This window comes from Porites lutea, chromosome 1 (assembly GCF_958299795.1).
Source record: "Porites lutea chromosome 1, jaPorLute2.1, whole genome shotgun sequence".
NCBI classification, from domain to species: domain Eukaryota; kingdom Metazoa; phylum Cnidaria; class Anthozoa; order Scleractinia; family Poritidae; genus Porites; species Porites lutea.
This window is the reverse complement of record NC_133201.1, coordinates 57647606-57719694: the sequence shown is the minus strand read 5'-3', so window position 1 is coordinate 57719694 and position 72089 is coordinate 57647606. Positions and strand designations below refer to the sequence as shown.

The window sequence follows — 72089 nt, the reverse complement described above, 5'->3', positions numbered from 1 at the left end:
ATGGTATACCCGAAACACTAACTGTCAATAACCAAAATCACTTCTGCTGCATGCTTTTGTAATTATTTCCATACGTGGAAATTACGAAGAAATAAGGAGCGCTTACCGATTGTACAGAAAATCCGGTAATGCCAGGGAGAATTTAAATGGAACGATTCATCCCGGTGGAATGTTTTCACAAAAAAAATAATGCCTTCCGAGGTACTACCTTTTTCCAGCTTTTGCCGAAACGGCCGGTATTTTCTGTATCCTTTGTCGTTACTAGTACCAGGCTCTCATGTCGAGGAGTAGCGAAAAATTTACCGGCATTTTCTAAATGGCACAACTTAATCTTGTTCCTTTTTTCGGTGCCAAAAAAGAAAAATACCAGTGACATTTGAGGCAAATTTTCACCGACATTTCAGTGTACAAATGGTAAGCGCTCCTTATTTCTTCATAATTTTCACGTAAGGAAATAATTAAAAAAGCATGCAGCAGAAGTGATTTAGGTTAGTGCCGGTTAGTCACCGACGACAATTAACTGCCTACAGAAAAATAGTCTGATCATGAAATCTCGACCGTGCATGTGTTTGGAGAGAATGGCGTTTCTGTGTTTCCAAATAAATTGCAAAATAAAACGGGCATACCAAAAGGCCATTCTACAGTTGAGTGAACATGAATGAGGCTGAGGTTGACCTTGTTTTCATACAAACCCCTTTCCTTCTCTTATGGAAATTATGCTTACAGGCTGGTTTTCGCTAGCAACAGAGTCGGAGTCGGAGTGACTTACGGACAATCAAAAATCGGTGTCGTAGGCGGAGTCATAAACACGACGGAATGGGAGTCAGACGAATCAGAACGGTTTCATTTTCTTCCGACTCCGCTTACGACTCCGTCGTTTACTATCTAGTAAAAACCAGATTGTCGGAGTCGGAAGCAGAAGAACCATTCACAAGGCACGTTCCCACGCTTTGTAATTGGTTTAGTTCTTCCTCTTCTGCTTGTGACTCCTACGACCCAGTTTTCACTTGATCGTAAACGACGGAGTCGTCGTAAGAGGAATCAGAACGCTGTTTTCACTAGATCGTTACGTTAAGTTCTACGTTTCTGATTACGACTCCGACTCCGTCGCTAGTGAAAACCAGCCTTAAAAAATATTAGTTTGTTAAATTTCAGGAGTTATTGAAGACGAACGCAGTCGACAATCAGCTAAAGCGAAAAGTCATACTTAACACTCGACCGCTATCAAAGAGTTTTGAATTGACTCCTTTGACGTGAGTCTCAGCTTGCACACCCCGTTGAAAAATGTTCATTGTCGGCTTAACTTTTGTGGAAAACCAATTTTAACATGAAATGAAACAAAATGAAACCGTGTTGATGCGTCGATGGGCCAGCGGAGTGGACGGAAAAAAAGTGTCTTTATTAAGTCAGCTACCATAATGAAGAAAAACATCTAAAAAAAATAAAACATCTTTTGCTTCTAATTTATCGTAAAGTAAATCCTCTATCGAGCAACCAGATTGGGAGTTTTTTCTTTTCAAGGATCTAACTAAGTTTTGGTACATTCTCTCTTACGTCCTCCTAAATGCTCCTATACATTCCTATCAGGCAATCCACATGATCAGAAAAAATTCCAGCCAGGGCAACGACAAAAGAGGACAAACTTTACCTTGCTTCAGCGACATGAGCTGGAAAAAGCTTTCAGTCAGTGCCAGTATCTCACGCCGCATTCCTGCCGTCGGTTACAGGAGCTTGGAATCCATAAACAAAATATCAAGGTAACAGTGTTTAATCTTTTAGGGAATTTTATTCCGTTAAACAACTCACATAGTTGTTTGATAAGAGCAGTGAACGTCAAAGTAGCGTGTAGTCCTCACGTTTGTTTGGACACACAATAAAGATTTAGCCAAGGCTAAAAGTAAAGCTCCAGTTAATAAATTTATAATTTACTTCCAAAAATAAACTTGAAACCATCGCAAAGAAATCCACTTGGAGTTGAGCGTGAGATTAGTTGAAAAGTAGTAATTTATGGGCAGATAACCTCCAAAAAATAACATAACCTCTATGGGTCGATACCTGAGACCGCAATACGGTCATGTGATACTGGTCTGCAGATACACTGTTTTGACAGCTATCAATTGACCACAACATAGATGTGCAATATCAGGTTGCAGGCTCCCATGCACACTAGCTAGAAAGTGTGAGATTTCACATTGGTTTTCCTGTGGTGCGAACAGATGGGTTGACATGGACGGATGTACGGTCACGTGATCGCCCAAATTTCTCGCATGGGTAGATAACCAATTTTTTTTAGCCATATGGCTCCGCTCGCGCTCGCTTCGCGCACTTGTAGCAAAGTTATGGGAGAATACGTTTATTGTATATTAATTTTAATGATAACATTTTGTAAAAAATTGGTTATTACTGGGCAGGCATAATATTGATCCTTAGACGTAGAGCTGCTACAAATTCCAGATAATTAAATTTCTGATATTAAAGCCATTTCGAATACAACAGTTTTCGAAGACCATACTGATATTTTTTAATCGCCTTAAAAGTGTTTTTATCAAAAAAATTGGCGGAGCCGTTCTAGAGATATACAGTCAAAGCGCTAAAAGTCAAAACTGAGAACAAAGTTAGACTTTGAAAGGTGGTGAGAAAACAGGTTTGAGTTTTAAGATCGCACTAAATCAAAGAAAATACGCCAAAATTTCCTAGCAGCGAAATATGATATTTAGCAGCATTCTGATGCTAACTTAAGACTAATTTGAGTAATTCAAAACTTTTTATGAAACAATTTGTCATGACTTTTGAAAATATAAGGTTTGAAAGATATTTAAGTTTTATTTGAATTCAAACACACTGAATTTTTTACTTGTCACGGAGGTTATTTGCTAAGGTCCTGGTGTCGGTTTTTTAGTAGCAGGTCTTGATCGTGCTAAATTCGGCTTTTATCGATTTCAAAGTTTTTGTTTATTGTTGTCATATTGATATCGATTTTACTTAAAATTTTATTTTGACAAACTTCAATTCATAATTAATAACTGGCGAAAATTTTACAGCGATCGGACAAGGATAAAATCACTTTTAAGGCGATTGAAAAATATCGGTATGGCCTCCGAAAAACTGCATCGAAACACCTTATGTGTTCAAGAAAGGTTGAGTTGAACACACAAGTTCAATATTAACTGCTTTGCATTTGACACGGATATTAGCTATTTACCTCACAGTTCACAGAAGGTTTGATTTTTTTTTAGTGAAAGCTTATTTTTTAGGACAGTTTTGAGATCAATAGTATAAGATCGTCCATCTCATGTAGGGTTCAGGCCTGGACAAATCGACTAAAGCCACTCGCTAGGTAGCATCCTCAAAGTAAGAAGCGGTAGGGCACAATCTGGTCTGTCATTTTCAACACTGTAAATTGTACCAAGAGGTTAAGTACAAAATCTGGTGCCTTAGGAAAATAGTTGAACAAAGAACTAACCAGTCAATTGTCTTTGCGTTTGTTTGTTTCCTTTATTTGTAAACAATAAGCGCTTTATTGTATTTGCAGGTTTGGTTTAAGAATAGGCGTGTAAAGTGGAGAAAAGAGATGCGTAATTGGGGACTTCCAGAGAAGGGAAAGACCGTATGTATGCCAAGCAACTCGTCTCAAGAGAATGATTCACCAACAAAACGGAGCCCTGTACTGCCAGAGGTCGATAGAAACATCAATGAGGGTATATTCATGCAAGGCTTAGCTCTATTGCCGTCAGAGAGAAGCACCCTGTCATATTATTCAGATGTCTGTGATGGTCTGTGGAATTCCAGCGGGAAAAATAGTTTGCGACCGACTAATATGTTTTACAGAGAGAGCAAGGGATTTCCATTTGAAACTGAAGCTCCCCCTCACATTCAAAGTTCCATTAATAGCACCGACATGACGGACAACTTTAGCTTTATGGGTAACAGTAGTCAAGGTGAAATTACACTTGACAGCGGCGATACGCGCGCTTCTTGGATTCGTGGTGTTGGCCGTTTGTCTGAGGGTAGCGTGACACGTGAGCCTTACGTCATGCGTGAACTCATGAGGAAGCCGCAATATCAACCTTCATACCAGTTGAGTCCTCTATGTACTGAGAAAACTCCTGGTCATGATCAAAGGAGCGTCGTTCCACAAATTTATGAGACTGACCAGACTGTTCCAAACCAAAAGAGAGATCCAGAAGATGGATACAACCGACTACCGCAAAGAATGGAACCCTTGAATGAAGCAACTGTCCAAGATAGTGAAAATGGGTTGCTTCTGGATGACCTGATGAACATTATTGCCAAAGAGCAACTAGAACACCAGCGTAACCTCCAACAGAATAGTAGCTAAGGACTTTTATCGCTGCACTGAGTTCTTCATTGGTCACCTGTTACCAGGGGCATTTGCCTGCTTTCGTAGAAATTATAATGACACAATGGTATTCTCTTTTGTTCTTGAAAATGAGCAAAGGCAATGCCCAAATTCTCCTCTGGGCCTTTTTTGTTTTAATGCTACTGTTGCTGCTGGAGTTGGGGTAAGCTGCTTGATTCGACGTGAATTGTTTTATTCTCCAAATTTGTTTTGTGCAAGTCAACGAATTGAACTATTAAATCTTTTACCGTATGTTTTCAGTGAGTTGAATCTAGTGATGTTATATTGTTTATAGGGAATGAGACTAACAGCATTAGAAGATTCAGATTATGAATCACTATCACGGTGACCATCATTGCTATAATATAAACACGAAGAAATTACTGTAAAAATTGCAGACATTGATGAATCGTTCACTGGGTACGAACAAATGGCGTTCTCTTTGTAGTAATAAAGGTCTTTATCAATAATTCATTGCGCAAACAGACGTGCAACAATTTACATGGCAAGAAAATTACTAAAGGAAAGCGAAAAATACGTAAGGAAAACCACTAAATAAATATTAGGTACTATTAAAAAGACATTTATTTATAAAAACTGATTAATAACGACTTGTCCGAACATTAGATAAAATATAATTAGGGGACCCAGTTCTCATCTGCCGTGTTCTCTGGGGAGGTAAAAGGTCGCTCAACGCAGTGTGCGGTGGAAGTAATCCTTCGCCACAACTTCATATCTATAACGACGAATTTCCAGGATTACTGCTTTAAGCAGTAACCAAACTTAAAACACCTAGAAAAGAGCTTATCAATTCTACTTAAATATTAAGTAAGTCCAAATTCGCAATAGAGTACCCATAATATTTACATATTCTTACTAGTTATAGCTATTGATAAGTGCCAACTCAAGCCAGCATGCACAGTAAGGGACGAAGACTCGAGGTACGAGATTGGTGCCAACGAAAGAAGATTTTACCTATACGCATGCGCTGTTTAATTTGTTTAGAAATGTCATGAAATACAGTAACTGATGAAAAATAGATTGATTCGATTGCATTGAAAATAGTGCAAACTTAAAGCAAGGGACATACACTCTCTGCTTTCTCTGATCTAAAAAGCTAATAAGCCAATTAATAATATATGGATTAATGTTAACCTGCTTCAATTTACTACAGAGGATATTAGGTGATACAGAGTCGAAGGCCTTACTTATTTGTGGTTTTATTTATAGCGTGATAATATTTATCTTTGAAAGGTTAGAACCTAGGAGTTATTCCATAAGTAAGTTGAGCATGATCGTCCGGGTGAACGTAGTCCTGAATAGGACTGTTGACTAAAATACAGCAACTAAAGTTTGACCAGTCAGGTCAATAACCAGAGTTTAAAATTCATGGCTTTGACTCTGAAGATTACTACCGCACAGGTTGTTGAAACGTCAATCACTGTCAGGGACTGTCAACATCAGTCATATTCAGCACTACGTTCACCCGGTCGATGATGCTCAACTTACTTCTTTTTATCTATCGCTCATGTTTACCTCAAAGAAAACCTCATTCTCACAACATCGGTATGGAGTTTACGCTTACATACCAAAAACTTCTCACACATTGGTCTGTTCTTACAAGATGCATCAAGATAATTTGTGAACTATATCGTAAATTATATAGCTTTTAAGTTATTTTGTAATTATTATCATCATTACATATCCAAAATGTCTTGGAAGACTATAGGTACCTGGGTAGGGCAGGGTTTTTTTTGTGTGGCACCTTTGGCAAATGCCAGCAGCCTCTTAGCCACCATCGCTGAGGCTTCAACACCACTGCCTGGTGTGTGCAATAGGACCCTCTGTCAATGGCACTCCAGCGATCGACAGAACAGTAGAAGGTTTTGTTGGATAGACCGAACTACTGGCTGAACGTTAGCCTGCGAGCAAGCTCTCCTATTTGGGCAAGCGAAGCGAGCCTCGCGAGAACCCAAATACGATAGCTTGCTCGCAGGCTAGCTGAACGTGCTTGTGTTGCCTAGCGTATGGACACCGGCTAAGGCCAGTTAGTAACGAGATACTGCATAGCAGGAAGATACATTTATGGCAAGATTTCACAATTTTATTTCTAGAAAGATTAGATCAGGGTAAGATTAGCACTTTTTTATGAAGGGGCCCCTTAGTTATTGCAGTTACGTAAATGTTACCATGAAACCTTCGTTTAGTTGATACATTGACGTGAGTGTTGCTGTGAAACTTCGTACATTGACAAAGCTAAGATTCGCACTTTTATCAGTGGCCCCACTGATTACAAGAGTTAAACTGTATACTTGGTGAGCACTTTTTTTGGTCACCATGGCAACTTTCTTGCAGTTACGTAAATAATGCCAATGACCTTGGATTTCTACTCGCTTTAGTCGAGACCTTGACAAGCGTTACCGTGGAAACTTCTTGAATTGACGTAATATCAATCAAAAAAACTTTGACTAGCGTTATTTATAGGAAGATATCGGCATTTTATTGTAGACTGTATTTGAATTTCTCTTTTTTTTTATAAGGCGAGAGAATTCAGTGCACATGATGATGCTAAGAGTTGACAGGAAAAGTTTGCTTTGTATAAACTTCTTGTTTAGTAAGGAAATCACTTGGTTTATATCATCTAGAAACACATGCATTCTAACACTGGCTAATTGGAATGCATTGGAATCCGTGATGACGATATGAGTTTTCAAATGCGTTGCTTTGTGACGCAAATGGTTGACGCATCTTAGGGTTAAGGATGGGCTTAAAATGATAGTCCTTGAAAAAGTTTCATGAACGTTGTGAACGTTGTTGCACAATCTCGGATTTTTAATCAAGCATCTCGGCGTCTAGGCGAGTTTCGGATCATTTCCAGATTTGCCATATTCCCGTGAACAGCGTTGATTCAGTCAGACCACACAACTCTTGAACACTCTATTTCTGGATTTATTTTTATCTCACAAAGTATGGTTGATTATGGTAAAAGCGAAAACGAGCCAAGGATGGAGGCAAACCTGAGGTCAGAGCTAACAGAAGCAAGTGTTTGCTCATTTGAAAGGCAAAACGGAGATGTAGGCAACAATCTAAAGTGTGAAGAGGGAGGTATGTAATGGCTACCGAGCAGCTTCCCTATCAAATATTGCGTGGTTATTATTATTGTTAACGAAATGCTTTAGCTGTGGTGAATGTAATGTACCGATATTGCACCAAGGGAGCGAGCCATAACCAATGGCCAAAGGTCCCTTGGGTTAGTTCTCCTCCTTCAACTTTCCGATACCTTCCTTAAGATCCTGGCTGTTCCCAACTTAGCTGTTTTCTGCAGCAAACCCGTATTAATGGTAATCCCCAGCTTGTCAAGCCATGTATCGAATCTTTTGCTTACTGCACCGGGTGTATCAACCACTACCGGGACCACCTCCACCCGTCAAATACCCCATAATTTTCTAATCTCCCTCTTCAGACCTTGGTATGTCTCAACCTTTTAATTTTTTTATTATTATTATAATTATTATTATCCATATTACGAAAGGAATTGTAAATAGTGTTTTGACGAAATAATTTTTTTAAAGTTAATTAATTGTAAATAGGATTTTAATAGTTAGCATTGTTATCAATAAAATATGTTCGATTAAAAATTTTAAAAAATATATTATTATTATTATTATTATTGTTATTTGACCTCAGGTTTATTTAACCGTTACTCCTTGTGCTGCCCGTCTATTTCAAACAAAAGCACAAAAAGTCTCTTATTTCAATGTCAGTGACGAAAAGCATGAAACTAAGATTTTGATCAATTATCAACAAGCCACGAAATAAGTTGTATTTACTCCGGTTAAGGTGGCTCGCACCAGTTTTCACCTCATTTTGACGGTTTTAATTTTACAAAAACAGAGCAAAAAAGCACTCCAAAGCCATTATATAGCAGCACTCTTGTAATTTTTGTTCAAGATTCTATAATTGAGTGTAGATACATCCCTACAGGTAATACACATGATCAGAAAAAATGCCAGCCAGGGCAACCGAAAAAGAGGACAAACTTTACCTTGCTTCAACGACATGAGCTGGAAAAAGCTTTCAGTCAATGCCAGTATCTCACGCCGCATTCCTGCCGTCAGTTACAGGAGCTCGGAATCAATAAACAAAACCTCAAGGTAATACTGTTTCATGTTGAAATTATGAATATATGAAAATCATATATGTGAACTGTGGAGTGAAGAATTATATGAAAGAATATCATCGCAGTTATACACGCACCTTTTGCAGTTGCGAAAAGAAAGTCTAAAAAAATTCAGGCTTGTACGGGATTCGAACCCTTGACCTCTGGGATACCGGTCCAGCGCTCTAGTGATTAAGCTAACAAGCCAACTGGGAGCAGGTAGTTGAAATATTGGTTCCCGTGAAAGGATGATGATGAAGTTATGAATATATGAAAATCACTCCGCAGTTCACATATGTGATATTCATATTAAAAACTACAAGCTGAAGATAAAACAATTGAAGATATAAAACACCACAGTCACGTCATTAAGTCTCCCCCCCCCCCCCCCCCCCGTTTATAAGCCCACCCAAAACCCCTTACAAACTTGTATAAGCCTAGGGCTTATAAGCGGCAGTTTACGGTATGCTGAGGAAGACTTTTTCAAAGAAGCTGCGCAGCAACAGAAAAAAAAGCACCACGGCCATAACTACATTTACAAACTGAGTGCGATAACTCAAATACGATCGAAACCATTCGGAATCCAATGCCGTACCACCAATTCTCGAACACTTTAGCAGAAAACTCATGTTCGAAATTGGCCGAAAAAAATTATTGAATTCAGCCGAGCTCAAAAATTGCTTCTTGAGTAGTGGTTTGACACTAGCCACTTTGAGATCAGTAGGAAGTATTCTAGATTCCATTAGAAGGTTGAAACTCTTCATCATTATTTTTATTACTGTTGATTCATTATTATTATTATTATTATTATTATTATTATTATTATTGATCCTTATGCCTTCTGGGCTTAAACGCAAAAAATGCCTGGTTACGCCCCTTAAACCCATTTCAATGAGTACTTTGTATTTCACTCAGTGTTAGTTATGTATACTTCATAGTTGGTCATTTGCTTCATAGTCAAAAACCGACAATTCCAAATTGCAATTCAACTAGATGGACGAAGAGCCACTATGTGGATGTGCTACCTCCAAAATCGTTATTATTATAAATTAAATTTTAGTGAAATGACATTTCACTAAAATTTAATCATTTAGGGTTCAAACCTGGACATATTGTTTAAAGCCAGCAGCTCGGTAGAATCGGTAAATGGGTGCATGGTGCGCAACATGGGCTGTCACTGTCAGTGCAAAACACCAGTGTCTCAGCAAATATGGTTGAACAAAAAATAAAAAATAATAATTAACGAAGCAAGCATTTTGTTTGTTTGTTATTTTAATTGTAAACATCAAGCGGTTTTACTTTAATTGTAGGTTTGGTTTAAGAATAGGCGTGTAAAGTGGAGAAAAGAGATGCGTAACTGTGGACTTTCAGAGAGGGGCAAAACTGCTTGTTTGATGAACAACTTGTCTCAAACTGCTGCTTTACCCCCGCAACGGAGCGCTTCGCAACCAGAAGTCGATAGACACAACAATGAGGTTACAACCATGCAAGGCTTACCTCTAGAGCCGTCACAGAGCAGCGCACTGTCATATCATTCAGATGTTCATTATTGGTTGCGGAATTACAGTGGGGAAACTTTAAGCTTGCGACCCACCATTTTTTTCTACAGGGAGAGAATAGCACCAACATGATGGACAACTTTGGTTTTATGGGTAACAGTAGTCAAAGTGGAATGGTACTTGACGACGACGATACGCGCGCCTCTTTGATTCGTAATGGTGGCCGTTTGTTTGAGAGTAACGTGAAATGTGGGCCTTACGTCATGCATGAGCCCATAGTGTGTCGACAATATCAGCCTTCATATCTTCTAAGGCCGTCATGTCAAGGAACAAATTTGAGTCAAAGGAGTGTTATACAACAAGTCTGTGTTACTGAGCAGACTACGCCAAACCAAAAAGGAGATCCAGATGGACACCACAGCCGACCAAAGCAAACAGTGGAACCCGTGAACGACGTAACTGTCCAAGTTGGAGAAAATGAGTGGCTTTTGGATGATCTAATGAACATTATTGCCAAAGATGAGCTAAAAGAGCAGAATGACCTCTAGCAGAATGGTAGCTATATGTAACGACTTTTATCGCTACATTGAATTTGTTGTAGGTCACCTGGGACTATGGGCGCTGTCCATTCAACAAAAAATTCCGGGCTGAGGTTCGAAAATTTCGTGCGGGCGAATGGATCGCGACGGCGACCGGTCTCGTTTCATTCCTCTCTCAAAAAAAATGGCGGATGTTGTGTTGCTTGTGTCAGAGTTAGAAGACAATTTCGATTTTATAAATGTTATTGTGGAAGATGATGACCGGTTGAATGCTTACTGAGGACGAACTAAGTAAGGATTTGTTGAAGAAAACGAATTATTCCAAGAATAAAACGGTAGAGCTCTAGTCGGAGGCTGAAATGTCAACATCTTCGGACGAATTGGTTTTGGCGAGAATAGTCGATGGATCGCGCCATATAATATTGCGCCACAGAACTCTGGTCCAGTCCTTCAGCAAAACAGCACCGAAATCCTTGTTTTGGGCCCCCATATGTGAACAGGATTTGAGTACGCACCACGATTGGCCTGTTATAAAAGCCATTGTCGATTTGCTAATGAGATAAGAGGGACATGTAGTTTGAGTCCGTTGGGGATTCAGAACAAGGATCTTGGCCTGCTTCGTAGACGTTACTAAGCAGGACATGTGACGCAGGGTAGTGACCAGGGTCGTTTCTACTGGATGCCCTACGCCTGCTTTCAAGGGGATTAATGTGACAATGCTTTTCCCTTCAGTTCTTGAAAATTTGCAAAGGCAATACCCGCCAGTTTCTGGTGAGGGGAAGCGGGAATTGGGGGGGGGGGGGGGGGAGGGGGTGAGGTAATAAACTGCTTGATTCGACCTAAACTGTACTAGGCAGCGTCAATTTGTGGTAGTTATTAGCGTTGATTTATCGAATGGATGTTTTGCAATATATTTTAATTCCTATCATAAATTCAGTAACATCTATAAACCCGAGGAGGATAGTATGACCAGCCCAGCGAAATATTGTTATGAAAAAGCAATACACGTTGTTATGACCAGCTTTCTTTGGGCTTTCTTTGGAAATCTCGGTTTTTTCGTTCTTAATATTTTCGCTGATTAGATCTCTGTTTTTTTTTTTTCATTGTCAAGCAGCAGGATCTTCGCCCACAGTTTTTGCAGTTAATTTCTTTACCATCCTTGTCACCCTGTTTCAGTAAGAGAGCAAGGGTTTTCTCCCACTGTCTTAAAAATATCATTCTACAGCTAGGAGCTAGTGCTTGCACGAAAACATTTGTTAATTTAGCTCCTAGAAATCCTTTTACCGTAATATATCTTTTTGTGTACCAATTTTTTCTTTCTGTTAGCCACCGTAAAATGTAAAATTTCGCTCTTGTTGGATGTAATAATAAGGCCGGTTGTTGTTGTTGTTTAGTATTGATGTAGAAGGCGGCTTGTAGGGAGACTTAACTAACTAAGGCAACAAATGATCCAATTTGGCAGAATGGAGTGCATGTCTGTGTAATCCACATCCAGCGAGGTTTGTTACTGAGCTGCTTTATTTTTTTTTTTCCTCAGTTGAAAAATTGTTTCGTGCAATTCAACTAATTGAACTATTAATCTTTTACTGTATGTTTTCAGCGAGTTGAATCTACTCATGTTATAAATTGCATACAAAGAAAGAGACTAACAGCCTTAATTGTCATCGCTATAATGTAAATAAGAAGAAATTAGTATGTGTAATCAAATGGTGACGAGTGAAATTAGGGAATAATTTCACGCGCGTTTTGTCCAAATCCTAGCAATAAAAGGGGGTGGTAGGCCTACACGACTTTTACCTCATGCCAAAATGCTGCTTATTCCAATAAAGTTGTTTTTTATCTGCTGGGTAGATTATGCTCTGTAAGGTTCTGCATTTATACTGAGCAAATGTGATTTTAGCCGCATGTTTCACACTGAGAGGTCATGACACATATCGATTGACTGTAGTTATTGTTTTCTGGTCGGCAGGATTTGGCCTCTGATGCAAGCGCATTTTCTTTGACCTCTTTTGAAGCGTAGAGCTTTGTTATTACGGCTGAATATGGATTCCAATTTTCTCCAAAGTGCCTTCTGGATCTGAATAACTAAGCGATTTTCTTTAGTCCGTGAGTCTAATGTTTTCTGCAATGCTGTATCACGCTGGGCCCAGCTCGTCAGTTTTCTTTGCAGAATGTTAAATTATCACGGATAGTGACTTACAGATCCAAAATTATAAGAGTGAACTGCAGCTTAAACTGAAGCTACATAAACTTACTATGGAGAATTGAATTGTGAGTCAGTAAACTCCAGCTTAGTGTTTTTCTAAAGATAGTGTGAGTCTTTTGACTGGAGCTCGTAGTTCCTCCCTTGGTAATAGCTTTGAATAAGCTTAACAGTCCTTAAACTGTTTTGTTATTGCCACAGTTTGTGATCAGGCAAGACCATGGTTTCGGTTCTCCACACGAACCTCATCAGTTGCCGGGTTGGCTTTGTGCTTAGTTGCTTTTGCAAGAGCAACTTTAGAACTATTGTACTTTGTTGTGGCGAGAACGGTACAGCCGTTCTGTCTATTGAGCTTTGAACTTGAACATAAATACCCACGTGGCGGGTATACCATTTGATTACCTATTAATATCATGGGCGACGAATTACGTTAGCAATCTTGGATTTTTGACATGTTTATTCTGGATCGCATCGATCGAGAACTCTACTTTCTCAAATGTATAGACCTTAAATTTGGCTTATAAAGTTCAAAATTTTTCAGACTTTTTCGGAAAAATACCTGTTAGAATCCTTCTTGATGTTCTCTTGTGTGTTCAGGTTTTCTAAAGCGTCTTTTTGTGCCCTGAGATCTTCATTCACGGCATTTTAAAACTTCGTCGCCATCTTGACACTGAGACGTACGGAAGGGTTGCCATGGCAATTTTGTAATTTTACAAATTAACGCTGAAATTTCGCGCCAAAATTAAGGAGTAATTCGTCACCTATGATATTACTGTAAAAATTGCTACAAATTAAGACATGTTGATAAATCTCTCACTGGGCCAATAGAGAGCTTTTCTAATTTATGATTTTATTTAATGAGATGTTTACTTTATCTTTATGATCGCCCACGTTTACCTGAAACAAAACATCATTCTAAAAAGCTCTAAGAAACTGAAGAACATCAGTAGACCGTTTGCAAGTGTTCTGTTCTTACATGATGTGTTTATTGTCCGTGAACTTTATTGCGGACTATTCACTTGTTGTGAACTTCCGTGCGCGCGGAGCATCCATTACCATAGAAATTGGGAACCGATCTATGCGAGAAAATTAGGTTATTAAGACTTCATGGTACATAAGAACGTCCAGACGTTCGTACGTTCTCTTCAGGGTGGGTTTAAGTCAGTAGACATGAATTCCTCCCCCCCGCCACCCTAGAGAGTTTTGTCCCTAATTGTTTCAAAAGGCTTTAGAAATGATTGACCAATCAGAATTTGTCTAGTTAGCATATTTTTGGTGGTTTTTAGGGGGTAGGGGAAGAGACGGATTTGACACCTTAGTAAAGGGCATTAACATTTTCAACAAAATGGCTGGCGTGCGTTTACCAAGCGGTAGTTTTCAAGACCAAAGTGTTGCATTTCAAGGTTGAAAATACACCCGTCCGATAAAAGACGCAAATGGAAAGGGACAGTTCAAGGAAATGCTCGTTTTCCTTTTTGTGGACAAACGAAAGATTTTCGTTACTAAATTGTCTTTAGAGGAATTCAACACTCTTTTCTTCACGTCGGAGCTCTTGGCCTGTTTCGGGTCAACCAAGGCAGCGAAGTTTTGGAAGAAATCTCAGGTACATTCTGTACTCTATGGTCAAGGAAAGTACGTTTTCAAAAGGGAATTTTTGTATTTATAAAGGTTTCATACACGTTTTGTACATTTTGACATCGGCGTGAAAGAAAGCTGAAAGAAAAACTACAAAATGTGCCCCGATTTGAAACTGATTTTATGTTGAATTTTGCCATGTTCTCAGCCAATTTTACTTGCGTGAACGGATCGACCATCAAGTTAGTGTTACGCGAATTGCAATCAAGGATTAACTTATGGGTTTTTGAATAAAAATTTTCAAGAAATTAAATAATTTATCTGTGTATCTTGTTCATTCATAACATAAGCTCAAAACACGATCGTGAGATTTTTCGAAACAGTTCGGGCATGCTACTCGCCTTTCTTGAATAAAATTGAAGTTTTGTTGTTCAGTACACGTTTCATTGAATTGTTATTTATTTTCTTTTTCATTACTTGCCTTTTAAGAAGTTTGCATCGTGTTACTTTTTAAAGATTACTCGTGTCCTGAATACCGCTTGAATTAGAATTTTGATACGTTTGTTCACTCTTTCTATCCTCGCTGATAAAATTATGTAAAAAATGAAAGAGGTCTCCTTCTTCTAACGACGGAATGGTCGGTTTTTCGAGCCTGAGTTGGCTTTTGAAAAAAGTTTGAAGTAGTGTATTAAGTCTATCGCACGTTTCTATCAGATAATATAAGGTATAAATGTAAAGGCTACACATAACTGTTCGTCAGGGCCCGATAAGAAAACGCATGATAAGCTCACCGGAACACAAAAGTCGTCCTGATTCTTCCTTATAAAGATAAAAATACTAACCCCAGAAATTGCTGCTACTGAAGAGACCTATAACTTCGCAAAGGGTTGTTCTATGATGTTTACCTAGTTTGGAAAGATTCTACTACAGTAACTGTGATTGAACGTGATGCCTAATGAACTAAATAAATATGCAACTAAATAAATATGCGACTTTCAGCTTGCTGGGAGAGTTTTCTCCTCATTTTAGGTGTGTTTGCGGGATATTTTTTCTTTATGCTTTAGCCCCTCCCTCTAAGGGTAACGTGATGCCAAAGTCTCCTAAAGTTAAATAGGGATTTGAAGATTTCTTTTAATGGCTTACAGTAAATAAGTTTAAAGTTAATTGCTTTTATTATGAAAATATAAACGGAGGCTTCGCTTTTAGCCCTGGCTAAATCTACATATTATACGAAAATGATCATTGGAGTTTCTTCCTCCTCCTCCCAAGTGAAAACGAGCACTTTCGCCCACTAAAACCTTGTGTGCCACCTTTGACAGTGCTAGAAACCACTTAGCCACCATCGCTGTCCCTGATGAGCTGCTGTCAATAGCAGCATGTCCAGAGAAGAGCAGGAGGTGGTGCTCAACAGACCAAACTACCGGCTAATCGAGATGATGACGCGTGGCAAATGATCGGATTGTTCGGACACCGACTAGGGCCTGTTAACGGAGTACTGCGCCATAAGAAATAATGTTAACTTATTACTGTATTCTTACCAAGATACATTTTTGACATTAACTTAAACAAAATCTCGATACGGGTGTGACTGAAAGGTGACGTCCCGGCAGGCCGGAAGTAACTGAAGATGTACCGTTTACCGTACATGCTGCCATCCTGTCGAGGGATATACGACCATTCTATTCCTGCATTTATTATTCATAAAAGATATCTATGTTTAACTCCCAGATTAACAGCTGAATAAAATTTTGGTATCTGTCCCTTCGATTCAAGGACTCGACAATTTTTATGTGTTTCGCTTCAATGCTCACTTGGCCGAATAGTCTTTTCATTCTTCCTCACATTTCCTTATCTCTTCCCAATGGAATTGGCACTGATTAATAGTTCGCATTGGAGAGCAGAGCACTAATCTTGTGAAGTCAGTACCTTAATTCCAATATATGCACATTGACACAGAAGTTTTAGTAGATCTTTTTAAACGACAGGCAAGGAACTAACTCTGCGTGCAAGCGGTCTTTATAGCGCAATATAGTGCAAACCAGTCTCGCGTTTAGTTTTTCATTATTTTCAAAGATGGTATCATGTCTCCTTCACTCTCCTGTGTGATCCGATATTTAGGCAACGTACTATTGGAGTCCCTTTTTGTGGCAATGATTTTGGGCTAAACACTGTCTTTCTTATAGTACGGCTGATGCATAGTTATGGTGACACATGTGCGAGATACATCTTTAGCAAGGATGGGACTATCCTTTGGGCCTTTTGTACTTATAACAAAGTCACCTCCTCCCCCCCCCCCCCCCCCAGGATATTTTGCACACTTGCACTTTTCCGAAGGACTGAAATGACTATTAAAATCTATTCAAGCATAACCGGTTTTTGATGAACTAAAACAGTACTAACTGTAAAGAAAACAATTTGAAAATAAGGAGCTGTTTTCATGTCGCGGAAAGCGTTGCCACCTGCTAAGTGCGGCATGTTTCCAAATAAGAATAATTATTCAAAGGCTTTTAATTGGCCGAATTTTACTTATTTATTTACAACTTTTTACTGTGGATAACCAAAATTAAATAGCTTCACCCAATCCCCAGGCCCTCGAGTGGGAAATTAGTGCGCTGGAAAGCAAAATGCTTTACAAACGGCCATGAAAATTCGACGTCTACTGATACTCCAGGCTCTCAAAGCTTTCGTAACTTTATCTTGTACTTGTGAAGTTTCAGATCGCTCTCGGATTTCATATCGCTCCCAAGATGACAAGGACATAGCATTTGGCGCTCTTTTACCTCTTCGGTCCAAAGATAAACTGGGAAGATGCGAAACTCCTGCATACACAGAAGGTATTCTTTGGCTGAGAGCTTTGAATTATGCAGTTAAGGAAGTAAATAGAAGATGGACGAAAGAGTTTAATGCGTCTTTTCGTTTAACAATCCGTGATACATGCAACGATGAACAAATAGCACTGGAAAAAGCTCTCGAGTTTGCGAAAGGCTACAGAAATAGAGTCGACTTGGGTGAAACTCTAGTTAGAGAAGAAAATACCACCGAAGATCTAATAAAGCCTGTATTGGGTGTAATATCAGCTTCGCGAAATCAAGATGCTTCAGTCCTTCTAAGTCTCTTCAAGGTCCCACAAGTAATTTTTGGCAGGGGTAAAACGGCAGTTGACAATTCTAAAAATATCTTGCGTTCTATTTCAGTCGGTTTTTACAGAGCTCGTGCGCTCACAGATCTTGTGAAATATTTTTCCTGGGAAGCTGTATCGGTAGTTTATTCGCCCACCCATCAAGATGATTTTGAAACCTTTCTGCGCATTTCGAGGATAGAAAACCTCTGTGTTGCACTTACAGTAAAGCTTAGCGATGAGTATGAGCCCGTTGTAGACAAACTACTGTCGGAACCTCAATCTACAGTGGTTTTTCTTTTTACCACGGAGGAGGAAACGAGTACTTTACAACAAAGTAAGTGTATCTGATTCTTCATTTTGCCCAAAGAGTCAAAAGCCGTTATGTAAAACCACCGCGATGATCTCGTAAGTTTCTAATTTACACTGAGCTAAAAAAGTCGTTTTGAACAAAAGGTTGTTGGCTCCTGGTTTTATGGACCTACAGACGTTTGATGGAAGTCATCCGGTTTGCCGCCTGAGCATTTAAGTGAAAAGTGGCAAATGGTATTATCTCAAGACAAATGGAAATTTAAACAAATACAAATTTGAAATAATAATAATAATAATAATAATAATAATAATAAAATGATTATGGCTGAAACGGCAAGTGCAACCGCCATTGGCTATTTGAAACTGGTCCTTGGCAAATGTTCAAATATTAGAAGTGCATTGTATAATTAACACAAGCAATTTTAATAATAGCCCTCAATTTTCCTGACGATTATTTATCTGGTACTTCTGATACTTTATCTGGTAAATTTTGTAATGAGCCGTTTAACCTTTTTAAAATAAATTATAACTTTGAATATGTAATATTTACTTATTTCTCTTTTACAGCCGTAAAGGCAAAGGCACATCAAAGGAATCATTTTACATGGATCTTATCCAGCCAACAAAATATTAACTGTTTTAGTGAAAATTCTGAAAGCGACGAACTATTTCTTCAACCTCAATTTCCTTTTATTGAAGGATTCAGGGACTATTTCCAAAACAAAGAAAGTCTTGTTAAGTTCAAAGAGGTTCTTGAGTCACCAATAGCTCCAAGCAGCTGTTTAAACTCTGCAAAGTTTGAATCGACGGCCAAACATACAAAGGAAGAAATCCAGTCGTCTATGAACAGTGTTTATCTCCTTGCACACGCATACGAAACAGCCTTTCAAACGCATCGAGAGCATTTTGACCGTGTCTTTTTCTCTAGAAGTCTGGGTTATGTACACGGCACCTTATACAGTCAAAACTGGAAGCTGTTTTCTGGTCAGCGGCGTATGAAACAGAACATGTTTTCTTTGATCCAAATACGGCACAGTAGTTCTTCAAAGCGGGTTATTAATATTGGTACTTGGGATAGCTCTTGGTATATTAACAATCTTGGAATTAACTGGAGTAGCCATTCAACACCAAGGTCTTCGTGTGGCGTCCAGTGCTCTCCTGGCTTCGTCCGGGTTCTAAAGAGTGGTAGTAAATGTTGCTGGTCCTGTCTACGTTGCCATTACAATCAGATTGTAACAGACGAATACACATGCGCAGACTGTTTGCGTGAGTACTGGCCCAATGAAGATTTTACCAAGTGCGAATTTCAGTGGAAAAGAACTTTTTTTGGATGCACGCTGGCAGTCGCTGCTGTAGTGTTGGTCTTTTCATTTATGGTTCTTTGATGTTTCGCTTTGAAAAGGATTCTAATTTTCTGGAACTTTTTTCTTGTGGCGTCATAGGTTTAAATTCACAAGTCAAAAGAAAAGAGTCACTTTATTAAATGAACAGCATGACGGAAAAAAAACAAACAAACAAACGAAACAAAGCAAATACTAAAAAACAATAAACAAAATCAAACAGAACCAACAAAAAAGACGCTCTTCTGGCAATTAACTTGTTTTCTTTCCTAGTTTATAACGTTTTGGAAAAGTACATTTTCTTCTTATTTTATGGAGGTTTGATCTTAATAGTCTTACGTACTCAAAAGATGGAAGGGTATAGATATTTCTGTGTTTAAGCCACGTTCAACTGTTGTGATACAACATTATTGACATATTTGTTTTACCTGAAGGTATTTCAGAGCGTCTTTGTTATCAGTCGATTAAGCATTTCAGTAAATAAATTCGGTTTGTATTTAACTGTAATCTTATCATGATACCGAGTCATATAACATTACTGAGTTTTACCTTGAGCTTACATCTTAAGTTGACACAGTTTTATGACGACAAGCCCAGACCGTTTGACATGGCATAGTTAATGAAAAATTTACCTCAACAATTATGCTAGAATCTTCGTAGGGCTCGTTGCAACGGTTTTCTGTTGAAAATCAATTCACCTTTTCGTACCAAAATCACATTTTTAGGTAGATGCTTTGTTCTTTTTCAGTGATGTCAACAAATACAAAGCAGACTCAAAGGCATATGCCCGAGAACTCCTGCATCTTGTAAATACAACAGCATTTCGGTTAGGTAATTGTTTTTCAGCACAATATTCAATCTTAACAAATTTTCATACTTTATTTAGTCACTGAAACAGTACGATGTATAATTAGTTCTACGACATGTGCCTCAGCTCCCTGCGGGTACCAGCTAGCGTGGATCATTTCTCCACATGCAACGTATTTGGAACATAAACAGTTTAGGATAATAGTAGAGGAAACACGTTTCATAAATTTAAGTGTGTTGTTCGTGCGATCAGATACATTGTGCACTATTGACAATGTTTTATGCAGCAGAAGACTTAAAAAACACGCAAAAGGGGTGTGCCGCACAACGCTATATGCTCGCCTTCTGCTTTCATTAAAGTTCACAACATGTCGAAAAGTTATATTCATCGATCAGTTTGTATTAAGCAATCCTTACTCTTGATGCAGTATGACGAAGATCCTTCACGGATTTCTTAGTTCCTCAAGGGAAAAAGCCAATTTTACTTTCCAGTGGCTCTGTAGTTCATTGCTTTTCTCTTCTTCTCCGTATTTTGAAGTTTGCTCAGCATTTTCCTTTCGTGGCCTGCTGGGCATGGTCTGTTAGTGTTCAAACTTGCTTCCCTTTTTGATCTTCCTTTGCGAGAATGGCTCACTGTTATGGCTGCAGGGTCGAAATTATAATAATCATATTCGTCCAGGTAGTACTCGATGTTGTTGATGAGTCGACGGCGTTGACTGACTCCTTTCATTTCTTCTCTTACTTGAGGTTTAGCGATTCTTTTGAAGTGTTAAAAATTGCAGTTTGGGAAATACAACCTTGTCTTGTGATATATACTTTGAGTAGGTGAATAAACAACAACTAAAGTGCAGGCTGCTTTTAAATACACCTTGCAGCACGTGAAACGCCCTGCGTTATTCGACAAACATCGCACCTGTTGTAAGCGAGCTAAGATTTGATTGGCCGCGCAACAATTAGGTGTTTTATCACACCACCTGTCAAAAAGCTCAACAAAGGAGTTGCATTGCATCAGGGAATTTAAAAACAACTCCCTGGGGTGTGGTTCCAATAAAAGCGGTAATTTAAAAGGAGGTGGTTGACAATAGCGAATCGCAAATTACGGCTATGTTATTTGTGATTGTTGAATGATTGGTTTTGTGAAGAAAACATTCATATATGAAAGTTGTGAAAAATAAAAAACTTAATTTGCGTAGTACAGTTTCAAGAAAAAAGAAAGACAGACAACAGTAGCAACAACAGAAACAATAAAACAACAAAAAAACGTGTTGCGATTTCGCATCGCCACTATTACAATCTATCGCTAGTTACACCCTACGGATCGTTTACGTCTTAGGCTCTGTCCACACTAATGCGTTTTCAAAAGTTTGCGTTTCCGTTGTCATCGAAAACGCATCGATCGATTCACGTCCACGACACTGTTTTGATACGTTTTCGACCTCCCACACTAATACGATATGTATGCGTTTTCGTTTTGATCAATTTTCGAGGGCATTTTTAAATCGATGCGCTTTCGATGAAAACGCTCAGCGTATCAGTGTGGACGGGAGGCCTTAATGGATCGAAATGTTTACGTCATTCAAACGAAAACGCATTAGGGACGGACCATTAGAAAAGTTATGGGGCGGGGGGGCGGGCGAAGTACAAAAAAAATATTCGCACAAGGGAAAATTAATTGAAAAAAAATTCATGCACGCCAGTTAATCCTAAAAAATATTCATGCTATGGCCTAAAAAAAATTCATACAAGGAATTTGATAACGAAAAAAAATTCCTGCAGCTCGAAAATTCCCCCCCTCCCCCCCATAACTTTTCTAATGGTCCGTCCCTTAGTGTGGACGGGGTTTTAAAGATTGTGCGGCCATATATCTGTCTTCCCACATCAATGCCAAGCCACGTAACACTAGATGGCAGATCGATTCTATGAAACCATTTCGCAAACTGCCTACTTGCTCAAACTGAAATGAGTACATCTCGTCCCTCCATGAAGGTATTAGTCAAAAGTTTTGTCCAAATGAATCTAAATATTGTCATAACCAAAGGGTGGATTTCCTCTGTCGCTTAATGTTTGCGTAAAATTTACGTGCGTAAATGGAATAGAAACAATGTGTGAAAAGCCGCGCGTAACAATAAAATTGAGCGAGGTTCAACCTTTGCTGTTGCGTGCGACCTTCCATACATAGCCACTTTTTTAGGCTCACGTAAAATATATGTTGCACGTGACAATTACGCGACAGAGCACAGAAACCAAACTCTTCGCGCTCATTTTAAACATAAAGCCTCATTATACAAACAATTCTAGCTCACCTTGCCGAGCCGTGACTTTTATCCTGGTATTCTGTACATGAAGAGGGCTAGCCAGGACTTCAAATTTTAACACAGAGAGTACAGGTATTGCGTATGAGTAGTTTTTCTCGCTGCTGTGGTCTGTTTCTCGAAAGTCTCGGAATCTTTTCGGGCCCCGAAACCTTTTTTGTCGTGCATTCAAGATCAAAAATCCAATAATTTTGAAAATAATACAATGAAACTATCAGTTAACGAAACAAAATTGACTGGTTTGTGGGCTAGGAACTGTGCTACTGTTCAACAGGTTGTGATTTTAAAATTTGCTTTCGCGCCAGAAAATTTTCCAGGTCTTTCGAGAAACCGGTCCCTTGGTTTGGTTCACGGGGCTGGCCTAGTTGGTAAAAGTGGTATTACATGTACATGGAAAATTTCCAATCTGGTTAGACGAGACTCTTGCATCATAATGGATCCCAGCTAACAAAGCTGGCTCGGTTGTCATGTAATCAAAAAGTTGATTTTTGTTGCCTTATAACTAAGGTGCTGAGATCTCGAAAAGGCGGCCTCCTAACTTCCGTTTCGGGAGCTCTAATGCATTCGAATTTTGAAATAACTCACACCGTCAAATCGTGTCGATATGAATATCTTTCCTTTATTTTCAATATAAGGCCATGTGTCATAAACTGTTTCTAATCAATTAGATCTTAATTCTCTTTTTTGGGCAAATTTGTCAATTTATGCTGGAAACATTGTCGGCAGGCAAGCGCTATATATTTCTTGCTCTCTCAAATCATTGTTAATAGAGGTGACCCCTCTCGGCCACTAACTATGCTCAAATGTCTTTGCAGACAAAAAAAGGAGTCAAACTGAGCAGATCAATGCGATATCTATTGCTAAGCGTCCTTAATATGCTCCACAATATGTATACAATGTAGATCTACTGGCAGGAAACATTACATCATGCAGATATCAAATTACTTTTTTATGATCCCTCGCCCCCAGAAGGGCTGCATAGTTTGTTTGAGGACGGAGAAAAGATTACCCAGACCTTATTTTTTTTCTCATGTAATAACATTTTTTGAAAAACAAAAACCTTTTGTTCACGTACTCGTTCTGGGGTTTTTCTGCAAGTTTTCATTTTGTTTTTTGGATGAAATACTGATTTTAGCTTCACACTCCACCGGGTGTGTGCGAACCCCAGGCCTTCATATCAAGACAAAGAGTAGCAGATTTATCCATTTAGAAAACACAATTCATTCTCAAGGAATAAACACTAACGGTAGACTAAGAATTCCCTCACTTGCCAGTGAATCTTTCTGCTCCCATCCCGCCTGGAATCCGTTGCATTTCCTCATCTAGGGGCGGATGTAATTGGGGCGCGTTGAAGAGGCCTAAGTACTCTGGTTTGGTTCTGAGTTTTTTTGTGTTTAAATTCTTAGATTTTGGAAGGATTTTGAGGATATGGATCGATGTTATCCTATCACTGCAGTATAGCTAGCTCTGTTTCTTAGCTCCGTTTCCTACAGCTATCGAATCTTGAATTGTTTCCCCTGTTACTTAAGAATAGGTTTTAAATAAACAATTTGCGCTTTAGCTAATCTACGAAAAATGGAATCTTTTTTGAGGGGCGCAGTTCCTATTTCCGCATCTAAATAAGTTTAATTTACTACTAGGGCTTTCTTGAGACATTTGACCAAGAAGCAATCTTTGGGTTTGACAAACGGGTAATCATCATTGCGATATCTGTTAAGGGCCATACTAGCGTCATCCCACCTCTTGTAGAACGGCTTGGTGACTCTTTTCAAGTAATAATTTGACTTTTTGTCGATTTCATTGCTGAGCAAGTCTTCCAGTCTTTTGACTTCGTCAACCTTAGGCTGATTTTTTTCTCTTTCTTTGCATTCAATCTGCAGAGATAATAATAACAAAAAAAGTATTTGCGGTATTAATAAGGGAAATGAGCAACTAAAAATAAAGCTATTTTAAAAAATAGATCAAAGAATGTTTGCATATGGTGTACCTAGCCTTCGTCCCAAACGTAATCCTACTCCGGTTAGTAACGTTTGCGAAGCAAAACCTATTCGGACCCAACGAATTACCGCAAATGCGTTTCGAATTTCCTTGACCGACAAATCGACAACGGGATTTTTAACAGGCCAGTCATGGCCAGTCAAATGATGGTATTTGGGTGAGGGCCCAGAACGAGAATTTTGGCGCTATTTCGTAGACGGACATAACCAGAAGTTTAATTTAGTCTGCGGAGCAGTCTAGGTAGACCTTATACCTCACTATTGGAAATTAACGCTTCATAAAATTAAGGTCTTGGAAATTAACGCGACTTGAATTAAGGCAAATCTAGTGGAAAACGACTTTCATGTAAAAAATTTAATGCGAAAGGGAGGGTAACAAAAAAAAAACGCAAAATTAACGCAACGCTCTCAAAGAAACAGTTGAGAACTTCCAGACAAGAGAAACAAAGTAAAACGTATAGTCTGAAATGGAAACTATGTTCGCAGTAAACGTACGAAGAGAGTCAAGGAATTAAATCTGGCCACTTCAAGGGTTCTTTAAAGTTTCACTGTTACTGGTGGATCTCCACCCTGATAGAATACTCTAGGTGTCAAGAATGTTAGAAGTGTATTCAAAATAATGAAAAAAAAAAGGTTCGCGGGAATAACTCTCTACTTAATTAAATTTGCGGGAATTAACGTTTTAAGAGATTAACGCAACTTAAATGAAATTCGCGTTAATTTCATGAAGCGTTAACTTCAGATAATATGGTATATTTCATTTGTTTTGTTTCTTGTGGTGATTCAATTGGAGTCCCTGTTCTAGCTAGATTAGCCACGTACAAATCCACTAAAAGCAAAGATTTGTACCCCTGGTAAGGGTATTGCTGTTTTCAAGTACTGTTTCAAAAACGAACAGGGGGGTATAATCAAGTTTAAAAATTCGAGGCGAAGCCGAGTGTTTTAAAACCTGATAATAACCGGCCTCAAAATCTCTCAAATAAAGATCAACTCATTCTTACACTAATATTTAGATTTGGGGTTATTTTGGTCTAAAAATTGGAAGTATAAAGTTTAGCCGTGTCTTTATCAGATATAAAGACACTCATTAAACATGAATTTCTTTCGATTTTTTTCTTTACGAATTATTAATTAGTTTTTTGGTTGCGTTATTCTACCTTAACGCAAAAAACTGGATGCAGTTGTAATCTGTAACTGAAAATAATGTCAGCATATTTTATAGCACTTTACTCTGACCTCAATCTTTTCTTGTATCTCGGTTTCTTTTTGTGGATCCTCTTGCAAACTAGCGAGCTTGATGAATTGTTCTGCCTCGTACAACCAAGCTCTGACTTCCTTCATTAAAATTCCCATTCTTTTCACCTTGTCTTGGGCTTCCTGAAGCTAGAATACAAAAACAGTCCATGTTTCAACACAGGGCTCCCACACAACCTGTTTTTGTAACCGATTGTAATTTTATAGTAAATGTAAAGGACTTTCCGTTTGCTTCATCTATAGCGGTATACCACTAAATATGTATATAGGTCAATGTTAAATAAACGTTATATTACCTTACCTGCGGTATATTGTCGTCCTTTTGCCTCAGAGGAAGAGTAAACGGCTAACTCAAAATCCTTCCAAATCGCTCAAAATAACTCTTTTAAGTGAAAAGTGCGACAAGATACCGAAGGTAAGGCAAGACAATATTTATTGAACATTGATCAATATACATGTTTAGCAATATATCGCTATAGAGGAAGCAAAACCAATCCATAATGCCTCGCTTAACCTCAAGACAGTATTGGTCTGGACGCAATCTTAAATGCTTAAAAGAAAACATTTTGAAACTGGGCATCAGAACGTTATTTTACGGTCGTTTGAGCACTGCAGGTTGGCCGGCTATTGCTACATGGCTACAACCCGAACATTTAAATTATGTTCCGTTTAACCGTTAATAGCAAGAGCATAACCAGACTACCGAGTGGCACAACATTTTTACGGGTTCTAATGTTTGCGATTTTTCCAGCGATCCGCAAAATAAGTTCCGGCAAAACAAAAATAATAACAATATAATAAAAACAATAATAATAAAAAAAAATAATAATAATAATAATAAATACCGCTAACATTTGTCCCACAAAAATTTACTCCAGAGTAAATATTCTCGACCTTGAATTTGCTACACAAAAATACAGTACAAATAAAGAAGTCGTGTCTGTTCGTTTTTGTAATCGAATGACAAAGAAAAGTATTTTATTATTCTTTTAACACCGGGTACGCAAAACGTAGTGTTTTTTTAAAGTATGTATTTCCATTGCACGTACTCAATAAAAACGGACGAAAATATTATCAATGATTTGTCCGGGACTTTCTTTCTTTTGCAAAAAAATCAGTCCCCAGTAAGAAAAACCAATCTGTCCTAAACGCAAAAAAATAGTTCCTGCAAAATACAAATAATCACGTCAATCGCCAATCCTCAAAAGTAAACTTCCGCAACAAGTTTCGTGCCACACGGTAGTAAGAACATTTATCGACTGTCGGTTGGATAAGAAAACGTGAAGGATGTTCGTAAAAGGCAGATCCAGATCGACTTCATGATGATGATGATGTGCATTACAAAAAGGATAATTCCGCGCTTACTTCATAATGGCCAATTCCATCACTTACCATTGCTTTCCTCTCCTTAATCGATTCAGTAATGTCCTTCCAGCAAGTGCCGAAGTCATTCACCTGGTCACGGATCCCCTTAGCTGTCGCATCATGGTACTCAGCATCTTTGATTAGCTTTTCTCCAGTCTCACGCAATGAGTCTAATCGTTCCTCTTGACGGCTTTCCATTTCTTTTTCCATTGTCTGAGAGACAAAGTGAAGAGGGACGCATTAGACGCGCCGATTTCTTATGTTAGTTAAGTGAACCCTAAATCAGGCGACATTGTTCCGTCGCACTTAAAATTTTTAACAATTATTTATACCGATATTGTAATAACCTCTTGTATTAAACGTCTTCTAACTGACGAAAATGAATTATATTTAAGGATTGTTGATAATCGTTCTTGAAAACTGGCAACATTTTTTTAAGAGTGGAACCACTTTTTATAGATTCTAACATTATTTTCTTGTTATTCATAATGGCGTGAACAAAGGCATTCAACTTCGTTTTTATTCCACAAATAACCTGTTTACATTAAAAGTTTTTGATGGTCACCCCAGTTGTAAAATCATCCAATTTTTATTTTAAATTCATAAACATTTCTTTAATCAGTTCTTGGTTCTTTAAACAAAGAGAGAATTTCACTCGGCCTCAAGAAGGGGGCACGAAAAGAAAAATGACCTTAGGAATTAAAAAAAGCATCAATGGCATGAAATTACCACCGTTTCTTTGGGTTTTTTATGTGAATGGTCGAGAATAGATAGAAATAACTGATAACTGAAATGAAATGTTCTTACCTCGAGCAGATTTAAATTCATCGTAACTTGTTCTTCGTTGGTGATATCTGTTTCTCCAATCAAATCAAAGTTTTGTTCTTTACTTGAAAGCCAGGAAAGCAAGGCAGCTTCTTCTTCACGTAAATTTTGCCAGTCAATTAGAGCCTGGTTAAGCTTCTCCTTCCACTCTTCCGCCCAGTTCCGCACAACCGCCCAACGCTCGTTTAATACCTGTATGGCCGCAATAGAGTGGAAAGTTTCCTCCTAGTTATAAACCTGCCAGTGAAATAGTGTTTCAAACCTGGCGGGTACTCAGCACAGTTTTATAAGAGGGGGCTGCGCCCCGAGGTCCAACCCCTTACTCTTTGATGCTTCATTTTTGGCGGAAAGGGTATCCCTTTCGTATGTATACCTTCTATTGACAAATAATACTCCTTTCACATACCTTGTTTTAAGAACTTTGCATCCCTTTTAACCGCTGTAAATTTACTCTCTTTAAGATATGACTAGGCTCGAGTTATTTACAGCCGTAAAATGCATATGTTATTCCTTTTCATAGACCAAATTTACAAAATTCCCTTCCCTTATACTAATGAATCCTCTAATATACCTGAAGCCAGAAAAAGGTACTCCTTTCGGGAGGATCCTTCTCGTATAGGCACTATAGGGAGTGCCCCCCAGGGGAGGGGGGGGGGGGGGGGGAGAGGGTGTGCTCCAACAATACAGCTTTTTTATGTTGAAAATACCTTGACCCAGTCCCTTATGTTTTCATCCAAAGCTGGGTGTTCCAAGTCGTCCATATCCAGTACCATATTTGCCATCGAGTAATTTGACAGTTCGTCTTGAAAAGCCTACAGAACAGCATTGGATAAACATGAAATTCGTGCAGCCTTTTCATACCCAACTTATAATAATATAACTGCAAGACACAGTCAATTCCCTGTTAACGGACAACTTTAAAAGACTGAGAGCTTCCTGGTATGGACACGTACGGCCACATTGTAAAATTGCCCCCCTGTTGATCTTCAATCATTTCATTGTCTTTTTTTGGGAGAGACACCTCCAAAATGCGAACATTTCGCCAGGTTTCAACGGCGTCTTTTTCTAAGAAAACTGACCGTACAACTGGAGCTCCATAAACAAATTTACTACACTCTACAGGCTTTTAGAAATGTACTGGTCAGTTTATATTACAGACATTTATATTAATATCAGAGAGATTTTAATTAGAGATATTTCAGATATTTAATAGCAAGAGTCTCAGATGACAATGGCATATGCTATTGTTAATAGTTCAATTAATCCTGGTGAAAGTAAACGTTTCACCGTTACGCACTAAATGCATAATGCGAAGACCATTGTATTCTATATTTTCAAACAAGTGAATTGTGAGCAAGCCACTCTGAGGTGTCTAAGAATTGGGTCACTTAATGAATGTTTATCACGTACTTCGTCTTAATTGAGCATAACGTGATAGCCCGCGATCATGCATGTTTTCCATTACAGACTATGTAGTAAACACACATGCATGTACCTGATGCTCCCAGACTTGCTGTTGCACTCTCTTATAGGTTGGTTCTATCACATCATCCAATGATATTCGAGACTCAGCTCGCAATAGCCAACCATTCATCCGTTCCAAATGTTGTCTTCGTAAAATAAGATATAGATCGAACAACCTGAAAATCAGGGGAGCGAAAATTGTGTTACTTGTTTAATATCCTAGTTAAGTGCCATCTGCAGGAAGAAAAGTCATATTTTACAACAAAAAACTATTGAACTTATTTCTAAGGAACGACGATGGTATTTTCACAGATGGTTACAACACGTGTGATGCAAATTTGGCTCTTAAGAAGCAGTAAACACGGGGCATACCTTTGATGCTCTCTGTTAATATTTTCCTTTATAGTTGTTATCCTTATGACTGTTACTTCAATTCTTTCATAAAAGTATTCTCCATGTGCTCTGTCAAAGCGTGTGTCTTTTATTAATTGTCTTCCTTCCTCCAGAACATCATATGTGTCAGATTCTACTGACGTAAAATGGCTGAGTACCTCCTGAGATATGAATCAGATAAAAAGGAAATCAACCAGCTTCTATGGGGCTGTCCACTCTTTTGTGCCCGGGAACCAGTGTCTGGGTACAGGTACAAAATGGTGTTGTGTTCACACCATGAGTACCCGATATGTAACTGTGTACATAGTTAATTCCAGTCAGACGCCATTTTTGAATTGAAGCTTAGCAGCGAGAACAAAGCAGTGGACTGCCTCAAAAGTAGAAAAACAGTGTGCACACTAGTTAAAGGTGCTCACTTTTTCGCCTGAGTACAAGGCTCAATCTTAACTTAGGCACCGGCACCGTGCCCGAATTCTAGCGTAGGTACTTCAAAAAAGGCTGTGTTCACATTAGTGCAATGTGCCTGGGTACCAAGTGTAAATGCTGCCTTAGTGACATTTATAGCGAATTGGCACAGAACACATTAGTCTGTAAACTATCAAATGGATTTATTACTAACGACGAGCAGCGACCTTTCTAGAAATGTCGGTGAAAAACACATGATTTCAGTGCTTTTTCGGGCAAAATCCAGGTGCCACGCTTTATTTGGACAAATAAGCTGCAAAATATGTCGCATGGTAACTGCGAAATTGAACCATGATAGAAGTTGCAAAATATGTCGCATGGTAACTGCGAAATTGAACCATGATAGGTTATTTTAAAAGGAGAAATAGACGACATTCAATTTCGAATAGCTTGCAATCATATCTGCAAAAAAGGTCATTTGTCAAATAGGTAAAAAAAATTCGCCTAACATTAAGGGAGGGGGAGCGGTGGAGGTATCTTAACTTCTATTGGAAGAAAAGATACTTTGTTACCTTGTGCTGATCCAAAGCATTCTTAGTGGATTTCAAGTCCATGGAATCCTTGTCTGAGTTCTTAACACTGCATTCGAAATCGGATAGGCTTTGATCCACAGTATCAAACTTCTTCTTTAGATAATCCACTAACTTATTGGACCTGTTGTCAACCCACCAGAACAGAAACGTAAATAAAATAAGAAAAAAAGACGAAACAACGTGACGCAGATCATCTTATGAACTAAGACGCCAGGACATACTTGGAGACAATCCAGTCAATATTGTTGAGGCCGGACAAGTGGGAGTACTCGATAGACAATACAAGGAGAAAATTCTTCTCCAGAAACAGTTTACATGAAATTCAACGAGTTTAAATTCATGTTCTATTAAGCGGCGACAAAGTAAAACGAATCTGCGTGTGTTCCATTGGAAAGATCTGGATAGGCATCACATCAAAGGAACCGATGAATCCACCCTGGGAAAGGACTGATTGACTCATTTGATGTACCATGATCTGAGTGATCTAGGATGGTCGATCCTGATCCTGATCGTCCCAATGACCATGGAATGGAACCCACCCTTAAATTTTCGGTGTGTTCGACTGAGTGCTAAAGAGGGAGAATGCTGTAAAGACATGTCCCGCACACAACAATTTCCTGGTCTTCACCGGTTTGTGTTAGTATTTCAGTGCATGTGTCAGTTCATATTAAATGATTAGATTAAATAAGGTACTCTGGCATATGTATCGGAGAGTAGCAATGTATAACAACTGCGCTACTTTCTACGTTCAGTAGCCTAAAGTTCTTTTTTCAAACATGTTTTAAAGGGAGAAGGATGATTTTTTAGTCAGTGACACAGGCGACCCGGAAGAAAGAAAAATGTTTCAAAGTAACTACATTTTCTTGGACCCTTTTTTGATAGCTTAAGTGAACGGAAACCTGAGATAATAAAGCAAAAAATACGATAATTTTCGCTTTTGTAGACTAGTAAACTCGAAGTACCATTTGGCTTTCTGAGAACGCCGTCCTTTAAACTAATTTACGAATATCTGAACCATATTTTTGAATACATGTTTGAAACATGATGCGGTCAGACTTAAACAAATGGATAAACCACATATACACTGTGCTACTAGTTACCAGCTAATTAAAATAAAGTGATCATACAAAATACTAGTACTCAAACTTTACTGGTTATGAACTCTGAAGTTTCGATTAGTAGTTTAGTTTGCTTGTGATGGTGCGAAAAGAGAAGCAAACCTTGTCTTACCCACTATTGTCTCGTTTCCCTTCCAAATTGATCCCAATTTGAGTCATTGATCTAAAAAGTAGGGAGCAGTCGTTGGGTTTGACAAACGGGTAATCTTCATTGCGATATCTGTTAAGGGCCATACTAGCGTCATTCCAACGCTCGTAGAACGGCTTGGTGACTCTTTTCAAGTAATAATTTGACTTTTTGTCGATTTCACTACTAAGCAAGTCTTCCAGCATTTTGACTTCGTCAACCTTAGGCTGATTTTTTTCTCTTTCTTCGCATTCAATCTGCAGAGATGATAATAAAAAAAAGTATTTGCGGTATTAGTAAGGGAAATGAGCAACTAAAAAAGCTATTTTAAATAATAGATCAAAGAATGTTTGCATACGGTGTACCTAGCCTTCGTCCCAAACGTAATCCAACTGCGGTTAGTAACGAGAGCCTATTCGGACTCAACGAATTACCGCAAATACGTTTCAAATTTCCTTGACCGACAAATCGACAACGAGATTTTTAACAGGCCAGTCATGGGAGGTACTCAAATGATGGTATTTCGGTGGCGGCCCAGAACGAGGATTTTTGTCGCTATTTCGCAGACAGACTTAACCAGAAGTTCAGTTTCGTCTGCGGAGCAGTCTAGGTAGACCTTATACCTAATTATAGGAATTAACGCTCCATGAAACTAAGGTCTTGGAAATTAACGCGACTTGAATGAAGGCGAATTTAGTGGAAAACGACTTTCATATAAAGAATTTAATGCGAAAGGGAGGGTAAAAAAAAAAAAAAAAACGCAAATTAACGCAACGCTCTCAAACAAACTTCGAGACAACACAAAACAAAGTTAAACGTAAAATTTGAAATGGAAACTTTGTTCGTGGTAATTTCTTAAACGTACGAAGAGAGTCAAGGAATTAAATCTGGCCACTTCAAGGGTTCTTTAAAGTTTCACTGTTACTGGTGGATCTCCACCCTGATAGAATACTCTAGGTGTCAAGAATGTCAGAAGTGTATTCAAAATAATGAAAAAAAAGGTTCGGGGGAATAACTCTCCACTTAATTAAAGGTTCGGGAATTAACGTTTTAAGAGATTAACACAACTTAAATGAAATTCGCGTTAATTTCATGAAGCGTTAACTTCAGATAATATGGTATATTTCATTTGTTTTGTTTCTTGTGGTTATTCAATTGGAGTCCCTGTTCTAGCTAGATTAGCCACGTACAAATCCACTAAAAGCAAAGATTTGTACCCCTGGTAAGGGTATTGCTGTTTTCAAGTACTGTTTCAAAAACGAACAGGGGGGTAAAATCAAGTTTAAAAATTCGAGGCGAAGCCGAGTGTTTTAAAACCTGATAATAACCGGCCTCAAAATCTCTCGAATAAGGATCAACTCATTCTTACACTAATATTTAGATTTGGGGTTATTTTGGTCTAAAAATTGGAAGTAAAGTTTAGCCGTGTCTTTATCAGATATAAAGACACTCATTAAACATGAATTTCTTTCGATTTTTTTCTTTACGAATTATTAATTAGTTTTTTGGTTGCGTTATTCTACCTTAACGTAAAAAACTGGATGCAGTTGTAATCTGTAACTGAAAATAATGTCAGTATATTTTATAGCACTTCACTCTGACCTCAATCTTTTCTTGTATCTCGGTTTCTTTTTGTGGATCCTCCTGCAAACTAGCGAGCTTGATGAATTGTTCTGCCTCGTACAACCAAGCTCTGACTTCCTTCATTAAAATTCCCATTCTTTTCACCTTGTTTTGGGCTTCCTGAAGCTAGAATACAAAAACAGTCCATGTTTCAACACAGGACTCCCACACAACCTGTTTGTGTAACCGATTGTAATTTTATAGTAAATGTAAAGGACTTTCCGTTTGCTTCATCTATAGCGGTATACCACTAAATATGTATATAGGTCAATGTTAAATAAACGTTATATTACCTTACCTGCGGTATATTGTCGTCCTTTTGCCTCAGAGGAAGAGTAAACGGCTAACTCAAAATCCTTCCAAATCGCTCAAAATAACTCTTTTAAGTGAAAAGTGCGACAAGATACCGAAGGTAATTATAAGGCAAGACAATATTTATTGAACATTGATCAATATACATGTTTAGCAATATATCGCTATAGAGGAAGCAAAACCAATCCATAATGCCTCGCTTGACCTCAAGACAGTATTGGTCTGGACGCAATCTTAATTGCGTAAAAGAAAACATTTGGAAACTGGGCATCAGAACGTTATTTTACGGTCGTTTGAGCACTGTAGATTGGCCAGCTATTGCTACATGGCTACAACCCGAACATTTAAATTATGTTCCGTTTAACCGTTAAATAGCAGGAGCATAACCAGACTACCGAGTGGCACAACATTTTTACGGGTTCTAATGTTTGCGATTTTTCCAGCGATCCGCAAAATAAGTTCCGGCAAAACAAAAATAATAACAATATAATAAAAACAATAATAATAAAAAATAAAATAATAATAAATACCGCTAACATTTGTCCCGCAAAAATTTACTCCAGAGTAAATATTCTCGACCTTAAATTTGCTACACAAAAATACAGTACAAATAAAGAAGTCGTGTCTGTTCGTTTTTGTAATCGAATGACAAAGAAAAGTAACCTATTTTATTCTTTTAACACAGGGTACGCAAAACGTAGTGTTTTTTTTAAAGTATGTATTTCCATTGCACGTACTCAATAAAAACGGACGAAAATATTATCAATGATTTGTCCGGGACTTTCTTTCTTTTGCAAAAAAATCAGTCCCCAGTAAGAAAAACCAATCTGTCCTAAACGCAAAAAATAGTTCCTGCAAAATACAAATAATCACGTCAATCGCCAATCCTCAAAAGTAAACTTCCGCAAAAAGTTTCGTGCCACACTGTAGTAAGAACATTTATCGACTGTCGGTTGGATAAGAAAACGTGAAGGATGTTCGTAAAAGGCAGATCCAGATCGACTTCATGATGATGATGATGATGATGATGATGTGCATAACAAAAAGGATAATTCCGCGGTTACTTCATAATGGCCAATTCCATCACTTACCATTGCTTTCCTCTCCTTAATCGATTCAGTAATGTCCTTCCAGCAAGTGCCGAAGTCATTCACCTGGTCACGGATCCCATTAGCTGTCGCATCATGGTACTCAGCATCTTTGATTAGCTTTTCTCCAGTCTCACGCAATGAGTCTAATCGTTCCTCTTGTCGGCTTTCCATTTCTTTTTCCATTGTCTGAGAGACAAAGTGAAGAGGGACGTATTAGACGCGCCGATTTCTTATGTCAGTTAAGTGAACCCTAAATCAGGCGACATTGTTCCGTCGCACTTAAAATTTTTAACAATTATTTACACCGATATTGTAATAAACTCTTGTATTAAACGTCTTCTAACTGACGAAAATGAATTATATTTAAGGATTGTTGATAATCGTTCTTGAAAACTGGCAACATCTTTTTAAGAGTGGAACCACTTTTTATAGATTCTAACATTATTTTCTTGTTATTCATAATGGCGTGAACAAAGGCATTCGACTTCGTTTTTATTCCACAAATAACATGCTTTCTTTACAAGTTTTTGATGGACACCCCAGTTGTAAAATCATCCAAGTTTTTTCAAAGACATAAACATTTCTTTAATCAGTTCTTGGTTCTTTAAACAAAGAGAATTCCACTCGGCCTCAAGAGGAGGACACGAAAAGAAAAATGACCTTAGGAATTAACAAGCATCAATGGCATGAAATTACCACCGTTTCTTTGGGTTTTTTATGTGAATGGTCGAGAATAGATAGAAATAACTGATAACTGAAATGAAATGTTCTTACCTCGAGCAGATTTAAATTCATCGTAACTTGTTCTTGATTGGTGATATCTGTTTCTCCAATCAAATCAAAGGTTTGTTCTTTACTTGAAAGCCAGGAAAGCAAGGCAGCTTCTTCTTCACGTAAATTTTGCCAGTCAATTAGAGCCTGGTTAAGCTTCTCCTTCCACTCTTCCGCCCAGTTCCGCACAACCGCCCAACGCTCGTTTAATACCTGTATGGCCGCAATAGAGTGGAAAGTTTCCTCCTAGTTATAAACCTGCCAGTGAAATAGTGTTTCAAACCTGGCGGGTACTCAGCACAGTTTTATAAGAGGGGGCTGCGCCCCGAGGTCCAACCCCTTACTCTTTGATGCTTCATTTTTGGCGGAAAGGGTATCCCTTTCGTATGTATACCTTCTATTGACAAATAATACTCCTTTCACATACCTTGTTTTAAGAACTTTGCATCCCTTTTAACCGCTGTAAATTTACTCTCTTTAAGATATGACTAGGCTCGAGTTATTTACAGCCGTAAAATGCATATGTTATTCCTTTTCATAGACCAAATTTACAAAATTCCCTTCCCTTATACTAATGAATCCTCTAATATACCTGAAGCCAGAAAAAGGTACTCCTTTCGGGAGGATCCTTCTCGTATAGGCACTATAGGGAGTGCCCCCCAGGGGAGGGGGGGGGGGGGGGGAGAGGGTGTGCTCCAACAATACAGCTTTTTTATGTTGAAAATACCTTGACCCAGTCCCTTATGTTTTCATCCAAAGCTGGGTGTTCCAAGTCGTCCATATCCAGTACCATGTTTGCCATTGAGTAATTTGACACTTCGTCTTGAAAAGCCTACAGAACAGCAGTGGATAAACATGAAATTCGTGCAGCCTTTTTATATCCAACTTATAATAATATAACTGCAAGACACAGTCAATTCCCTGTTAACGGACAACTTTAAAAGACTAAGAGCTTCCTGGTATGGACACGTACGGCCACATTGTAAAATTGCCCCCCTGTTGATCTTCAATCATTTCATTGCCTTTTTTTTGGGAGAGACACCTCCAAAATGCGAACATTTCGCTAGGTTTCAACGGCGTCTTTTTCTAAGAAAATTGACCGTACAACTGGAGCTCCATAAACAAATTTACTACACTCTACAGGCTTTTAGAAATGTACTGGTCAGCTTATATTACAGACATTTATATTAATATCAGAGAGATTTTAATTAGAGATATTTCAGATATTTAATAGCAAGAGTCTCAGATGACAATGGCATATGCTATTGTTAATAGTTCAATTAATCCTGGTGAAAGTAAACGTTTCACTGTTATGCACTAAGTGCATAATGCGAAGACCATTATATTCTATATTTTCAAAGAAGTGAGTTGTGAGCAAGCCACTTTGAAGTGTCTAAGAATTGGGTCACTTAATGAATGTTTATCACGTACTTCGTCTTAATTGAGCATAACGTGATAGCCCGCGATCATGCATGTTATCCCTTACCGCCTATGTAGTAAACACACATGCATGTACCTGATGCTCCCAGACTTGCTGTTGCACTCTCTTATAGGTTGGTTCTATCACATCATCCAATGATATTCGAGACTCAGCTCGCAATAGCCAACCATTCATCCGTTCCAAATGTTGTCTTCGTAAAATAAGATATAGATCAAACAACCTGAAAATCAGGAGAACAAAAATTGTGTTACTTGTTTAATATCCTAGTTAAATGCCATCTGCAAGAAGAAAAGTCATATTTTACAACAAAAAACTATTGAACTTATTTCTAAGGAACGACGATGGTATTTTCACAGATGGTTACAACACGTGTGATACAAATTTGGCTCTTAAGAAGCAGTAAACACGGGGCATACCTTTGATGCTCTCTGTTAATATTTTCCTTTATAGTTGTTATCCTTATGACTGTTACTTCAATTCTTTCATAAAAGTATTCTCCATGTGCTCTGTCAAAGCGTGTGTCTTTTATTAATTGTCTTCCTTCCTCCAGAACATCATATGTGTCAGATTCTACTGACGTAAAATGGCTGAGTACCTCCTGAGACATGAATCAGATAAAAAGGAAATCAACCAGCTTCTAAGGGGCTGTCCACTCTTTTGTGCCCGGGAACCAGTGTCTGGGTACAGGTACAAAATGGTGTTGTGTTCATACCATGAGTATCCGATATGTAACTATGTACATAGTTAATTCCAGTCAGACGCCATTTTTGAATTGAAGCTTAGCAGCGAGAACAAAGCAGTGGACTGCCTCAAAAGTAGAAAAACAGTGTGCACACTAGTTAAAGGTGCTCACTTTTTCGCCTGAGTACAAGGCTCAATCTTAACTTAGGCACCGGCACCGTGCCCGAATTCTAGCGTAGGTACTTCAAAAAAGGCTGTGTTCACATTAGTGCAATGTGCCTGGGTACCAAGTGTAAATGCTGCCTTAGTGACATTTATAGCGAATTGGCACAGAACACATTAGTCTGTAAACTATCAAATGGATTTATTACTAACGACGAGCAGCGACCTTTCTAGAAATATCGCTGAAAAACACATGATTTCAGTGCTTTTTCGCGCAAAATCCAGGTGCCACGCTTTATTTGGACAAATGAGTTGCAAAATATGTCGCATGGTAACTGCGAAATTGAACCATGATAGGTTATTTTAAAAGGAGAAATAGACGACATTCAATTTCGAATAGCTTGCAATCATATCTGCAAAAAAGGTCATTTGTCAAATAGGTAAAAAAAATTCGCCTAACATTAAGGGAGGGGCAGGGGTGGGGGTATCTTAACTTCTATTGGAAGAAAAGATGCTTTGTTACCTTGTGCTGATCCAAAGCATTCTTAGTGGATTTCAAGTCCATGGAATCCTTGTCTGAGTTCTTAACACTGCATTCGAAATCGGATAGGCTTTGATCCACAGTATCAAACTTCGTCTTTAGATAATCCACTAACTTATTGGACCTGTTGTCAACCCACCAGAACAGAAACGTGAATAAAATAAGAAAAAAAGACGAAACAACGTGACTCAGATCATCTTACGAACTAAGACGCCGTGACATACTTGGAGACAATGCAGTCAATATTGTTGTGGCCGGACAAGTGGGAGTACTCGATAGACAATACAAGGAGAAAATTCTTCTCCAGAAACAGTTTACATGAAATTCAACGAGTTTGAATTCATGTTCTATCAAGTGGCGACAAAGTAAAACGAATCTGTGTGTGTTCCATTGGAAAGATCTGGATAGGCATCACATCAAAGGAACCGATGAATCCACCCTGGGAAAGGACTGATTGACTCATTTGATGTACCATGATCTGAGTGATCTAGGATGGTCGATCCTGATCCTGATCGTCCCAATGACCATGGAATGGAACCAACCCTTAAATTCGGTGTGTTCGACTCAGTGCTAAAGAGGGAGAATGCTGTAAAGACATGTCCCGCACACAACAATTTCCTGGTCTTCACCGGTTTGTGTTAGTATTTCAGTGCATGTGTCAGTTCATATTAAATGATTAGATTAAATAAGGTACTCTGGCATATGTATCGGAGAGTATTAATGTATAACAACTGCGCTACTTTCTACGTTCAGTAGCCTAAAGTTCTTTTTTCAAACATGTTTTAAAGGGAGAAAGATGATTTTTTAGTCAGTGACACGGGCGACCCGGAAGAAAGAAAAATGTTTCAAAGTAACTACATTTTCTTGGACCCTTTTTTGGTAGCTTAAGTGATCGGAAACCTGAGATAATAAAGCAAAAAATACGATAATTTTCGCTTTTGTAGACTAGTAAACTCGAAGTACCATTTGGCTTTCTGAGAACGCCGTCCTTTAAACTAATTTACGAATATCTGAACCATATTTTTGAATACATGTTTGAAACATGATGCGGTCAGACTTAAACAAATGGATAAACCACACAATACACTGTGCTACTAGTTACCAGCTAATTAAAATAAAGTGATCATACAAAATACTAGTACTCAAACTTTACTGGTTATGAACTCTGAAGTTTCGATTAGTAGTTTAGTTTGCTTGTGATGGTGCGAAAAGAGAAGCAAACCTTGTCTTACCCACTATTGTCTCGTTTCCCTTCCAAATTGATCCCAATTTGAGTCATGTATCTAAAAAGTAGGGAGCAATCGTTGGGTTTGACAAACGGGTAATCTTCATTGTGATATCTGTTAAGGGCCATACTAGCGTCATTCCACCGCTTGTAGAACGGCTTGGTGACTCTTTTCAAGTAATAATTTGACTTTTTGTCGATTTCACTGCTAAGCAAGTCTTCCAGCCTTTTGACTTCGTCAACCTTAGGCTGATTTTTTTCCCTTTCTTCGCATTCAATCTGCAGAGATGATAATAAAAAAAAGTATTTGCGGTATTAATAAGGGAAATGAGCAACTAAAAAAGCTATTTTAAATAATAGATCAAAGAATGTTTGCATATGGGTACCTAGCCTTCGTCCCAAACGTAATCCAACTGCGGTTAGTAACGTCTGCGAAGCAGAGCCTATTCGGACTCAACGAATTACCGCAAATACGTTTCAAATTTCCTTGACCGATAGCCTGAGTATCAGGCGTTTCTGGGGAAAAGGGGCAAGATGGAAGCGAAAAAGGGAGAGAGCTGAAGGAGAGAAACGCCTGACACAGATGCTTTTACTGTAGCCTTCCACCCCCACACAGCATGATTTGATACCATCCAATCACAATCACTTCCGGTCAGCTTCAGGTGTCAAAAAGCTCGCCTAAAATAAATCTCACTTTACGGTCTGGCCGAGCTCCGATGCTTGTGTTGCTACAATTTCGCTTTTTTCTGAAACCTCCAATGAGGGGTTTTCGAATACTTGTAACGTAAAACCTGCCGTTTTTGAGGAATTATAACATGGTTTAAGAATTGTGCTAGTGTAAGATCGCCAACGCTCGGTTTGCAAATAAACGTGTGCTCGGAAAATTGTAAATTGCTTTTGTTTACATGGAGAGTTACATCAGGCGCTTGTCTGGCAGCTAAAAAGCTGATGTTATCCCTCGTATTCTCGGGCGGTTGAAAGGAGCTGCAAGAATAAATAGGAAGGTGCGATGGTGAGACACCTATGCCTAGAAATTATCAAGCAGCAGCAAATTCCACCGCTTCAGAGAGAGCTCGTGAAAGCTGTTACAAGTTCAAAAAGAAGTGAGAGCCAAAAGTAAAGGTCAATCCCGATGGCGAAATATGATGGCGCCCGCTTGAGCTTAAGATATTTCAAAAGTGAGAAAATTTTGGAAGAGGAAGCGAACGAATTCCAATAACGTACGCTATCGTAACCGCCACAAGCAAAGTCAAGCTTTTTAAAGGCATTGGTGCTGTCGGCTATCTCAATACATGGTTACCTCGCTCTATTTTCATTTACAGTAACAATACCCTTTTAACAGCAGGATGTTGTAAATCAGAACTTAGATATCTGAAACACTGATATCGTCTTCTTTGTCCCAGTCTTGTGAAACCAATACTCGGATATAGTTTCGGCAGAAGCTGGTATATGAGGCTTTTCCATACTCCGAGTACATCTTTCCTTTAAACTACTGAACTACGAGGCCTTGAAAACGCAATTCTTGCTGGAGTTTTATTTTTATTCCAGGAAAGAACTTGGGAGCGCGCCGTCTAGAGCCTTTTTGAATTCCTCTCTGCGTCTCTGTCCATAAAAGTATCACGTACCGGTAACATGAAATCAAAACATGCATGTATGAAAAATTTCAGTTGCTTCTCCTTGCCGATCGCTCTTGCGGTCGGTGACGTCAAGGGGTATTGTGTGTTATCCAATCACTGCCACATCCAGATTTTGGATGTGTCACACAATTTGCTGAATGGTTTTGTGTCAGGCCTTCCTTTCTCTTCTCCCCCTCCCCCCTCCCACACCTCAAATCTCCTCTCCCCTAGTCCCTTAGGAAGGCCTGATACTCAGGCTACTTGGCCGACAAATCGACAACGAGATTATATTACCTTAAGGATGCAGTTGCAATCTGTAACTGAAAATAATGTCAGCTTATTTTAAAGCACTTTATTCTGACCTCAATCTTTTCTTGTATTTCGGTTTCTCTTTGTGGATCGTCTTGCAAACTAGCGAGCTTGATGAATTTTTCTGCCTCGTCCAACCAAGCTCTGACTTCCTTCATTAAAATTCCCATTCTTTTCACCTTGTTTTGGGCTTCCAGAAGCTAGAATACAAAAATGGTCCATGTTTCAACACAGGGCTCCCACACAACCTGTTTGTGTAACCAATTGCAATGTTATAGTAAATGTAACGTCTATATCGGTAAACCACTAAATATGTATATAGGCCAATGTTAAAGAAACGTTATATTACCTTACCCGCGGTATATTGTCGTCCTTTTGCCTCAGAAGAACAGTAAACGGCCAACTCAAAATCCTTCCAAATCGCTCGAAATAACTCTTTCGAGTGAAAAGTGCGACAATACACCGAAGGTAAGGCAACACTATGTATTTAACATTGACTAATATACATATTCAGCAATATATCGCAATAGAGGAAGCAAACAGTAAATACAATACATTTACTATAGAGTAAAAATCGGTTACACAAACAGATTGTCTGGACTCCCTGTGGTTTCAACAACAACGAAGAACAAAACGACAACAACAAACGAAACGAATAGACAAACAAAAATTCACGAACAGCAATCTAGTCATAGTCCGGAGGTTACATTAAGCTTTCGACTTATATTATTTACTATGTATGAAAACCAATCCATAATGCCTCGCTTAACCTCAATACAGTATTGTTCTGGACGCAATCTTAAATAATGCTTAAAAGAAAGCATTTTGAAATTGGGCATCAGACCCGTTATTTTACAGTCGTTTGAGCACTTCAAGTTGACCGGCTATTGCTACATGGCTGCAACCCGAACATTTAAATTATGTTCCGTTTAACCGTTAAATAGCAGGAGCATAATCAGACTACCGAGCGCGAGCGGCACAACATTTTTACGGGTTCTAATGTTTGCGATTTTTCCAGCGATCCGCAAAAATAAGTTCCGGCAAAAAAAAAACAAAAAAACAAAAAAACAAAAAACAAAAACAAACTAAATAATAATAATAATAATAATAATAATAATAATAATAATAATAATAATAATAATAACAATAATAAATACCGCTAACATTTTTCCCGCAAAAATTTACTTTGGAGTAAATATTCTCGAACTTAAATTCGCTACACAAAAGTACAGTACAAATAAGGAAGTCGTGTCTGTTCGTTTTAGTAGTCGAATGACAAAGAAACTTTATAATGGCCAATCACATCACTTACCATTGCTTTCCTTCCCTTAATCGATTCAGTGATGTCCTTCCAGCAAGTGCCGAAGTCATTCACCTGGTCACAGATCCCCTTAGCTGTCGCATCATGGTACTCAGCGTCTTTGATCAGCTTTTCTCCAGTCTCACGCAATGAGTCTAATCGTTCCCCTTGTCGGCTTTCCATTTCTTTTTCCATTGTCTGAGAGACAAAGTGAAGAGGGACGCATTAGACGCGCCGATTTCTTATGCTAGTTAACTGAACCCTAAATCAGGCGACACTGTTCCGTCGCACTTAAAATTTCTAACAATTATTTATACCTATATTGTAATAACCTGGGGCTGTGGAAACGTCTCCTAACTGACGAAAATGAATTATACTTAAGGATTGTTGATAATCGTTCTTGAAAACTGGCAACATCTTTTTAAGCGTGGAACCACTTTTTATAGATTCTAACATTATTTTCTTGTTATTCATAACAGCGTGAAAAAAAGCATTCGACTCCGTTTCTATTCCACTCGGCCTCAAGAGGAGGACACGAAAAGAAAAATGACCTTAGGAATTAATAAGCATCAATGGCATGAAATTATCACCGTTTCTTTGGGTTTTTCATGTGAATGGTCGAGAATAGATAGAAATTACTAATAACTGAAATGAAATGTTCTTACCTCGAGCAGATTTAAATTCATCGTAACTTGTTCTTCGTTGGTGATATCTGTTTCTCCAATCAAATCAAAGGTTTGTTCTTTACTTGAAAGCCAGGAAAGCAAGGCAGCTTCTTCTTCACGTAAATTTTGCCAGTCAATTAGAGCCTGGTTAAGCTTCTCCTTCCACTCTTCCGCCCAGTTCCACACAACCGCCCAACGCTCGCTTAATACCTGTATGGCCGCAATATAATGGAAAGTTTCCTCCTAGTTATAAACCTGCCAGTGAAATAGTGTTTTAAACCTGGCGGATACGCAGCAAAGTTCTATAAGAGGGGGCTCCGCCCTGAGGTCCAACCCCTTACTCCCTGATACTTCATTTATAGCAGAAAGGGTTTCCCTTTCGTATGTGTACCTTCTATTGACAATTAGTATAATTACCTTGATGATTATAGAAAATAGGGCGCTGTGACTGGCTAGGAGCTTTGCTTTATCCCGCTATAATCACCGCGCGGTGATTATAACATTGAAGGCTGGCAGTTTTCAAAATGCCAGCCAGATTTGTTGTTGTTTCGGAGTCAGAAATTGATCAATAATTTTATTTTCTCGAATAATCATCAACGTATTTATACTAAAACAATTAGTCGCCTCAGGCGACATGAAAATCGGCGAATAGTTACCTAGGCGAAGTCGAGGTGACTATTCGCGGATAGGTGATTATTCGCCGATATTCACGTAGCCTTCGGCGACTAATTGTTCAATAACACTCCTTTCACATACCTAGTTTTAAGAATTTTGCATCCCTTTCAACCACAGTAAATGTACTCTCTTTAAGATATCACTAGACTCGAGTTATTTACAGCCGTGAAATGCATATGTTATTCCTTTATATAGACCAAATTTACAAAATTCCCTTCCCTTACACTAAACAACCCTCTCATATACCTGAAGCCTGGAAAAGGTACTCCTTTAGGGAGGAGCTGTTCCGTATAGCCCACTATATTGAGTGTACCCAGGGAGAGGGGGGAGGGGGAAATCTGGTCCAAAAATACAGCTTTTTATGTTGAAAATACCTTGACCCAGTCCCTTATGGTTTCATCCAAAGCTGGGTGTTCCAAGTCCATATCCAGCATCATGTTTGCCATCGAGTAATTTGACAGTTCTTCTTGAAAAACCTACAGAACAGCAGTGGAGAAACATGAAATTCGTGCAGCTTTTTTATAGCCAACACATAATAATATAACGTCAAGACACAGTCAATTCCCTATTAACGGACATTTTTAAAAGACCGAGAGCTTCCTGGTATGGACACGTACGGCCACATTGTAAAATTGCCCCCCGGTTGATCCTCAATCATTTCCTTGCCTTTCTTTGAGACAGACACCTCCAAAATGGCGAAACTTCGCCCGTTTCAAAAGCGTCGTTTTCCTAAGAGAATTGATCGCACAACTGGAGCTCCGTAACAAATTTACTACACTCTACAGGGTTATAGAAATGTACTGGTGAGTTTAATATTACAGACATTTATATTAATATCAGAGAGTTTTCGATTAGAGATATTTTAAATATTTAATAGCAAGAGTCTCAGATGATAATGGGATATGTTATTGTTACTAATTCAATTAATTCTGTTGAAAGTAAACGTTTCACTGTTATGCACTACATGCATAATGCGAAGACTAGTGTATCCTTTATATTCAAACAAGTGAGTTTTGAGCAAGCCACTTTGAAGTGTAAGAGAATTGGGTCACTTAGTGAATAAATATCACGTACTTTGTCTTAATTGGGCATTACTTTATGTCCTGTGATCATGCATGTTCTCCCTTACGCCTATGTAGTAAACACACATGCATGTACCTGATGCTCCCAAACTTGCTGTTGCACTCTCTTATAGGTTGGTTCTATCACATCATCCAATGATATTCGAGACTCAGCTCGCAATAGCCAATCATTCATCCGTTCCAAGTGCTGTTTTAGTAAAATAAGATATAGATCGAACACCCTGAAAAACAGGAGGACAAAAATTGTGTTACTTTTTTAATATCCTAGTTAAGTGCCATCTGCAAGAAGAAAAGTCATATTTTACAACAAAAAAACTATTGAACTAGAAACGAAGATGGTATTATCACAGATGGTTACAACACGTGTGATACAAATCTGGCTCTTAAGAAGCAGTGAACACGGGGCATACCTTTGATGCTCTCTTTTAATATCTTCCTTAATATTTGTTATCCTTATGACTGTTACTTCAATTCTTTCATAAAAGTATTCCCCATGTGCTCTGTCAAAGCGTGTGTCTTTTATCAATTGTCTTCCTTCCTCCAGGACATCATATGTGTCAGATTCTACTGACGTAAAATGCATGAGTACCTCCTGAGATACGAATCAGATAAAAAGGAAATTAACCAGCTTCTATTGGCCTATCTACTCTTTGTGCCCGGGATCCAGTGTCTGGGTACAGGTACAAAATGGTGTTGTGTTCATACCATGAGTACCCGATATGTAACTGTGTACATGGTTAATTTCAGTCAGACGCCATTTTTGAATTGAAGCTTAGCAGCGAGAACAAAGCAGTGGACTGCCTCAAAGGTACAAAAACAGTGTGTACACAAGTCCCCGGTGCTCACTTTTGCACCTGAGTACAAGGGCTCCATCTTAACTTAGGCACCGGCACCGTGCCCGAATTCTAGCGTAGGTACTTCAAAAAAGGCTGTGTTCACATTAGCGCACTGTGCCCGGGTACCAAGTGTCAATGCTGCCTTAGTGACATTTATAGCGAATGGGCACAAAACACAGTAGTCTGTAAACTATCAAATGGATTTAATATTGACGACGAGCAGCGACATTCTTAGAAATATCGGTGAAAAACACATGATTTCAGTGCTTCTTCGCGCAAAATCCAGGTGCCATGCTTTATTTGGACAAATACGTGGCAAAATATGCCACATGGTAACTACGAAATTGAACGATGATAGGTTATTTTAAAAGGAGAAATAGATGACATTCAATTTCGAGTAGCTTGCAAATTATATCTGCAAAAAAGGTCATTTTTCAAATAGGGAAACAAAATTCGCCTAACATTAAGAGAGCGGGAGGGGTGGGGGTTTCTAAACTTCTATTGGAAGAAAAAATGCTTCGTTACCTTGTGCTGATCCAAAGCATTCTTAGTGGATTTCAAGTCCATGAAATCCTTGTCTGAGTGCTTAACACTGCATTCCAAATCAGATAGGCTTTGATCCACAGTATGAAGCTTCTTCTTTAGATAATCCACTAACTCGTTGGACCTGTTGACAACCCACCAGAACAGAAATTTATATATATATATATATAAAAAGAAGAAACAGCGTGACTCAGATCGTCTTACGAACTAAGACGCTGGGACATACTTTTGGAGACAATCCAGTCAATATTGTTGAGGCCAGACAAGTGGGAGTACTCAATAGACAATACACGGACAAAATTCTTCTCCAGAAACAGTCTATTAAATGGCGACAAAGTAAAACGAATCTGTGTGTGTTCCATTGGAAAGATCTGGATAGGCATCAAATCAAAGGAACTGATGAATCCACCCTGGGAAAGGACTGATTGACTCATTTGATGTACCATGATCTGAGTGATCTAGGATGGTCGATCCTGATCCTGATCGTCCCAATGACCATGGAATGGAACCAACCCTTAAATTTTCAGTGTGGTCGACTCAGTGCTAAAGAGGGAGAATGCTGTAAAGACATGTTCTGCACACAACAATTTCCTGGTCTTCACCGGTGTGTGTTAGTATTTCAGTGCATGTGTCAGTTCATATTAAGTGATTAGATAAAATAAGGTACTCTGGCATATATATCGGAGAGTAGCAATGTATAACAACTGCGCTACTTTCTACGTTCAGTAGCCCAAAGTTCTTTTTCCAAACATGTTTTAAAGGGAGAAAGATGATTTTTTAGTCAGTGACACAGGCGACCCGGAAGAAAGAAAAATGTTTCAAAGTAACTACATTTTCTTGGACCCTTTTTTGATAGCTTAAGTGATCAAAAACCTGAGATAATAAAGCAAAAATTACGATAATTTTCGCTTTTGTAGACTATAGTAAACTCGAAGTACCATTTGGCTTTCTAAGAACGCCGTCCTTTAAACTAGTTTGCAAATGGCTGAGCCATATTTTTGAATACATGTTTGAAACATGATGCGGTCAGACTTAAACAAATGGATAAACCACATATACACTGTGCCACTGGTTACCAGCTAATTAAAATAAAGTGAACATACAAAATACTAGTATTCAAACTTTACTGGTTATGAACTCTGAAGTTTCGATTAATAGTTCAGTTTGCTTGTGATGGTGCGAAAAGAGAAGCAAACCTTGTCTTACCCACTATTGTCTCGTTTCCCTTCCAAATTGATCCCAATTTGAGTCATGTATCTAAAAAGTGGGAAGCAATCGTTGGGTTTGACAAACGGGTAATCTTCATTGCGATATCTGTTAAGGGCCATACTAGCGTCATTCCACCGCTTGTAGAACGGCTTGGTAACTCTTTTTAAATAATAATTTGACTTTTTGTCGATTTCACTGCTGAGCAAGTCTTCCAGTCTTTTGACTTCGTCAACCTTAGGCTGATTTTTTTCTCTTTCTTCGCATTCAATCTGCAGAGATGATAATAAAAAAAAAAAGTATTTGCGGTATTAATAAGGGAAATGAGCCACTAAAAATAAAGCTATTTTAAATAATATGTGTACCTAGCCTTCGTCCCAAACGTAATCCAACTCCGGTTAGTAACGTCTGCGAAGCAGAGCCTTTTCGGACTCAACGAATTTCCAAATGCGTTTCGAATTTCCTTCACCGACAAATCGACGAGATTTTTAACAGGCCAGTCATGGCGGGTACTCAAATGCTGGTATTTGGGTGGAGGCCCAGAACGAGGATTTTGGCGCTATTTTGCAGACAAACTTAACCAGAAGTTTAGTTTCGTCTGCGGAGCAGTATAGGTAGACGTTGTACCTTATTATAGGAAATTAACGCTTTATGAATTAAAATTAAGAGAGCAGCATGATATGGAGCCTGAAGACATCGCACAAAGTTTTAGAATCTTAAGAAAGTGTCAGAACAAATTTGACTGTCTTATTTTTGAAATGTTTTTTATCCAAGAACTGAAACCGACGCTTAACAAACAGTGCGATTCAATTCGCGCCAAATTATTTGTTTAGAGTAGTTCTTGTTAACATTGTTTTATTTCCATTGTTTTTTTACTTTATAAATATTTTTAAGCACTTTTTACATTTTTACATATTTTATTACATTTTAGCGTTCACCACATTTTTATCTATTATAACTTGTTTTTAACTTATTTATGCTAATTTAGAGAACTTTTATACACTTGAAAATGACCTCGGAGAGGTCGAAACGTCGTGATTTTTTTATCGCTAATATTTATCTCAAAATATGAAATTAAGGTCTTGGAAATTAACACGACTTGAATTGAGGCGAATCTAGTGGAAAACGACTTTCGTGTAAAAAACTTAATGCGAAAGGGAGGGTAACAAAAAAAAACATGCAAAATTAACGTAACGCTCTCAAAGAAACAAAACTTCGAGACAAAATAAACAAAGTTAAAGCTATAATCTGAAATGGAAACTTTGTTCGCAGTAATTTCCTTAAAGGTACCAAAAGGGTGAAGGGATTAAATCTGGCCACTTCAAGGGTTCTTCTTCAAAGTTTCAAGTTACTGGTGGATCTCCACCCTGATAAAATACTCCTTTTTCTTAGGTGTCAAGAATGTCAGAAGTGTATTCAAAATAACAAAAATAAAGGGTCGTGGGAATAACTCTCCACTTAATTCAGGCGCGGAAATTAACGTTTCAGGAAATTAACACAACTTAAATGAAATTCGCGTTAATTTCATGAAGCGTTAACTTTAGAAAAAAAAAAATATATATATATATATATATATATATTGGAATATTTCGTTTGTTTTGTTTCTTTGTGGCTATTCAATTGGAGTCCCTGTTCTAGCTAGATTAGCCACGTGCAAATCCACTAAAAGCAAAGATTTGTACCCCTGGTGAGGGTATTGCTGTTTTCAAGTACTGTTTCAAAAACGAGCAGGGGTGTATATTCAGGGTTATAAATTCCATGCGAAGCCGAGTGTTTTTAGACCTGATAATACACGACTGCGACTGCGAGTTTGGCGTTATTTTGGTGTAAAAATTTGGACTTAAAGTTTAGCCGTGTCTTTATCAGATAGAAAGACACTCATTAAACATGAATTTCTTTTGATTTTCTTCTTTCTTCTTTATGAATTATTAATTACTTTTAATTGCGTTATTCCGCTTAACGCAAAAACTGGATTCAGTTGTAATCTGTAACTAAAAATAATGTCAGCTTATTTTATAGCACTTTATTCTGACCTCTATTTTTTCTTGTATCTCGGTTTCTTTTTGTGGATCCTCTTGCAAACTAGCGAGCTTGATGAATTGTTCTGCCTCGTCCAACCAAGCTCCGACTTCCTTCATTAAAATTCCCATTCTTTTAACCTTCTTTTGGGCTTCCTGAATCTAGAATACAAAAAAAGTCCATGTTTGAACACAGGGCGTCCACACAACCTGTTTGTGTAACCGGTTGTAATTTTATAGTAAATGTAAGGGATTTTCCGTTTGCTTCATCTATAGCGATATACCACTAAATATGCATATAGGTCAATCTTAAATAAACGTTATATTACCTTGCGTAAGGTATTACTGCGAGCCCAAGACACAGATCGCTAAAAAAATGTAAAAACTGCAATACTATCTAACATCACCTGTTGTTTTTAAATTAGTATTGCAGTTTTTAATTTTCTTTTTTAGCGATCTGTGTGTTGGGCCTGCAGTAATTGGCGCTCGCCGTTGCAGTATCCCGCTTGTACTCCTGTGAATATATGTACATTTTGTTGTTGTTGTTATTGTTGTTTTTTATCTTATTGTTTTGCGAAGTTAATGAAATAAAATTTAAAATATTGTCGTCCTTTTGCCTCAGAGGAACAGGAAACGGCGAACTCAAAATCCTTCCAAATTGCTCAAAACAGCTCTTTTGAGTGAAAAGGGCGGCAATATACCAAAGTAAGGCAATACAACATTTATTTAACATTGATCTATACACATGTTTAGCGATATATCGCTATAGAGGAAGAGCTAGCAAGCAAACGGTAAATCCAATGCATTTACTATAAAATAAGAATCGATTGCACAAACAGATTGTGTGAATGCCCTGTGGTTTCAACAACAACGAACAAAACGATAACAGCAACAAAAACGAACAGACAAACAAAAAAAAGACAACAACAAGCAAACTGAAAACAGCAATCTAATCATAGTTCCGAGATTAAGCTTTCGACTTATATTATTTACTCTGTATGAAAACCAATCCATAATGCCTCGCTTAAGCTCAATACTGTATTGTACTGGACGCAATCATTTTGAAACAGGGCATCAGAACGTTTTTTACGGTCGTTTGAGCACTGCAAGTTTGTCGGCTATTGCTGCATGGCTACCCGAAATATTTAAGTTATGTTCCGTGTGACCGTTAAATAGCATGAAAACAATTACATTACAGCATGGCACAAAATTTTTACGGGTTCTAATGCTTGCGATGCTTGCGATTTTTCCAGCGATCCGCAAAATAAATTCAAGCGAAAAAGAAAAAAAAATTACCCCAAAGATTTTTCCAGCAAAAATTTACTCCAGAGTAAATATCCTCTAACTTAAATACGCTACACAAAAACACAATACAAATAAAGTAGTCGTGCCTGTTCGTTTTTGTAATCGAATGACAAAGAAAAGTAGTCTATTTTATTAGTTTTACATAAGGTACTCAAAACGTAGTGTTGTTTTAAAATATGTATTTCCATTGCACGTAATCAATAAAACCGGACGAAAATATTATCAATGATTTGTCCGGGACTTTCTTTCTTTCGCAAAAAAAAAAAACAGCTTCCAGTAAGAAAAACCAATCTGACCTAATCGCAAAAATTAGTTCCCGCAAAACACAAAAAATCACGCCAATCGCCAATCCTCATATCAAAAATAGGCTTCCGCTTTCGTGCCACACGGTAGTAAGAACATTCATCGACTGTCGGTTGGATAAGAAAACGTGAAGGATGTTCGTAAAAGGCAGATCCAGATCGACTTCATGATGATGATGATGACGATGATAACGATGATAACGATGATGGTGATGATGTGCATTACAAAAAGGATAATTCCCCGGTTACTTCATAATGGCCAATCTCATCACTTACCATTGCTTTCCTTTCCTTAATCGAATCAGTGATGTCCTTCCAGCAAGTACCGAAGTCATTCACCTTGTCACGGATCCCCTTAGCCCTTGCATTATGGTACTCAGCGTCTTTGATCAGCTTTTCTCCAGTCTCATGCAATGAGTCCAATCTTCCCTCATGTCCTTCCATTTCTTTTTCCATTGTCTGAGAGACAAAGTGAAGAGGGACGCATTAGACGCGCCGATTTCTTATGCTAGTTAACTGAACCCTTAAATCAGGCGACACTGTTCCGTCGCACTTAAAATTTTAAACAATTATTTATACCGATATTGTAATAACCTGGGGCTGTGGAAACGTCCTCTTACTAACGAAAATGAATTACATTAAAGGATTGTTGATAATCGTTCTTAAAAACTGGCAACATCTTTTTAAGAGTGGAACCACTTTTTATAGATTTCTAACATTATTTTCTTGTTATTCATAATGGCGTGAAAAAAGGCATTCAACTTCGTTTTTATTCCACAAATAACCCGTTTTCATTAGAAGTTTTTGATGGTCACCTCAGTTGTAAAATCATCACATTTTTTTTAAATTCATAAACATTTCTTTAATCTGTTCTTGGTTCTTTAAACGAAGAGTATTTCACTCGGCCTCAAGAAGAGGGCACGAAAAGAAAAATGACCTTAGGAATTAAAAAGCATCAATGGTGTGAAATAATCATGGTTTCTTTGGGTTTTTCACGTGAAGGGTCGAGAATCGATAAAGATTATAGATAAGCAAAATGTGTTCTTACCTCGAGTAGATTTAAATGCATCGTAACTTGTTCTTCATTGGTGATATCTGTTTCTCCAATTAAATCAAAGGTTTGTTCTTTGCTTGAAAGCCAGGAAAGCAATGCAGCCTCTTCTTCACGTAAATTTTTCCAAAGAATAAGAGCCTGGTTAAGCTTCCCCTTCCACTCTTCCGCCCAGTTCCACACAGCCGCCCAACGCTCGCTTAATACCTGTAGTTATAAACCTGCTTGTGAAATAGTGTTTCAAACCTGGCGGGTACTCAACAAAGTTTTATAAGAATAGGCTACGCTCCGAGGTCCAACCCCTCACCCTTTGATGCTTCATTTTTGGCGGAAAGGGTATCTGCCCTTTCGTATGTACACCTTCTATTGACAAATGATAGTCCTTTTGCATACTTAAGCGCTGCAAATTTACTCTCTATAAGATATCACTAGACTCGAGTTATTAACAGCCGTAAAATGCACATGTTATTCCTTTATATAGACCAAATTTACAAAATTCTCTTCCCTTATACTAAACAACCCTCTCATATACCTGAAGCCTGAAAAAGGTACCCCTTTAGGGAGGAGCTGTCCCGTATAGCCCACTATATTGAGTGTACCCAGGGAGAGGGGGGAGGGGGAAATCTGGTCCAAAAAATACAGCTTTTTTAATGTTGAAAATACCTTGACCCAGTCCCTTATGTTTTCATCCAAAGCTGGGTGTTCTAAGTCCATATCCAGTATCATGTATGCCATCGAGTAATTTGACAGTTCTTCTTGAAAAGCCTACAGAACAGCAGTGGAGAAACATGAAATTCGTGCAGCCATTTTATAGCCAACTTATAATAATATACCGTAAAATTCCGAAAATAGGCTCCTCCATGTATAAGCCCCTCCAAATATAAGCCCCCTAAACCGGTAACGCAAAAAAAACCCTCCGTTAAATTGCCCCTCCAAATATAAGCCCCCCGGGGACTTGTACTTGGAAAATTGCTCCCAAATACAAAGTAAAACAAAGCAAAAATAGTAAATTTACTTCCAACTATAAGGCTAGCCCAATGGATTTTGAAACGCAAATTTCCCTCCGTAAATAAGCCCCTCCGAATATAAGCCCCTCCAGAAATAAGCCCCTCAAAAAGGGCCTTTGAAAAATATAAGCCCCGGGGCTTATTTTCGGAATTTTACGGTAACTGCAAGACACAGTCAATTCCCTATTAACGGACAACTTTAAAAGACCGAGAGCTTCCTGGTATGGGCACGTGCGGCCACATTGTAAAATTGGCCCCCGGCTGATCTTCAATCATTTCCTTGCCTTTTTTGGGACACAAACCTCCAAGATGGAGACACGTCGCCGGTTTCAACGGCATCTTTTTCTAAGAGAATTGACCGTACAACTGGAGCTCTATAAACAAATTTACAACACTCTGCAGGTTTATAGAAATGTACTGGTGAGTTTGATATTAGAGACATTTATATTAATATCAGAGAGATCTTAATTAAAGATATTTCAGATAATTAATAGGAAGAGTCTCAGAGGAAAAGGGCATATCTTATTTTTAATAATTCAATTAATCCTGGTGAAAGTAAACGTTTCATTTCATTCATGCGAATACCAGTGTATATTTTATTTTCAAACAAGTGAGTTGTGAGCAAGCCACTTTGACGTGTAGAATTGGGTCACTTAGTGAATGAATATCGCTTACTTCGTCTTAATTGGGCATTACGTGATGGCCTGCGATATGCATGTTCTCCCTTACCGCCTATATAGTAAACACACATGCATGTACCTGATGCTCCCAGACTTGCTGTTGCACTCTCTTGTAGGTTGGTTCTATCACATCATCCAATGATATTCGAGACTCAGCTCGCAATAGCCAATCATTCATCCGTTCCAAGTGCTGTCTTAGGAAAATAAGATATAGATCGAACACCCTGAAAAACAGGAGAACAAAAATTGTGTTACTTGTTTAATACTCTAGTTAAGTGCCATCTGCAAGAAGACAAGTCATATCCTGAAACAAAAAACTATTAAACTCATTTCTAAGAAACGACGGTGGTATTATCATGCACAGATGGATACAACACGTGTGATACAAATTTGGCTCTTAAGAAGCAGTGAACACGGGGCATACCTTTGATGCTCTCTGTTAATATCTTCCTTAATAGTTGTTACCCTTATGACTGTTACTTCAATTCTATCATGAAAGTATTCCCCATGTGCTCTGTCAAAGCGTGTGTCTTTTATCAATTGCCTTCCTTCCCCCAGAACATCATATGTGTCGGATTCTACTGACGTAAAATGGTTGAGTACCTCCTGAGATACGAATCAGATAAAAAGAAAATTAACCAGCTCATATGGGCCTGTCCGCACTTGGTGCCCGGGAACCATTGTCTTGGTACAGGTACAAAATGGTGTTTTGTTCACACCATGAGTACCCGATATATAACTGTGTACATAGTTATTTCCAGTTAGACGCCATTGTTGAGACGTAAGCTTAGCAGCGAGTATAAAGCAGTGGACTCCCTCGAAAGTACAAAAAAAGTGTGCATACAAGTTTTCGGTGCTCACTTTTGCGCCTGAGTACAAGGGATCAATCTTAATTTAGGTGCCCGAATTCTAGCGTAGGTACCTCAAAAAAGAGTGTGTTCACATTAGTGCACTGTGGCCGGGTAGCAAGTGTGAATGCTGCCTTAGTAACATCTATAGCGAATGGGCACAGAACACATTACTCTGTAGTCTTATTACGTAACTATCAAATGGACTTAATACTAAAGACGAGCAGCCTTATAGAAATATCGGTGAGAAACAGATGATTTCAGTGCTTTTTCGCGCAAAATCCAGGTGCCACACTCTATTTGGACAAATAAGTTGAAAATATGTCGCATGGTCACTGCGAAATTGAACGATGATACTTTAGGTTATTTAAAAAAAAGAAATAGAGGACATACAATTTACATAACTTGAAATCACATCTGCAAAAAAGGTCATTTTTCAAATAGGTAAACAAAATTCGCCTTATATTAAGGGAGGGGGTGGGGTGGGGGTATCTTAAACTTCTATTGGAAGAAAAGATGCTTTGTTACCTGGTACTGATCCAAAGCATTCTTAGTGGATTTCAAGTCCATGAAATCCTTGTCTGAGTGCTTAACACTGCATTCCAAATCAGATAGGCTTTGATCTACGGTATCAAACTTCTTCTTTAGATAATCCACTAAATCGTTGGACCTGTTGACAACCCACCAGAACAGAAATGTATATAATATCAGAAAAAAAGACGAAACAACGTGACTCAGATCATCTTACGAACTAAGACGCCGGGAGATACTTGGAGACAGTCCTGTCAATATTGTTGTGGCCGGACAAGTGGAAGTACTCGATAGACAATACACGGAGAAAATTCTGTTCCAGAAACAGTTTACATGAAATTCAACGGGTTTGAATTCATGTCCTATTGGAAAGATCTGGATAGGCATCACATCAAAGGAACAGATGAATCCACCCTGAGAAGGGACTGATTGATTCATTTGAAGTACCATGATCTAAGTGATCTAGGATGGTCGATCCTGATCCTGATCGTCCCAATGACCATGGAACACACCCTTAAATTTTGGGTGTGTTCCACTCAGTGCTAAAGAGGGAGCATGTAGTAAAGACATGTCCCGCTCAACAATTTCCTTGTCTTCACCGGTATGTGTTAGTAGATCAGTGCATGTGTCAGTTCATTAGTGGTTAGATTAAATGAAGCACATATATATATATATATATATATATATATATATATATATCGGAGAGTAGCAATGTATAACAACTGCGCTACTTTCTACGTTCAGTAGCCTAAAGTGCTTTTTTCAAACATGTTTTAAAGTGAGAAAGATGATTTTTCAGTCAGTGACACACGCGACTCGGAAGAAAAACAAAAATGTTTAAAAGTAACTACATTTTCTTCGAGCCTTTTTCGATAGCTTTCGGAGAACGCAGTCCTTTAAACCAGTTTAGCTGAACCATATTTTTGAATACATGTTTGTAACATGATGTGGTCAGACTTAAACAAACAGATAAACCAGATATACACTGTGCTACCAGTTACCAGCTAATTAAAATAAAACAATCATACAAAATGCTAGTACTCAAACTTTACTGATTAGGAAATCGGAAGTTTCGATTAGCTTGCTTGTGATGGTGCGAAAAGAGAAGCATACCTTGTTTTACCCACTATTATCTCGTTTTCTTTCCAAATGTATCTCAATTTTAGTCATGTATCTAAAAAGTATAAATGAATGATAGCTCACGAGGACAAAATGACATTGGAATTGAGTTCCAAGCTTTGAGTCTTTGTCATCCAGCGGATGTTTTTGCTCTCAGTCTAAAGATGCCGAGACTAATCAATGTGGCCTTCTCAATGGAATTTTCAAGCCGCTTTTGTAGGTAAAAATTTTTCACGTCATTTGTCACTTTTACGAACTCGAGTTCCCCACTCTTTACCACAAATTTAATAGACAATACCACAATTATTAATTTTGGCCGGGAAACTCGCATTTGAATGCTTTTACGTTAATGGTGTTGTTTCAGCCAAATAGTATACGGCGATTACACTTAAGAATGTGGTGTTTGGTCTAACGAAGGTTTTTTTAAATGAGGTCACTTCTACGCAGGAACCCTTACAGTGCTGCCTCTTTAATTCTATGGACAAAAAGGGTAATATTGAGAGAAAACTGCTCTTGCTCTTTGTCAGCACAGCATTAAAATTTGGTCCGGCTTTATGACTTTTATCCGACCTAATAAATAAATATTTAGGTAGCAAAAACTGTTCCTGTAAACCCTATTCAATGGATTTATTCAATGACGTAAATAAGGTTTTACGATAATTATGATCATAGTCGTTATCAACAACATCACATTGAACGATCGGATAATCAGAAAAAAAGAAAAAAAAGCTGTTGTTTTAATCTCTACTATTTGAAAGAAAATACATTAACGAGTCCTGAATCACCTGATTCGCTCTAGAGTAGCGATAGTGCCCAAAAATATTGTAACAAAGTGTCTAATTATTGTATAAATAAATGAATAAATAGACAAATGGAGAAATGTAAATCAATAACTAAACAAACAGATAGATAAAAAAGCATCTGATAAAAAATAAATAAAATGCAACCATAAAGATATACAGTTACAAAGGTCACTGCGCAGCGATTCGAAATATCCAAATAAGACGAAGTCTATTTTTTTCACTTACCTTGCAGAGGTTGAATGATCAATGCTATATTTATAATATCGAGCTGGGCTAACTCCAGCGCCAGGGCTGCTATCTTTATCAGTGAGGGAATATGAAGAGTCATGGTTAGCAGGCTGTGTTTCACGTGCCGTGCCGCCACCGCTGGAGAATCTTTCCGCTGAAATCAACTGAACATCTCTTGTACCACTTAGTGATGTTCTCTGTACCTAATAGAAGAAATTAAGAGCGCATGCAGCGAGGTGTTAAACTTGAGAGATGTTAAGCATGTTATTACAAAAACGAAAGGTTGCCGGCCTTGTCTTCAGATCATGGCTTACATTAGTCGTTAATCATTAAAATACGTGTGTTAGTATCTTCCCTTAGCACTAGCTGTAGATGTTTTAATGTAAATTAAGGTGGAACTACAGTCTCTTAAAGGAAGAAAAAATGAAATAGGTGTTAACGGTCGCGGCTTAGGCACAATCACCCATAAATTCAAATGTTGGTATGCCTCGACCAGAGACTAATGTCATGTTTACACTATACCGGACAGCTTATTACCAGCTCGTATGAATAACCGTTCACATAGGCACAGAAACCTATCCGATATGTCGTAATTATCTTTCAGCATCAGCGCGGCGCGGCTGAGGTCTGTTATGGGAAACGCTCCGAAGGTAACTGAGGTAAATAATATTTAAACAACCATTAGTACCGTGCGAGTACTCTCATTCTCCATCAACGCAAACTCAAGACTGCTTGCAGTCTATACCCAAGATAACTTGCTGACAATAGGCAAGTTTCTGATTTTTCACCCCACTTTTTTTCCTTGGCTTCGCAATCTTAAACTATACAGGAGAGAATGAAAAACAGTCCCGGAACTGGATTAAGCAACGACGACGGTGACGGCAACAAAAACGTCAATAAAGTATTTGGTTTAGGACCCGTCCACACTAATACGTTTTCGTTTGAAAAAGCATACATTTCGAAGCGTTGGTGCCTTCCGGGCCACACTTATACTCCGAGCGTTCTAAATCGAAAAAAGCATCGCTTGGAAACAAAGCAAAAACGTTTATGAACAATAGGGAGCTTAAGCAACGACGAGGACGAAGGTAACGGCAACGAAAACAGCAAAAAAGGAACAGGCTTAGATTGGCAAAAAAACAACTTTCCACGTGCATCACGCTTTCTTGTACATTTCTTTGCCATCACTGCAAGACTGCGACGTGAAAATGCGGCCTAAGTTCACGTTTTGCGGAAAACGTGAACACACAAGAAACGACTCTCTTTTTCTTTTCCTGGACTTGGATAAAGTCTTAGAAATAAACCCCCGAACAAATTTGCCAACATTTGACGAAATAAAGGAATTGGGTTGGATAAGTGCGATAAAGTTTGAAACTAATCGAATTCTTTTTTAATGAAGTGACGTTTTTGTAACTAATGTCGTCTTTGTTGATTAAGCTCACTATTGCTAAGTTAGGACGTCTAAGACAAGATACCAGTCAAAAGTGAAGGAAAGTAACAACATAACTAAAGCGCCAAAAAACTCTAGTATACAAAAGGATCACGCATTATCATAAGCACACCAAACACTTACAGGCGTGCGCTCTTTGTTAGTTGTCATTGCCTCTTCCATTATGTGAACAGTGATTTTAGCCTTCTGCTTATTTTCATCTTCCCTCGGATATAGTGTCGACTGACTTTCTTTTATGGTGTTGCTTGATATAAGTGTATCTTTCAATGTCTCTTCTCTGTCTTTGGCATCAGTTTCAACTCCTTGTTTATCTAGAATGTCGCTATTTCTACCATCTGTTGTTTTCATGACGGTTTGGGAATTTTCAGCTGGAGATTGCAGAATCTATTAATTAGAAAATGTAAGTTATAAAATGTGTGTGGCTAAATTGACACAGTTAATGTTATATTATTAAACCTTCTAAAATTTCATGCAAGAATAAAGTTTTGATCAAAAGTTATAGCACATGAAATTAGAGGAACGAAACTTTTGGGACACCCTGTATATAAAAGGATCACGTATTATCATAAGCACACCAAACACTTACGGGCGTGCGTTCTTTGTTAGTTGTCATTGCCTCTTCTGTTATGTGAACAGTGATTTTAGCCTTCTGCTTATTTTCATCTTGCCTCGGAAATAGTGTCCGCTGACTTGTTTGTATGTTGTTGCTTGGTGTAGCTGCATCTTTAAATGACTCTTCTCTGTATTTGAAATCCGTTTCAACTCTTTGTTTATCTAGAATGTCTTTATCTCTACCATCTGTTGTTTTCATGACGGTTTGGAGATTTTCAGCTAAGGATTGTAGGGTCTGTTGATTAAAAAGTGGAAGTTATTAAATGTGTGTGGCTAAATTGACACAGTTTGTGCGATATTATTACGCTTCCTTCAAACATCTCAGGTTAAACAATGGTACCAAAACATTCTGGAAAGGAAGACCTGCTTTTTATTCCAGTCACAAGCAGAGGCACATGTTTCTGTGAATTATTTTTCCTATGCTGAATTAAATATCAAAGGGATCGAACTTGGTTAACGAAGTTAACAAAGGAACTCAGTTGGCCTGTTCTACGTCTAAGTTGATTCGGTAGGCCTTAGTATGTTACTCGAATCTGGGGCCCGTTTCTCGAAAGTCCCGGTAACTTTACGGGCCCGAAATCAAATATTCAAACCCAAATATAAAGAATAAGAGCGCAGGTCCTGGCTAGCAAACTACTCCATTTTGTTTCATTAACTGACAGTTTTATCATGTTAGATGCAAAACTATTGAAACCTCGATCTTTAATGTAAACGGAGACAGCTTACCGGGCCCGTTAATTATCGGGACTTTCGAGAAACGGGCCCCTGGTCTATATAGAAGCTGATAAGAAATTCAGAATATTTCCTCCTCATTAGTAGTGGAACTAACTTGTGCTCCTAAATTTGTGATGATTCTTCTAGTCTGAGTCACAGTGTTTCTGCCAATCTCTTCTCGTGAAGCCGAATTTAACTTAAGAAAGCCCTCTTTAGGGTCCTGGAAGAAAAATTAGAATACGCCTTCAGAGACAGACGAAATATCGCAGGTGTGTGATTGTAGGATGCGCACATTGTTCAAGTTAGTTCTCAAAGTTCAACTCTGTCGTTTTCGAAGTTCTTAATATGGTGAGTCGAAAACGCATCAAAACAGTAGTGTGGACGCAAATCAATCGACGCGTTGTCGATGACAACAAAAAGGCATACTTTTGAAAACGCATTAGTGTGGCGGGGCCTTAGATTAGCAAAACAACAACTTAGCACGTACATCACGGTTTTTTGTACATTGCAACAACATCGACGTGACTAAGAGTCTATTCTCCGGGGTTTTGTAAAGGACGTGAACCAGAAAGTATTTGTCTTGTTAACCTCCTTTACAAAGCAAACTCTTTTGTAAACAATAGGGAGCTTGAGCAACGAAAACGACGACGACAGTATCGGAAACAAGAACGGGAAAAGAGCAATACTAATAGCCTTAGATTGACAAAAAACAACTTTGTACTTGATCACGCTTTTTTGTACATTTCTTTCCGTCACTGCGATACCGCGAAATGAAAATGCGGCCTAAGTTCACGTTTTTTGCCAAAACGTCAAAACAAGACAACGACTTTGTATTTCTTTTCCTGAACTGCGATACATTCTTTTCGAATTAAACCCCAGAGCAATTTGCCAACATATGAAAACATGAAAGAGTTCGGTTGGAATAAGTGCAATAAAGTTTGAAGCAATTCGAATTCAATTTTTATAAAGCGACGTTTTCATAACCACCGCCGTCTTTGTTGCTTAAGCTCGCTATTGCTAAGTTAGGACGTCTGATCCAATATATTAGTCAAGAGTAAAGGGAAGTAACAACATGACTAAAGCGCCAAAAAAGTCTAGTACATAAAAGGATCATGCTTTATCATAACCACACCAAACACTTACGGGTGTGCGCTCTTCGTTGGTTGTCATTGCCTCTTCTATTGTGTGAACAGTGATTTTAGCCTTCTGCTTATTTTCATCTTCCCTCAGAAATAGTGTCTGCTGACTTTCTTTTATGTTGTTGCTTGATATAGGTGTATCTTTCAATGTCTCTTCTCTGTACTTGGCATCCCTTTCGTCTCCTTGTTTATCTAGAATGTTTTTATGTCTACCATCTGTTGTTTTCATGACGGTATCGGAATTTTCAGCTGAAGATTGTAGGGTCTGTTGATCATAAAATGTAAGATATTGAATGTAGGAACTGTGCAGCTTAATTGATACCGTGTATGCTATATTGTTAGGCTTCTTTTAAACATCTCAGTTAAACTAAGGTCCCACAACATTGAAAGCCCTGCTTTTTTTTCCAGTCCGAGCAGATGCAAATATTACTGTGAATTCTTTTTACAATGCTGAATTAAGTATCGAAAGGATCGAACTTGGTTAACGAAGTTAACAAAGGAATTTAGTTGGCCTGTTCTACGTCAGACTTGATTCTTTAGGCCTTAGTATGTTACTCTGAATAGTTTAATTTTCGGTGTTGAAATGATCATCGAGAAATGAATGTTTTGAAGACAAAAAAACGGTTAAGACTGATAGTCCTGAATAAAGCGGCTAAAACAGTCTTGAAAAAGGTTGGATACAAAAGAGACAACTCGACAAGATAGGTCTCACAATAGTTAGCAAGCCATGTCATCAGTGGATCTTCAAGCTGTATCCTACTCCATGCTGCAACGGCTACAGAATGTGATAAAATAACGAAGGGGGAATGCCCTTTACTGAAATTCTAAATACATGCAGTCCATAGAGCAATAAACACCTTCTAAAATTTTATGCAAGAATACAGTTTGGATCAAAAGCTATAAGTAATGGTAACAGGACTGGGTGGAGTCCAATTCGGCCAGTAATCATACGAGTGATTAACAAAATTGGACGACCGCGTAGCGGGAGTCCGATTTGTTTAATCACGAATATGATTACAGACCGAATTGGACGACACGAAGTTCTGTTACCAGTTAATCATAACTTGAACAAAATTTGTGATATATGAGGCTCCTTTTTTAATCAAAACGCAAGAAATTCCGAGAATTTTTTTTGCTAGCAGTGACAAAAAAAAAAGCCAGTTAAGCGCGCGCGTGATGGCGCGTACTGTCCAATTACTTAGGTATGACGCGTACTGTCCTATTCAACTGTCCTATTAAGGCTGAAATCAGGGCAGTTGATAGCCAATCAGATTTAAGAATTTTGTTATAGTTATGATTACGCATGAAATTAGAAGAGCGAACTTTTGGGACAACCTGTATATAAAAGGATCAAGCATTTTCATAACCACACCAAACACTTACGGGCGTGCGCTCTTTGTTAGTTGTCATTGCCTCTTCTGTTGTGTGAACAGTGATTTTAGCCTTCTGCTTATTTTCATTCTCCCTCGGAAATAGTGTCTGCTGACTTTCTTTTATGTTGTTGCTTGGTGTAGGTGCATCTTTCAATGTTTCTTCTCTGTATTTGAAATCCCTTTCAACACCTTGTTTATCTAGAATGTCTTTATCTCTACCATCTGTTGTTTTCATGACGGTTTGGAGATTTTCAGCTGAAGATTGTAGGGTCTGTTCATTAAAAAAGTTTAAGTTATTTAATGTGTGTGGCTAAATTGACACAGTTTATGCTATATTATAACGCTCCCTTTAAGCATCTCTGGTTAAACAATAGTACTAAATCACTCTGGAAAGAAAGACCTGCTTTTTATTCCAGTCACAAGAAGAGGTGCATGTTTCTGTGAATTCTTTTCCCAACGCTGAATTAAATGTCAAAGGGATCAAATTTGGTAAACGAAATTAACAAAGGAATTTAGTTGGCCTGTTTTAAGCCTAACTTAATTCGATAGGCCTTAGTATGTTACTCTGAAAATTTAATGTGTTATTAGTTTTATTTCTTCATATTTCCCTTCATTAGTAGTGGAACTTACTTGTCCTCCCGAATTTGCGATGATTATTCTGGCCTCAGTCACCGTGTATCTGCCACTGTCTTCTCCTAAAGACGATTTTAACTTAAGAAAGTCTTCTTTAGGGTCCTGGAGGTAAAATTAGAATAGGCTTTTAGAGACAGACGAAATATCGCAGGCGCGTGATTGTAAGATGCGCAGATGGTTCAACTTACTTCTCAACGTGCAACTCTATCGTTTTCGAACTTCTTAATAGGGACTTTAAGATTAAACGACGCGACGGCAACGACAACGACGCTTAAAAAGTGCATTTGCGTTCTTTAAGTCTTTAACGGAATTATTCCTACCCACTTATTCTGTCAAATGTAGTCAAACCCCCCTCGAATTGAATTCTTAGAGACCATATCCAAGTTCAAAATGGGAAAAAAATTTTCGTCGTTGCTTGTTTTTTTTTTCTCTGTAAAACGCGAAATTAGGCATTTTAACGTGGTAGTCGTGCAAAAACGGGAAAGAAATGCACAAAAAAGCGTGATGCACGTGCAAAGTTGTTGTCATTGCTTATTGAGCCTTTTGATTTGTTTACGTTTTCGTTGCCGTCCGAGTCGTTGGATCTTGAAGTCCCTAATATGGACAGCCGAAAGCGCATCAAAACTGTAATGTGGACGCAAATCAATCGCTGTGTTGTCGATGACAACGAAACGCATACTGTTTTGAAAACGGAGTAGTGTGGACAGGGCCTTAGATTAACAAAACAAGAAGTTTGCATGTGCCATTTCGGTGAAACCTACTCCTATGCCTCAGCGACCATGAGAAAATTTATATAGTAGGTCCACTTCCGTCAGGGGAGAATCTGTCAGGCCTGGTGGATTATCACAGCAGGTGGATAGAGGTTGACGTTGTCAAGGCAACCACGAGCAAAATAATTATTAAGCGTCTAATTTCTCCGTTTGCGAGATATGGAATACCCAAGGATTTGTGGATTGTCAATAGCCCAAATTTAGTGGCCAACGAGATTGATGATTATCTCAAAGAAATGGGAGTTGAGCACCGACATACAACCTCTCCGTGGCCAAGGGCCAATGGTGAGGTGGAAAGGCAGAATAGGACACCATTGAAAGCTATCAGAGCAGCCCACGCGGAGGGGAAAAATTGGAGGGAAGAATAAAACAAGTTTCTGTTGCCAAACAGGTCCACACCCTACTCGACAACGAGGAAGAGTCCGGCAGAGGTGCTCTTTAGAAGAGTGCTAAACAGTAAAATGCTTTAGCTGATGGGTTTAGATGATGAGGAAGAAGACATAACTGACCAAGGAGCCAGAGACCGTGACACCCAAAAGAAGCAAGCAAACAAGGACTATGTTGAGAAAAGGTTCCACGCCAGAGAGCGAGACGTGCGAGAGGGAGACTGGGTTCTGTTGAAGCAGAAGAGACAAAACAAGTTATCGTCATCGTATGAGAAGGAGCCATATGAGGTGATGGCTCGGTACGGGGATCAAGTTGTGTCGAACGGAGGGGAGTACAGGAGAAATATGCACCATATTAAAGCCTTTAACATTTCAGACCATGAAAGGGCTCGGATCTGCGTCCGAAGCAGCTGCATCTGCGTCAGCTACACAGGCTATGGCACCAAAGCCGGGAACACCTATTACAACAACAGCACCAGCAGAGATTCCAAGGATGTCTTTACCACCAGCAGCAGTGGAAATACCCCCTAAGGTCCCATTCTCGGGTTCTGAGCAGCCACCCCCTCCAAGGAGATCTGGAAGGGTTACCAGACGACAAAAAACTTGGAGCGATTATGTTTTGTATTAAATCTACTTTTTTCGAAAGATTCAAAGTTTTCCTTTGAACTCAGCTATATTTATATTGCCACTTGGCAAGGACTTGGCTGATTGAATTTTTGTATTCTAAGATTGTTTAAGTTGAAAGTAAGTATATTGTTTGCGTAATTTTCATTGATGTAAGTGTATGTACGAATGAAGAGAGAATGTAGTGTACAGAGGTTGTAGTGCATATCGTACAGCAGTTGTACGCGCAGGACATACGGGAACTGAACAGTGTGAGCGGGCGTAGACTGACTGAGTTGACTTGTTGTCGAGCAGAGCAGATGAACGAATAAAGCGTTCGGTTTTATTTGCCTTTGTGGCTGTTAATACTCTACAGCACGGTTCTTTTTACATTGCAACAACAACGACGAGACTAAGCGTCTAATTTCAAGATTTTTTTGAAAGACGTCAACCAGATAACTACTTTCTTTCAAAGAGAGTAGTTGTTTTGTTAACGTCCTTTACAAAGCAAACACGTTTATGAACAATAGGGAGCTTCAGCAACGACGACGACGATAGTAACGGCAACATGAACGGCAAAAAAGGAATACTAATGGGCTTAGATTGGCAAAAAAACGACTTTCCACATGCATCACGCTTTTTTGTACATTTCTTTGCCATCACTGCAAGACTGCGACGTGAAAATGGGGCCTAAGTTCACGTTTTGTGGAGAACGTCAACGCAAGACAAAGACTTTCTTTTTATTTTCCTGAACTTCGGTAAAGTCTTTTAGAATTAAACCCCAGAACAAATTTGCCAACATTTGACGAAATAAAGGAATTCGTTTGGAATAAGTGCGACAAAGTTTGAAGCAAATCGAATTCACTTTTAATGAAGTGGCGTTTTCGTAACTAATGCAGTCTTTGTTGCTTAAGCTCACTATTGCTAAGTTAGGACGTCTGACCCAAGATACCAGTCAAAAGTAAATGGAAGTAACAACATGACTAAAGCGCCAATAAACTCTAGTATACAAAAGGATCACGCATTATCATAACCACACCAAACACTTACGGGCGTGCGCTCTTTGTTAGTTGTCATTGCCTCTTCTGTTGTGTGAACAGTAATTTTAGCTTCCTGCTTATTCTCATCTTCCCTCAGAAATAGTGTCTGCTGACGTCCTTTTATGTTGTTGCTTGGTGTTGGTGCATCTCTCATTGACTCTTCTCTGTATTTGCAATCCGTTTCAACTCCTTGTTTATCTTGAATGCCTTTATCTCTACCATCTGTTGTTTTCATGACGGTTTGAAGATTTTCAGCTGAGGATTGTAGGGTCTGTAATTTAAAAAATTTAAGTATTAAATGTGTGTGGCTAAATTGACACAGTTTATGCTTTATTATTACGCACCCTTGAACATCTCAGGTTAAACAATAGTATGAAAACATTCTGGAAAAGAAGACCTGGTTTTTATTCCAGTCACAAGCAGAGGCACATGTTTCTGTGAATTCTTTTCACAATCCTGCATTAAATATCAAAGGGATCGAACTTGGTTATCGAAGTTAACAAAGGAATTCAGTTGGCCTGTTCTACGTCTAACTTGATTCGTTAGGCCTTAGTATGGTACTCGAATCTGGTCTATATAGAGGCTGATAAGAAATTCAGAATATTTCCTCCGTATTAGTAGTATAACTAACTTGTCCTCCTGAATTTGTGATGATTCGTCTGATTTGAGTCACTGTGTATCCGCCACTCTCTTCTCCTGAAGCCGAATTTAACTTAAGAAAGCCTTCTCTAGGGTCCTGGAAGAAACATTAAAATACTCCTTCAGAGACAGACGAAATATGGCAGGCGTGGGATTGTAGAATGCGCACATTGTTCAAGTTATTTCTCAAAGTGCTACTCTGTCGTTTTCGAACTTCTTAATATGGCCAGTCGAAAACGCATCAAAACAGTAGTGTGGACGCAAATCAATCGACGCGTTGTCGATGACAACAAAAAGGCATACTTTTGAATACTCATTAGTGTGGACAGGGCCTTAGATTAGCAAACTACAACTTAGCACGTACATCACGGTTTTTTGTACATTGCAACAACATCGACTTGACTAAGTACCTAATCTCCGGGGTTTTGTAAAGGACGTGAACAAGAAAGTATTTGTCTTGTTAACCTCCTTTACAAAGCAAACTCTTTTGTAGAGAATAGGGAGCTTGAGCAACGACGACGACGACGACAGTAACAGCAAGGAGAACAATTCTTTGCCGTCACTAGCTGCAAGACCGCGAAATGAAAATGCGGCCTAAGTTCAGGTTTTTTGCCAAAATGTCAACACAAGACAACGATTTTTTTTTCCTGAACTTCGATACAGTCTTTTCGAATTAACAACTACTTTCTTTCAAAGAAAGTAGTTGTCTTGTTGACGTCCTTTACAAAGCAAACACATTAATAAACAATAGGGAGCTGAAGCAACAACGACGACGACAGTAACGACAACGAGAACGGCGAAAAAGCAATACTAGTAGGCTTACATTGGCAAAAAAACAACTTTGCATGCCCGTCAAGCTTTTTTGTACATTTCTTTGCTGTCACTGCAAGACTGGGACGTGAAAATGTGGCCTAAGTTCACGTTTTGTGGAGAACGTCAACAAAAGACAAGGACTTTCTTTTTCTTTTCCTGAACTTTGATACAGTCTTTTAGAATTAAACCCCAGAACAAATTTGCCAACATCTGACAAATCAAAAGAGTTCGGTTGGAATAAGTGCGATAGAGTTTAAAGCAAATCGAATTCACTTTTAATGAAGTGACGTTTTCGTAACCACCGCCGACTTTGTTCCTTAAGATCACTATAGCTACGTTAGGACGTCTAACCCAAGATATCAGTCAAAAGTAAATGGAAGTAACAACATGACAAAAGGGCCAAAAAAGTCTAGTATATAAAAAGGATCACGTACTATCACATCCACACCAAACACTTACGGGCGTACGCTCTTTGATAGTTGTCATGGCCTTTCCTATTGTGTGAACAGTGATTTTAGCCTTCTGCTTATTTTCATCTTCCCTCGGAAATAGTGTCTGCTGACTTTCTTTTTTGTTGTCGCTTGATATAAGCGTATCTTCAAATGTCTCTTCTCTGTCCTTGGCATCCGTTTCGATTCCTTGTTTATCTAGAATATCTTTATGTCTTCCGTCTGTTGTTTTCATGACGGTATCGCAATTTTCAGCTGAAGGTTGTATTGTCTGTTCATCATAAAATGTAAGATATTAAATGTAGGAACTGTGCGGTTTAATTGACACAGTGTATGCTATATTGTTACGCTTCTTTCAAACATCTCAGTTAAACTAAGGTCCCAAAACATTGAAAAACCTGCTTTTTATTTAAGCCCGAGCAGATGCTCATGTTTCTGTGAATTCAATACAAGACTACGACGTCAAAATACGGCCTAAGTTTACGCTTTTTAGAGAACGTCAACACAAGACAACGACTTTCTTTTAATTTTCCTGAATTTCGATACAGTCTTTTAGAATTAAACCCTAGAACAAATTTGCCAACATTTGACAAATTGAAAGAGTTCGGTTGGAATAAGTACGATAAAGTTTGAAGCAAATCGAATTCTCTTTTTATAATGTGGCGTTTTCGTAACCACCGCCGTCTTTGTTGCTTAAGCTCGCTATTGCTAAGTAAGGACGTCTAATCCAAGATCAGTGAAAAGTAAAGGGAAGTAATAAGATGACTAAACCGCCAAAAAAGTCTAGTATACAGGGTGCAAAGAAAGTTATTTTTACAGCTTGCGATTTTGGCAAGCCAAGGCTAGATATTCTAGCGCTAACGTCATTTCAACTAGCTTGAAATAACGTTTCATAAGCAGAACTGATTTCACAGTTCTTCTGTAATTTGAATTCCTAAAACAACTTCACTTGCCCGTCGGGCAAGTTAAGAACAAAACTCACTAGCCCGATAGCAAAATCCACTACCCCGGGCTATCGGACACTACTTTCTTGGATCCTGTTATATACTAAAAGGATAATGCATTATCATAACCACACCAAACACTTACAGGCGTGCGCTCTTTGGTAGTTGTCATTGCCTCTTCTATTGTGTGAACAGTGATTTTAGCCTGCTGCTTATTTTCATCTTCCCTCGGAAATAATGCCTCCTGACTTTCTTTTATGCTGTTACTTGATTGAAGTGTATCTTTCAATGTCTCTTTTCTGTCTTTGGCATCCGTTTCAACTCCTTGTTTATCTAGAATGTCGTTATCTCTACCATCTGTTGTTTTCATGACGGTTTGGAGATTTTCAGCTGAAGATTGTAGGGTCTGTTTATTGAAAAATTTAAAAAGTGGTTGAGTTTGATCGTCTGGGTGAACGTAGTCCTGAATCCTACTGTTGTTGTTGTCAGTCACTGATGTTTCGACAACCTGTGCGGCAGTCATCTTCAGAGTCAAAGTGAATTGTATCACGTCAGTTGATAGTATTATACTCTGGTTATATATAGATCTGATTGGTCAATTACGTCGCGATGTTATTTGTCGTCTGTCAGTTAGGCCGTGGTGTTATTGGCTATGAAGACTCGTAATCGGTTTTAAAAAAATTAAGTTATTAAATGTGTGTGGCTAAATTGCCAAAGTTTATGCTATATTATAACGCTTCCTTTAAACATCTCTGGTTAAACAATAGTACTAAATCATTCTGGAAAGAAAGACCTGCTTTTTATTCCAGCCACAAGGTACATGTTTCTGTGAATTCTTTTCACAATGCTGAATTAAATGTCAAAGGGATCAAACTTGGTAAACGAAATTAACAAAGGAATTTAGTTGGCCTGTTGTACGTCTAACTTGATTCTTTAGGCCTTAGTATGTTACTCTGAATAATTTAATGTATTATTAGTTTTCTTTCTTCTTAAGTTCGTTAATAGAGACCAAAACTGGTATAGGTAGAGGCTAATAAGAAAGTCCGATATTTCCCTTCATTAGTAGTGGAACTTACTTGTCCTCCCGAATTTGCGATGATTATTCTGGTCTCAGTCACCGTGTATCTCCCACTTTCTTCTCCTGAAGACGATTTTAACTTAAGAAAGTCCCCTTGAGGGTCCTGGAGGTAAAATTAGAACACGATTTTAGAGACAGACGAAATCTCGCAGGCGCGTGATTGTAGGATGCTTACATGGTTAACTTACTTCTCAACGTGCAACACTATCGTTTTCGAACTTCTTAATAGGGACTTTAAGATTCAACGACGCTACGGCAACGAGAACGACGCTTAAAAAGTGAATTTGCGTTCTTTCAAACTTTAACGGAATTATTCCGACCCACTTATTCTGTCAAATGTAGGCAAACCCCCTGGAATTGAATTCTTAGAGACCATATCCAAGTTCAAAATGAGAAAAAAATTTTCGTCGTTGCTTGTTTTTTTTTTCTCTGTAAAACGCGAAATTAGGCATTTTAACGTGGTAGTCGTGCAAAAACTGGTAAGAAATGTACAAAAAAACGTGATGCACGCGCAAAGTTGTTGTGATTGCTTATTAAGCCTTTTGATTTGTTTACGTTTTCGTTGCCGTCCGAGTCGTTGGATCTTAAAGTCCCTAATATGGACAGTCGAAAACGCATCAAAACGGTAGTGTGGACGCAAATCAATCGATGTGTTGTCGATGACAACGAAACGCATACTTTTTTGAAAACGGCGTAGTGTGGACAGGGCCTTAGATTAACAAAACAAGAAGTTTGCACGTGCAATTTCGGCGAAACCTACCCCTATGTCTAAGCGACCATGAGAAGATTTAGCTATGGATATATTGGGTCCACTTCCGTCAGGGGGGAATATGTCAGGCCTGGCGGATTATCACAGCAGGTGGAGAGAGGTTGACGTTGTCAGGGCAACCACGAGCAAGATAATTATTCAGCGTCTAATTGCTCAGTTTGGGAGATATGGAATACCCAAGAGTTAACGGATTGTCAAAAGCCCAAATTTAGTTGCCAACGAGATTGAGGAATATATCAAAGAAATGGGGGTTGAGCACCCACACCCTACTCGACAACGAGGAAGAGTCCGGCAGAGTTGCTCTTTAGAAGAGTGCTAAACAGTAAAATGCTTTAGCTCATGGGTTTAGATGATGAGGAAGCAGTCACAACTGACCAAGGAGCCAGAGACCGTGACACCCAAAAGAAGAAGGCAAACAAGGACTATGTTGACAAAAGGTTCAAGGCAAGAGAGGGGGACGTGCGAGAGGGAGACTGGGTTCTGTTGGAGCAGAAGAGACAAAACAAGTTATCGTCGTCATATGAGAAGAAGCCATATGAGGTGATGGCTCGGTACCGGGATCAAGTTGTGTTGATGTCGTCAAACGGAGGGGACTACAGGAGAAATATGCACCATATTAAAACCTTTTAACATTCCAGACCATGAAAGGGCGGCGTCACAGTCAGAGCTCGGATCTGCGTCTGCAACAGCTGCGTCTGCGTCAGCAACACAAGCTATGGCACCAAAGCCGGGGACACCTATTACAACAACAGCACCAGCAGAGATTCCAAAATTGTCTTTAACACCAGCAGCAGTGGAAATACCCCCTAAGGTCCCATTCTCGGGTGCTGAGCAGCCCCCTCTAAGGAGATCTGGAAGGGTTACCCCCTCTAAAGAGATCTGGAAAGGTTACCGGACGACAAAAAAATTTGAGCGATTATGTTTTGTATTAAGTCTAGTTTTTT

The 72089-nt window shown here is 38.6% G+C and overlaps 2 protein-coding genes across 2 annotated transcripts; one reads left to right on the top strand and one right to left on the bottom strand.

Moving 5' to 3' along the window:
* The first annotated feature begins 16948 nt into the window (after positions 1-16948).
* Positions 16949-19560, top strand: LOC140940389 (metabotropic glutamate receptor 3-like). The gene is made up of 2 exons (XM_073389361.1): positions 16949-17790; positions 18333-19560. The coding sequence occupies exons 1-2, from the start codon at positions 16977-16979 to the stop codon at positions 19148-19150; spliced, it is 1632 nt and encodes a 543-aa protein (XP_073245462.1). The 5' UTR covers positions 16949-16976; the 3' UTR covers positions 19151-19560.
* Positions 19561-22818: 3258 nt separating this feature from the next.
* On the bottom strand, positions 22819-63256 carry LOC140932733 (uncharacterized). Its single transcript, XM_073382254.1, has 38 exons — positions 63032-63256; positions 61653-61913; positions 60625-60729; positions 59770-60030; positions 59307-59567; positions 57734-57939; positions 55584-55725; positions 54632-54813; positions 54287-54431; positions 53184-53285; positions 52518-52727; positions 51746-51928; positions 49878-50024; positions 47845-48116; positions 46621-46762; positions 45670-45851; positions 45336-45480; positions 44552-44653; positions 43503-43712; positions 42850-43035; positions 41591-41737; positions 39620-39891; positions 38370-38511; positions 37420-37601; positions 37079-37223; positions 36290-36394; positions 35566-35775; positions 34792-34977; positions 33368-33514; positions 31751-32022; positions 30500-30641; positions 29502-29683; positions 29161-29305; positions 28373-28477; positions 27648-27857; positions 26868-27053; positions 25458-25604; positions 22819-24098 (listed from the first exon to the last, which is right to left on the bottom strand). Exons 1-38 carry the CDS (start codon positions 63254-63256, stop codon positions 23850-23852), a joined length of 6843 nt encoding a protein of 2280 aa, XP_073238355.1. The 3' UTR covers positions 22819-23849.
* Between the last annotated feature and the right edge of the window lie 8833 nt (positions 63257-72089).

Bases quoted from the DNA above. Each gene is read 5' to 3' on its own strand.
- LOC140932733 (XM_073382254.1), bottom strand. From the start codon at position 63,256: ATGAAAACAACAGATGGTAGAGATAAAGACATTCTAGATAAACAAGGT. The intron at 43,036-43,502 runs GTAAGAACATTT...TTTGTCTCTCAG, and splicing joins TGAATTTAAATCTGCTCGAG to ACAATGGAAAAAGAAATGGA. The intron at 37,602-38,369 runs GTAACAAAGCAT...TTCATGTCTCAG, and splicing joins ATGCTTTGGATCAGCACAAG to GAGGTACTCAGCCATTTTAC.
- LOC140940389 (XM_073389361.1), top strand. From the start codon at position 16,977: ATGAAAATTCGACGTCTACTGATACTCCAGGCTCTCAAAGCTTTCGTA. The intron at 17,791-18,332 runs GTAAGTGTATCT...TCTCTTTTACAG, and splicing joins AACGAGTACTTTACAACAAA to CCGTAAAGGCAAAGGCACAT.